Below are 65,872 nucleotides of genomic sequence, written 5' to 3'. Positions count from 1 at the left end.
AATGTTCATGTTGACTGTTCCATGGAACTACAATTGGCGTCACCAAGGGCTGTTGTTCTTGTTATGTTACACAAGTAAAGCAAAATCTTCATAGGTGGTGCTGAAAGCAATGATTTTATATCGGCATTACATCCACAGCACACCATGGCAAGTTCTGTGTCAATCAATCATGAGGTGACAGCCTTAAATCCAGTGTTTGAGATCTGATTTAGAATCAGGTAGCCTAATCGAGACAATCACAATTTGCTCCAAACCCAACACGTGTTTCCTGGAGGAGGGTGTCAACCAAGATCTCTTCATCATTTGAAGCTTTAAAGTTCCGGCATGAAAAGTAAATGTTTAGTTTTACAGCAGGAAAGCATCCGCTCAATGTTTTAGCTTCTTGCATTCCTTCTGATTTTAAGTTCATTGTAAATAGTTCTGCTTTTGATGGGCGGCCACTTCCTGCTTTAAGAATGTCAGGCTCTTGTTCGTTTGTGTTCTAATCTGAAGTACAGTATACAGCCCATATTGTTGGATGGAAATATCACTGCTGACCCTTAAGGAATGTGCTGTGTGTTCAGCTGTGCTCATTAAGCTAACTTCATTAACGTTACCAAGTGACTCCGAGTTGAAGACATGGATGGACTGACCAGAATGTGCTGCTGCTCTTTGACAAAGCTTTGTTTGCGTTTTGGTCACCTGGATCTGATGTTGCCATGAGAGAGATTGTTGTTGCCAGCAATAAATGACTCATGATGTCATGTTGATGTACAGTACCTCACATTAACCCACACCTTAGTCACTCGCTGGCCTTCATTTCGCTGTCATACCAATCATAAATACTTACGTCCAGATATGTGCTGAAATGTTTAAAGTGTTGATAATTAATTATACATTTCTGAGGATTTTGGTTTTGTTCTAAAAGTATGTTTGAAACATACTCACATATAGATGTGAGCGATCGATTCTATTCTTTTTCTGTACAAGATGCAACATTTTAGAAAACAAGTTAAAAACAAACACAAATCATTTCAGAAAGGCATCATCTCAGATTACATGACTGCTGCTCTGTCATTAGTTTATTTATAGTTCACGTTTTAGGACGAGTTTCAACCTGTGTTGTCTCGAACAAAAGCGCACGGTATCTTAAACTGCTCCTGTGGTTTAGTCTAAACCAGCTGCTGTGTCCTGTAGAAATCACATGAATGTCAAAAGTTAAATCTATTGCAGACCTGATTTTACTGAGGTTTGATGTCAGTGTCTGAGTTCATCTAAGATTAGCTCTAAACAGAGTTTTGAAAAACTAGGTTTAAAATTTAAGCAGAGCTCTGTTGCACCTTTCTCTTATTGGAAAGTCCAACTTTAAACCTAAATGAAATAGAGTTTAATTAGTACGGAGATGTCTGCTGACCCAAATTCAAACAAAAATACTTGTGTGCTGTCATGACCTATAAGAAGGCTATAAAAGAGGGGGAACTTTAACTTCCCACTGCTCTTCATTCCTAACAAAACGGTACATTGTTTGCTAGCTAGCTACAAAGTCAGTTAGTTGGCCTAATGTCACTCATGATGCCTCGGCAGAGAAACTCTGTTCTCTCCACTTTTTGGTTGAGTTATTGAAGCAATAAGGCCAAATAATAGAAGATTAAACAATGGACACTGGAACAGTAAGAAACAGACTCTTTCACAAAAAGGGACAAAGAGATGGCTGGTCAAACGTTCCTACTCAGCTCCAGAATAGTTTCCTCCAGTGGCGGGCCGTGTGTTTTATACCTGGGCCTTCAGTGCTGTCCTACTACAGTTGAACCACCTCCTAATAACCTCATTATGACGCCAGCATGACGGGATGCTTTGTCATTAACGGACAATGTATATCGTCAAAATCAATGTAATTAACACAATGACAAGAAAAAACTCACAAGAACCAGTCACATATATTTATATGACAGCAAAGCAGGGAGAATAACATAAAACCCAAATAACACGATTCAACAGGCTTCTGCACATTCCAGCAAAACTGCGGCACTAAAACACGTATTCCACCACACACTCAAGAGCACCATTCAAATATTATTCACATCAGAGGGAACAATATTAACCATATAAGAAAAATGACACAATAGAAAAAATAACACAGTAGTAAAGCTACTGCAGATGTAAAAACTAAAGCAGTTCACTTACCAAAGCTGCTGTTCACTATTTAAAGACAAAGTCCATCCTCCTTTCTTTCTTAATAAAGAGTTTAATCTCACGGTTGTACAGAACATCGGTGCGGTTCAGTAAGAAGTCCTTCTCCATTCATGGACGCCAGTGAAGACAGTCGAGCCTCCCCAGTTGTATTTGTTGAATACGTTTTATCTAGTGCTGGGCAACGATTACAGTTTTTAATCGAGATTAATCACATGATTCTTTTGCGATTAATCGCATTGTTATGCGCAAAGTTCAATAATGAATTCAAAAGTAGTGTATTGCGCACTTTTATTTTAGAAGTACTGCTATATGAACAAAAGTGCAATAACATTTGGTTTGCAAACACTTTAAACTAGTGCTGGGCAAGTTAACGCGTTATTATCGCGTTAACGCATTAATTAATTAATTAACGCCGACAATTATTTTATAGCGTGTTAACGCATTTTTTTATTTTTTTTATTTTGAAAGTCCGTTGTTCACTGGCAGCAGTGGAGGAATGGAGACTACTGGACATCACTGCGGTAAAGTCAGCAGACACTTAGATCTCCGTGGTCAACTCAGCAGACACTTACATGTTAGTGCACCTATATGCTGACATTCACGGTAAACGCATGTAAACGGCACAGATCGGGAGCGAGCGAAGGACTTTGAAAGTTAGCGGAAAGATTAACGTGAGACAACATCCGGTTTCTTCAGACGAACATCCGGTTTTCAGAATAAGATGCCAACAAAGTATGAATTATATTCACATTAAGTATAAAACATGCTACCTGCATCTCGTGAGTTAAAGGGAAAATACACCTACATTGTGGGTAAAGTGTCTTTATTCTTTGATCGCTGGGTAACCATCATCACCTCTGAGTTACAGCATTATATTGATGAACAGTAGAGCTGCATTCACATGCTCTGACTGTCATGAAGACAGACATTTTTGCTGAAACGTGCTGAAACATGTTATTCCTGTTGCACAGCAGTGGAACGTTTCACATACAGTCACACACTGAGCACAGATAGTGAAGAGATAGAACTGCTACTGTAAAGGGAATACTGCTGCTAACAAGAACCTGATGTGTTTAAAGTGTTTACAAACCAAATGTTATTGACCTTTTGTTCATATAGCAGTACTTTTAAAATAAAAGTGCGCAATACACTACTTTTGAATTCATTATTGAACTTTGCCATAACAATGAGATTAATCGCAAAAAATCCATGCGATTAATCGCGATTAAAAATTGTAATCGTTGCCCAGCACTACACATCAGGTTCTTGTTAACAGCAGTATTCCCTTTACACAGCAGCAGTTATAATACAGTTATGATGATTCTGATAATAGATATTCAGCCGGTGTTCACAACTTTATCTTCATGTGTGTAAGAGATGCAATTTAAATATACACCTTGAAAACTGCAAACCTATCTACGTCATGTTATTATACATATTACAAACAAAAACACTAAACTCTAAAAAAAATAATTTAAATGAATCATTTATTTTTTGCTTTTTTGGTATTTTGGTCAGACACATATGCAACGCTGATTGCCGTAATATGTGTGGTATTTGTTATAAATATACGTTGGTACATAGAGGGTGATAAGAAGCAGTACATGGAGGGACTTAGGACCCAGGGGAATGTAGGTGAAGCATGGAACCTGTAGTCTGTACCGTGGCAGTAACCTGCACGAGGAAGTTATGCTAATAAAGAGTTGCAGTTAAGAGCAGTTTGTTCTCACGTGCTTACATGTTTATTTAAAAACACGACAATATGTATTTTGATATTGTCACGATCCTGTAACAAGACGATCGCGCGCGTGTGTGTGTGTGAGACCGACGGTGACGGAGTGAAGGGGGGGGAGAGCGGCAGCAGAAGGAAGTGACGCCACACAAACACAGCTGTTCACCGCTCGCTGCCCGGTTCTCGTGTTAAAAACGTCCGCTTAATAATAAAAAATTAAAAAATGCGTTAACGGCGATAAAATAATTATCGGCATGAATTAATTAATGCGTTAACGTGATAATAACGCGTTAACCTGCCCAGCACTAGTTTTAATACGTTTGAGGGCTGAAAATGTCCGCTCGGCAGAAGCAGCAGAGATTGTCACCGCCAAACATGCCAAAACGCTAAAAATGTAATGTCACGTAAAAACGTCTTACATATCTTTAAACTTCAACTCTTACTTCTACAAAGTTCTGCTAGCTAGTTTCACAACAGTCAAGCTAGCCCACTGACCAATCAAGCCTCCCGTTAATGCTGAATGGTGAACGAAGAATTAAATATCGGGGGGGGGGCGCATTTAACAACAACGAAATTATACGAAAACGTCTGTTTACAAACTCTCACACAACTCATGCAGTATAATCCAAGTCTCATTTATTTATTTGTATGATCATTACTTCACAAAAACATCTTTACTAAAACTTGACTGTTTAAAAGTTTGTTGGGGCGCACTACTCTGACCCAGTGTCACTCCCAACCAATGCTTCAAGAACCATAGCTTAGGTCAGTGCCCCTCGGCGTCTGATATTGACGCACCAAGAAACCAATTTAATGTAAACCCGTCCGCGTGTGTATTAGGCGGTCAGAGCAACTGAGGTAGTTTAAACAGCGGTAAGTGAGAGTAGGGCGGATGGGAGGGGAGGATGGATGGATGAGTCACACAAACAGGACTTTCCCCCAGGGGATCAATGTTCGTGTCCTGGGTAAAACCAAGTCAAAGTTATTGTTCAGTAGTTTTGTTATGTACTTCCGGATACCAGTTGTGTAATAAGCTAAGTTATTTTACAAAGCAAACAAACTAATTTTAACCCAAACCACAATCCTTTTCTAAACCAAACCAAGGGGTTTGTTGCCGAAACCCAAACACCTGGTTTTGTTGCGCAAGTAAACCTAAAAACGAAATAAATCTATGTTGGAAGTTTATTTTGATAAGAGGATTTATGCGTGAAATATGATATGACTCCAAAACTGACACTAACAGATACGTAGATTGAATTTTAGATTGAAGCGTAGGGCCACTGACCAGGCGGCGGTATTAGCAGAGCTGGGAGTGAGAATGTGTTGACTACTGGCGTGGACAAGGAGCCCGTTGTTTCAGTGAAGAGGCATGTGTTTGTGAAGCAGTGAGCATACGACTGGATAAATGAGACTTGGATCATATTGTACGAGTTGTGTGAGAGTTTTATGAACAAACATTTTCATATAATTTTGCGGCCCCCATTTACACATCCATCAAGACTTTTCTCTGTTTTTAGATGTTCCGTTCCCTGAGACATGTGAGAAAAACAAGGTTTTCTTCAAGTCGTTTTGGAGGTGTAACACGAATGTCCAGCAATGCACAGTCTTTTCAAAATAAACTTACGGCGTCACAGGAAACAACTTTGTTAGGTTTAGACAACAAAACCAATTGGTTAGGTTCAGAAACATATCGTGGTCAGGATTAAAGAACTACTGAAGTTACATGACTACAAAGTAATTACGGAACTTAGACGAAAGTCCCGAACCTCCTCCCTACCCGTAATTTGTTACTCTTTATACTTCTGTGTTCGCAATTACGTGGAATAAACACAATATTTATGCTGAAGCAATAGTGTGCCGGTGGCTCTAGGTGTTTGCACAATGGAGCGTGAGGTTGAAAGACAAATTTGTTTAAAATTGTCTGAGAATGCACTGGACATCAACGACTAACGATAAATACTCTTTTATGCACTACTCATTTTAACGTCCCTGATCTCTTTTGCTTGTGTTTCTTTGAAGTGATTAAACTGTATTCCCACGTATGTTTTAAGGGTCAACATCCTTTCCAACTGGCTAAGAAGTAGGGCCGCAAGAGACTGTACCCATGACGCCACAGAAAAGGAAACTTGAAGACATTTGGAGATATCTTTGAGTTTTTACCCAAACCTGGAGTTGGCATTTCAACGTTTCTTTCCAGGAGGCTGGACACAGGGCCAGTATCGGTGGAGGCTCGGGTGGCAGTGGTGAGCACACTGACCTCAATAAGACTGGAAAGTAGAGACGTTGCAGTGTCCTTTAGTTAGTTATTGGAGGCTCTCACCCATCACAGCCACAGGGAGATACTGCACCTACTGATGTGTTTCTTTGACTGCATACTCTTTGATCAATTTAACTCCTAGTGAAAGTGAGGCATGGGCACTTTAGCACTCGCTATTCTTTGTGTTTGACGTCACATCAAAACTGTAACTGTGATAAAGAATTCAGAGCAGCTCACAGAGCAGGGAGATGCCACGTGTTTCCGAGAAAAAACAAAGGGAGACCCTCTTGATGATTCCTTCTAGACATTATCTGACTCTCTGACTTTTCATAAATCCCTTTACATGCAGCTATGGCATTTTGTTTGAAAGATTGTGGCGTATAGGAAACACCAGCATCTCACATCATGCCTGGTCACATATATGGTATTATTTCTTTCTGTCTTTATTGAGGTGTTAAAAGACACATTTAACGCTGTAATTGTAATTATTGTACAATAGAAGACGAAGGATTGTATGTATAAAAGTACTCAGTCTTTGTAAATAGATTGCATTGATGAAACATGATTTCCAGAATAAGCATAGAAGGTCAGTATTCATATGCTGATTATGTACAGATGATTGATATTTTAGCTATTCTCACATTTGCATGCCCAACATATCCAGTCTCACATGCAATCAAATATATTGCATGCTAATAGTATTTTTACTTAAAAATATTTTTTTCCAAATTATTCAATCTTTTGTTACTCTGAATATAAATTGATATTTAGTAAAAATAAAAATACACCACAGTCGTAGTATTTGAACAGCTGCAACTGTACATGCAAATAACCTAAAGAGCACCCTTTGTCAGTGTGTCACACTTTCCTGTTTCATTGAAAATATAATGTACAGAAGCATTCCTTATGTCATTTTGAACGCTGCCTTGCAAACAGACCTGGGTTTTTTATTGTTGTTGTTGTCCAGTTTTTCAGTTCGGGAGTTTGAAATTGAAAGACATGTAACGCAGTGTCATCATTTCAAAAGCTATTTAGTGAATGGGGGGGAGGGGGGGGGGGGAGTATTGTTCATTTTTAAATCTTATTTAAAAGGAATTAGCCTAAAATAAAATGCTTTATTAATGTAATTATTGAATCATTTTCACTTTGAAAAAGAAACCTTTCAATAGAAAACGCACAGGGAGCTTAAAGTACTGCAGCTTCACAAACCATGAGAAGAAAGACAAAATGCAAGCAAAGATAAAACATATAATTCTGTCCATTAGCTTGTGTTTTATTGAATTGAATGTGTGTTGTCTTTGGAGTTGGATAGTCTGATTGCATTTTGTCTGTTTACGTGTAGTGTTCTTAACTTGCTCTCTCAGCCGACACACAAGGGCATCTTAACCACAATCTACAATCAATAGCATCTAACTTCATTAAAACATTTACATCGTTATCGTGTTGTTATCACTAAGATATCATTTCAATAGCAACTGTCATGTCAGGCAATGTAGCATTTACCAACTCATTTATTTCAAAGATATACTGCCTGATTGTTCAGCCCTCTTCTTCTTCTTGGTCCTCATCTTTAAACATCATGGAGAGGAAAGTCTGGCTTGTTGTTGGGAACTGTAACATAATTAGGGACCGTATCTTTAACATTTTATGCTGGAAGTTTCTTTCTGTGGGGTCTCTGTTTTAAACTCCACCTTTCTATTTTGCACAAACATGGAACTAACACCGTGTTCTTTGTATACAGAGAGCAAGTTGTTCATTTGCTTTATTTACTTGGTTTTCTATGTCATATAGCCTATGGAGCTGTAACAGTGTGCTCTTTATGTAATACACTGCAAACAAAGCATTTGTGCATGAATTTGGGTTACGGAATACAAGTATGTAATAATGTATGTTTTAATTAACCATTTGCAACATGTTGCAAAAAGGAAAATGTTTCTAGCAGCGCTGAATGATAACTACGGCATGATTTGACTCATTAAGTACACATATACTTCTGGGTTTTGTATCCAACCTCGGCTACATTTTGTTGGTGTGACAGACATGTTATGTCTGTATGAAGTATTTTCTTTACTTCCCTTGATGAGTTCTTCAGGTATGCCATAATGCACTAGATGAGGTGGAGGCCATTAGTCTGGTGATCAGACTGCTTTTTGTTTCAATTCATTATTTCAGTCTGATATCAGGCTTATGTTAGCTGATTTCTATTACAGTCACTGAAGAGAACTTTCATTTGGTTGTTGATTGGGGTGGCCCCTGTGGACAAAAGCGGTAGTTTTTTCAATGAGCAACAACAGCTTGTTTCGTAAGACACAGCGGGAGCGCTGTCCACCATCCCGCCGTGACCCCGAGCACAACAACAGAACCGTTTCCCCCTGCTAGTTTGTGGCCTGGTGTTTTCTGTTCAGATCACAGTAACTACTGTTGGTAAAGTCATATAGCTCCAGGTATTCAGGAAGAGTCACCACTATGAGAAAAACAACCCGTGATGTTTGGTGCTTTTCCATTCTGAGTTGAATTTTTCAGTTTAAGGCATTCAGGGCGCTCCTGTAAAAACGTGAGGTGCTCAGCAATGCAAAAAGTGTTTGCAAAGTGCTTCACTCTCATTGAAAGGATCAAACAAGCCGCCCCAGGCTGCTAAAATGCACTCTGTCTCATCAGGGCCTGACCAGGGCAAAGCACCAGACCTGTGTGAATCACTGAACCAATCAGAAGTGTGGCCAGTGTTTCAGGGGCCTGGCTAGGCGGCCATTACTTTTGTATATTGGAACACCTCAGAGTGCATTATTGTACTTACCATGGCCTGTATTTGTATCTACAGCACCAGTCTTTTATTGAGGTCACACTGTGTTGAATTTGGAACGTAAAGTAGAATTAAGTAGAAGAAGTTGGCCTGATTTATTTTGATCAAAGTAGTAATCTTGATGTATAATTTGTGTCAGTTTGAAATTCTGTGCTTGTCAGATTTGAATAATATCTCAGAATGGTTGAGAGGGCATTATGTAGAATTTGCATGCTATTGTTTTTTCATCTTGTTTCCTATATTAGTAATGCAACATTAAACGTACTGTGCATTTTACCTTTTCATTCGAAAGAAATCTGCCAGCTGAGTGACCTTCGTGCAGATTCCTGTGCTATCACAACATTGAACTGAGATGTATAAGTTTGTGTTCCAACATTCAATGTGACTCCCAACCACAGTTGAGGTATTCACTTCAGTCCACATGCTGAGCTGCTGTTAGTTTAGTGTCAAAACTCAATGTTTATAAGGTAATGATATTGTTTTTGTTTTCCAAAAGAATTTATTTGTACTTTTTATTATTTTTATCCAAACAATGGCAGCTGTCGTCACTAATTGCCAAACAGATTCACTGTTCAGTACAAGTCCACTTTTTAAGCAATTTGTCACTGACTCAGAATAAAGAACCCTTTTTTCAATGGAATACGTTTTTGTTGTTGTATCTATTTTCTTATTTATTTATTTGTATTTAATTTGCCACTCACAGGAGTAACAAACATATATTACAAAAACCTTAAAAGCAGGTCCTATTCTACTGTAAAATCTACAACAATATACTGTACAACGTTCTGATTACATGTACATTAAAGGGTTATTGGCTTTGAAGAAAGTAACTAAAACAGATCAGCCACGATAGTCTGAAATAAAAATGATGTTACCATTGTGGAAAATACTTTTCAAAATAAAAGCAACTGGTAGGCATGGAGCCTGTAATTCCGTGTTTGAACTCATGACAGACTCCCACCACACTATCCATCCTCAATGCATTAATACATGCACATCTGCTTCTATACATTAAGAGACAGATAAAGGAATGGGTGGCATATTGCAAAGCCTTTTCATTTAGATCATCTGTAATATACATGTGTTGTGTCTTCATCTCTTCATGAAGGTGTGGAGGCTACCGTCTTCACTCTGTCCTCTACAGTAGAGCTTGCAGCACTGTCCAGCTTCATGTTATGAATGAAGCCGGCATAGCGGTCATGTTTGACATTTAGTTTTTGCTGCTTTTCCTGCTCATCTTGCCTCTTGTATCTCTTCACATTCTTCTCCCTGTCCTCTTCCCTCTGCTTGGCCTGGTCCATCATCTCCCACCTCTTGCGCTCCAGCTCATCTGAAGAGAGCTTCTTGGACACAGGGTGTCTCTGTCTCTGGTAGCTCTCTCCTTGTTGGCTGGAAGCTCTGGGCTCAACCTTCTTGTCGGCTTTGTGTGAGAAAGAAGAGTTGAAGTGACTTTCCCTGTTGTTTCTGTGTGGCGACTGGGAGCGGCTCCTCCCACGGCGCCCTGAGTGATTGGATGGAGCGGAGGACTGGTGATGTCTGCCAGCGGGGAGCTGTAGGCCATAGCCTGAATGATGATGGGAACGATATTTGGTACCTGCTAAAGATTCATCTCGGGAATGTGACCTGTATTTTTTCTCAACCGAGCTTGAACTTGATCTCCTTCTCTTGTGCTTCTTCTCCTTTCTTCTCTCTTTGTCTCCTTTCTTCTCTTTTCTTTACATCTTCCTCTTCTTTTTCTTGTCTTTCTTTCTTTGATTTTCTTCATCTTCACTGGATTACTCAAAACTTCTCTCTTCTTTTCTTCCTGTGGGCGGCTGTGGGTAAGTGGAGAGCAGGGTCGTCCTTCAATCAGAGGGTCGGCGGTTTGATCGGTTCGTAAGCCTCGCACCGAAAGGTTTAATACGAATACGTGTATTGTTACACCCCTAGAAACAAATAGTAACCGTAGCTGTGGCGTCATAATGAGGTTATTAGGAGGAGGTTCAACTGTAGTAGGACAGCACTGAAGGCCCAGGTATAAAATGCACGGCCCGCCACTGCAATGCAGAGACTGGCAGATTCAATGATGATAATGTAATAACATAAAAAACGTACCGATTCAAGCAGGCCGGCAGGTATGTATCTGGCAGAAACAGGCAAACAAAAACTCCTTTCAGCAAAAAAAGACAAACCTTTTCACTGCTCAATCTGACAGTCAGAGCAAGGACGATGATGCGTTATAAAATCTTATACGGCGATAAAAGCCCCCCACTTGCCAGCAACATTCAGTATCCACCCTGTTAATCTGCTCCCACAAATGGGATTCATCAGTCTTTGTCATGAGTGTCTGACATATAAACATAATGACAGACAGACGCAACCAAAACAAGCTTCTCCTCCATTTACTACAGACGTCACCAGCGCTTTTCCGAAAAGTTCAGAAATGTTCAACTTGAATCACTCGCAGCGTCCTCACAAAAAAGGCGGAGCTGCATCCGGGCACTTACGCTCTCTCCTCATGGGGAACAATTTAAGAAAGACTGGACAAAGGGAGGACTAACGAGGGACAGGTGAAAGTGATCCGAGCAGAGCAGACACTGCCAATGGTAGAGAAACTCACAACAACAAGTAAAACCAAACATACCACATGTGGAGTGAACTTTAAAATAAAACAGGAAACTGACTAAACAACAACCGACAACAGTAGCTTCTAAATTGTTTGTCCATTATTTTTTAAGTTTTTGCCTCAATTAAAGATTTATAGTTTGTTTGTGAATTCAGCAATCCAGTATGGTTTAATAGCACTCAGGTGTCATGCATCCACATTTGTTACAGTATCAAAACTGTTTTACCTTATCATGAATGATTCATTTGTTATACAACTCATATTGATCTGGGTGGTGGAGGTAGCAAAAGCATGTGTACTGTACATATTTTTCTTTCAAAATGAATGAGTTAAACAGAGATACAGTGGCAGGTTGAACATGTTTTGTGCTGGCTGTCTGCTGCAGTTAACATCATGCTTATTACTTCTGAAGCTGTGAGTACTTCAGTCACTAAGTCAATTCTTTCCATCATGGGTGATCATGATTCTAATTTACACTCAGAGTTGTGCGCCGTACACTTATTATATGAAGCTGTCCGACCTATACATCATGTAGTGCTCCAGCCAGACTTAACAGACTGGGTTTGTGTTCACCAGGTAGTGTTAGATACTGAGAAACAAATACAGGAAAGGGCGCATTTAAAAGGGTTGACACCAGCTCCAATGCCAAATTGGTCCAAGGGCGTCAAGTTGGGGAGGCAATGGCCTCTTCCTCAATTCCTAACCCCTTTACTACCGGCGCCATTGCTCCAACCACACCCATCTTCCATCTCAACCTACATATCGATTTCAACTGCACACCTGTAAAGTTTAGTGACTGCATCCTTGCAGCTGCAATCGCATTCATTAAATCTGTCCACAGATAGACTGACATGGTGCAACAATATCAGAGTCGCTGTTGCAGCTCGTAACAAAACGCATCATGAAAAAAATGATATATACTGTATATACACTCCCTCTCTCAGCATGTCAAACACTGCAAGGCCACCAGGGGTTGCCAGATACTTCCACTTCTTGGGCTTGGTGACACAGTTGGAAATGGTAAAAGAGCCTCCAGCCTCCCAGCATAAATAAGCTTCATTGTGCTTGTGGATGGCAACCAAATGAGACGCAACTGAATTCTGGAACATGAAACAGTGATCACATAGTCAGTGTTTCACAGCATCGGGATTATCATTTTCAACAGATTCCTCAGCCACTCTGTAAGTAATAATGGAAATTGTTCTATTTCTTGATAAGTAGACTCTGTAGAAAATGGGAGAATCTAAAGGGTGCATGGTACAAAAACCTGATCGTAAGACTTGCTTAAGGACAATTGGCAGATAGTCTAGTGAGAGGTGTTTAACATGTGGATGAATAATGTTTGTTTGCCCATGAGCACTGAGTAAGTATCTGTGAAGGATGATCTAAGGCAGGATTCTGTCAACTTTATACACCATATCTGAGTTATCTGAGTTTTCATTTCATGTTAAGAATCATAGTTGATTCACTAACACACATTGTCAGTCAGAATAGTCATTGATCAGTGGGTTTCTTTTCTTTTCTGTAGAACACTTAAGCATTTAAAGCAGGCGTTAAAGAAGAAAGAGCACCTTGCCCGCTTGCAGAGCTAGCTCTCAGACAGCCATCGCGGTGAGATTGAGAGCCATTCCTATGGTGGCCAGCCAATGCCTGGCCATGGGCAACGGTTCGATAAAAGCCCCACAGGCTGAGGAGAACAGCTGCCTGGCCTCCATCCACAGGGACCGCCCTGGCTTGGACACAGATGTCCTCAGGTACCTCATGCTTATATGTGCTCCGTTATGAAAAACACTATTCTAAGATAAGTACAGGATGACCCGGGAATTCTTAAAAACAGTTTATTTTACTTACTTACTGTAAGTGTGTGTGTGTTTGTGTGTGTGTGTGTGCTCAGCTGTATAAGTTTCAAAGTTCAACACAATTGGACAAGTCCCTATAGCACAGTTTGTGGGGGCTAGTACCAATTCAATTTTCACAATGAAGAGAATGAAGTATGAAGAATCCAGATTGTCATGTTGTTCATTCTTAACCTCTGTTGCTGAAATGTGAAAGCATACTTTCAATGAATCAATCATCAAGGTGAATCATTTCAAGAAGCATGGTTGGATCCATACATCGCTTATGGGTTTCAAACTTTAATAATGTGGAGGGTGTTGTGGAAACCAAATTCAGTTTCTGAATACAAACTGGTAAAATACCGTATGCATGCAGTTCAAACACATGCTTCCTTTATAACCAAGACTTCCTCCAAACTTAATAGCAAATGTTTGTCAGTGTCTTCCAAAACCTTTTTCATTATTGTTACAGAAAGACTCATCCAAGCTTTTTCTGATCTGCCATGATTTTAAAAAGCTACCATACTAAGTTATGGGGAGGAAATGTCGCGGTTAAACAACACCGATGTTGGCTCTTGGTAAGAACCAGCAGATACAAAACAATGAGGGTGGAAGGCCAGGTCGAGCTGCCTAGTAACTGCTCTTTGCAGAGAGTGTGAGTCAAAGGCAGTTTAATAGGACGTTAGGTTAGTTCTAAGGAATAGTGTTGCCCGAGGGCTCAGTGGTTGACAGTAGAGGACAGCACAGGGTGCAGGGTGCAATGATTGGTCAAACTTCATTTAAAAGGGCTTCCATAGCAATGCTTGTGTGACTTCTACTATATTTCACCATGTGTATTGTTATAGAAATAACACTACAATAAAATAGTTTTTTACAGGTTTTGAGGTTCATATTTCCATCTAAACTTGCCCCATCCTTTATGGATTAGTCCTACATGTGAATGGTAAAGGTATTCATTTCTCGCTAGATGTATAGCTGCATTGTGTCTTGTAGTGAACAATGTGTTGGTGTATAGTAGCCTGGCTTTTTGAGGCTGCCTTTATGTGTATTCAGTGATTGAACCAATACTTATCTTCAGGTTGCGGATTACCCAACTGGAGGCGGAGCTGGCATGTCGGGACCTGGAGTTTCGAACCCAGGAGCTCCAGTTACAGCATCTCCGCGTCGAACTGGAGGCCAAGATCTCCCAGATCGACAAGCTCCAGGATGCCATCGGCTACAACAACAGCCTGGGCCGCTCTCCGCCGGCCCTGCGCCACCACGACCACCGCCGCTTCAGTGTCATCAACCAGGGCCCCAGCCGCTTCCACAGGGTGGCTGTGGAGGTCCACCGCAGGCTCAAAGCAAAAGACGGCGTGTCTGCTGAACCCACTTCGGAGAACTTCTGTGGAGGGTTCAGAGCAGCCCACATCTCAATTGGAAAGTCCATCCACAAAGACTCACAGTGAGTGAAAGGGCAATTCCACACAAATAGGGAGGTCGGTATTAACCTTTTCTGACAAAACCGCGTTTATATAATGTCTCGGATTCATAACTGCCAGAATTGAAGAAGCCACGATATCTATGGTGTCCTGATTCCTGCATTGCTGCCATGTAAGCACAAGTCTCGTCAGACATGTTGTTTGTGTGAGCGATGAAATCTTCTCTCGTGCGAGTCACATGGCACGTGTGTGCGCCGGTTGGTTCCGTGTGTGAAATTGACCAGGGGGTCATGTGAACGGCAGATGAATTCGACAGTGTAACCATCATGGTGTGCATGCAATGCAATCTATGTAATCAAACGATCGCTGATAATACTACATTGTGAACAACAAATCCTCCATTCAGTCAAAAATAATGTTATCATGTAGAAGAAGATGTTTCCGCAGCAATATAAAACAGATATTAAAGATGAATTACGTGCTGATTAACTTTCGAACACTTTACGTCATTAAAACTACTAATGACAAGATTTTAACAATAGAAATACAATCTTTAATTTCCTAATCATTTGAAATGGGTGGTTTTATGCAAATAACCACTATAGATGACTTTAACAAAGTAAAATGATAACTTTTATAAAATTGATAATGATGATAATACATATTTTAGTTCATTCAACATAATAACAGACTGAATGAACAAAGTAAAACTAAATGTACCATCACTTATGATACAACTAGAAAATGATGTATTACGTCAACAGGTTCTTTGGTTGTTCAAAAAATGTTTTCATTGAAATAGTTTGATCAATTGTGATCAACCCAAACAGAACATTATTGGTAGGAGGACGTGGAAGCTCTGGCAAGCTTTTGTAACACCCCCCACATGTGAAAGGCTACATTAGCATGGCAGGACAAGCGACATGGAGGGAAACAAAAGGCCACAGAATCTAAATGCAGGATCCGAGTCATTATGGGCTTCAACCTACGCTGCCTCTCTTGCCCACTACTCTCAGATCCATTCAGCACTCTCCTTTTCAGTAAATTCACTGTGTGATGTGGTAATCAGGGATGCACACTCTGCTCAGGGAAATCTGCTGAATAAATTGAAATTGCAGACATTAATGCAGTGGCTTGGACCCAGGACCCACATTTGCCAGATTATATTTGTCTAGTAACAATGTCTGGTAAAAGCATAACGGCGTTCGTGCAGCGCTGATAAGATTATATTTGTTATTGAAAATAATAAAAAATGTAGCATCCAATTTAAGTTTTTTTTTGAAAAATAAATTAAAAAACAACCATCTAAGCCAGGGTGTCAAACTCATTTTCACTCTGGGCCACATCAGCATCATGGTTTCCCTCAAAGGGCCGGTTGTAACTGTAAGACTGTATAACTGTAACTACTCCTAACATATTGTTAAAAATCTCTGCTTTTGATTATTGTTTATTCAAGTGTAAAAATATTGTACATGCAGTTATATAAATGTAAAATGATATTTAAGCACATTTCTGTTATTATAACATAAATCATTTTAATTTAGGGTTAAGAAACCCACATTACTCTATCAAAGATCAAACTTTTAACGAAAATAACAAATACAAATATCAAACACAAGTTATTACATTAACTTTGTTCAAAGCTATTTGTGTCACCTCTCTGCATCACTAATGTCCCTGCCGTCGTCCCGTGCATGGCAGCTACATCCAAGAGCTCCTCACTGAGGTCAGGTCTGCCTTGAGCCTCTTACAAACACTGATAGATGATGTATCTCGTCTCTTAGCTAGCTGTGTTGTTAGATTGCTGCTAGTTCCTGAACTCGGTCTGCGATGGTGTTTCTTCACAAACTGACATTTGTAAAAGTCTGTATCTGGTCGGAGCTCACCTGCTCACACACCTTTAGCAGCACTGGGCTGTAGCTTCTGTAAATATATTCTGCTGTGATTGCACTCTGCCTTTTAATTCTTGGACAATTTGATGTTTTTCTTGGAGGCTAAATTTAGCTCCGTGTTTGGTGTCAAAATGCCGACGTGAATTGTATCCTTCATCACCGACACGCATCATAACACAGAAGACAGACCCGTTTTTCTCCTTGAAGCACAAACATGTATTCGCTTTCCCATTTTAAATTACATCTTCTTCCCTCTGCATCAATTTTTCTCTCCGTGGACATTTTGGGATTATTTGTCGATCTTTTTCAACTCAATCACTTGTTGGAAAACCACTTTACGGGCTGTTCCCTCTCCTGTCCACCTGTTTTTAAAAAAGAGGTAATAACTAATTAACCATATTGTTGTTACCAAGTGACTGTTAGGACAAGTAATCAATGTCCAGCCACGGTGATAATACTTCACAACATGCTATCTCATAATTTCAACTTTCTTTTTGGTAATGTTTGGTAAACTTTGGTAATGTTTGTTTCTGTTTCTTCCTGAATCCCAGGACCAAGAAGCTCATCAACAATGCTATCATGAACAATGACTTTCTGAAGAAGCTGGAGCCACAGCACACGAGGGAGATGGTGGACTGTATGTATGAGAAGGTTTACACGGAGGGACAGCTGGTCATCCAGGAGGGGGAACCTGGAAACTACCTCTATGTACTGGCAGGTAAGCTCCGCAGAAAATGTGTCGCTCTGATGGGTTACTCCACTGTCATATTTACAGTTGAAAAGGCTGAGGTATCTGGGGGATATTGAGGGATTTTGTAAAGTTTGCGATACAGTTTGTTTTGAGAAAATTTTAGGAAAATTCATCTCATTAGGTGATTTACAGAAGTCTTCAGTTCATCATTTACAAATGTTATTTTCCCATTAAGATGAGTCGTACCAAAAATCTGGTTTAGTATTATTTTAAGAATACTAGAATTATTTTACCTGTATGTTAAATTAGTTGTAAAGTACAGTTTCGGGATCTCTTTTAAATAAAAATTGTAAATGTATGTTTTTTTCAATCATATCAGAATCAGCTTTATTGGCCATGCTTACAAGGAATTTGACTCTGGTTTTGCGTTGCTCTCTACTTACATACACAGAATTTACAATAAAGAGGAAAAATGTAAGCATAAACATTTAACAAGTACAATATAAATATATTTAAAAAGTGTGTATATACTGTATATATGAACATAACCCTATACAACAATGCAACAACTGTAGAGTTTTTGCAGAAAATAAAGGGCTGGACACAAATGCAGGGAGACACGGGAAACGGAGGGTTGGATAAATATGGGTTTAATGGTGACAAAAAAGTATTCCACACAAAAACGTGTCAATCAAAAGTCCATGAAAATAAAACATCCAAAGAAACAGGGAACACGACAGAGGGGAGCGGACACGAAACGTACCAGAAAGTAATGTCAGACAGACGAACAGACGGACCAGGTTTCACCACAGACGAACAAACACTGAGCCAAGGGACACACAGGGTTTAAATACACAGGGAAGGTGCATGTGATTAGACACAGCAGATTTCAATTAAGGGCGGGGCAGACAACCACAGGGGAGGAACAGACAAAGATGGAAATAAAGTGCAAGACACAGGGAACATCTCAATAAAACAACAACAGTGTCAATGGAATTAAGGTAATAGTGCAAACAGAGGTAATATGCAGTATGACTGATTCATTGTTCATCAGAGTGACGGCCAGTGGAAAGAAGCTGTTCCTGTGTCTGGTGGTTTTGGCGTACAGAGCTCTGTAGCGCCTACCAGAGGGGAGGAGTTGAACAGCTTGTGTCCAGGGTGTGAGGGGTCTGCAGAGATCTTTCCTGCTCGTTTCCTGACTCTGGAGGTGAACAAGTCCAGGATGGAGGGCAGGCTGGAACCAATGATGCTCTCTGCAGACCTGACAATCCTTTTTAGTCTGTTTCTGTCCTGTTTGGTGGCTGATCCAAACCACACAGTGATAGAGGAGCAGAGAACAGACTGGATGATGGCTGAGTAGAACAGAATCAGCAGCGCCTGAGGTAGGTTGAACTTCCTGAGCTGGCTCAGGAAGTTCAACCTACCTCAGGAGTATGACGAGTTGATTCATTTAGGCTGACATATTCTTCATTACACAGCCAGGTTTCAGTAAGACAAGATAAATCAATATGATTATCTGACATTAACTCATTTACTAATACAGCTTTAGATGACAAAGATCTGATATTTAAGAGTCCACATTTAATTATCCTATTTTGTTGCACTGTTGCTTTAGTTTTAACTTGGATTAGGTTATTTAGTTTAACTCCTCGACTGTTTACTTTTGATTTAATTAATTGAAGTGGCCGTGGGGCAGACACAGTCTCTATGGTTTTGGGTGAGTAACTGCTCTAATGGAAGCTCAGAGAAGTGTGTAAGACTGCAACTCTGCTTCCTGGTCTGAACTCTGGGTTGTCATGGACCAGGTCCATACAGAAACTGGGTCAGATTTGCAGAAATGAGATCTGCTCCATCCAAAGTGGGATGAATGCCGTCCCTCCTAAGCAGACCAGGTTTTCCCCAGAAAGTGTCCCAGTTGTCCACGAAGCCCACATTGTTTGCTGGACACCACCACGACAGCCAGCAGTGAAACAATGACATGCGGCTAAACATTACATCATTGGTCAGATTCGGGAATGAGTTTGAACTGTATGCTATGTTTTCCTCACTGCAGATGGCTTGCTGGAGGTCATTCAGAATGGGAAGCTGCTGGGGGAGATGCGTCCTGGCACAGCGTTTGGGGAACTGGCCATTCTCTACAACTGTAAGAGAACAGCCACTGTCAAATGTAAGGGACTAAACCAGTTATGGTTCTTAATATGTCTCACCTTTGGGATTACATTCTTGCATTCACTCCCTTGTGCTTATATGTGTATCACGTTGTGTGACAGCCATATCCATATCATATACAGTATCAGACAGCCACTGGCTGGATGGTACATGAGCAGACGGTTATTCACAGAGGGAGTTATTAAATAAATATTATCTATATTTTTGAAATTAACAAATTAAAATATTTCAACAGAGCTTGTTACAGATCAGCTACCATGAATAATATACAAAAATAAAATAATAAAATGACATCAAATTAAAATGATATGGACTTAATAAATTAAATTCACAGAATTAATTGCAAATAATGGCTAGTGATGGCAATGGAATCATTAACTCTGCTACACATGCTAACTGAGTAGGCAGTTGTCAGCAAGACATCCTAAAGTGCCTTGAAGTTCGACAGCATCATCAGATTCGCCTTACACCACAAAAACTGTATCAGTGTTAGTATTACTGCCAAAAGATTTTGGCCTATCAAACTCAAAGTCCGCGACTGAATTTCTGTCCCAGTCCGTTCCTGTGTATAGGTCTTTTATGTACTGTACCATAAAATGAGCCAATTCATGTAGAAGGACCCTTAACTATCCTCCACTGTGAGGATAAAGATATCGGTTGAATGAGTTTTTAATGATTCCATTCCAATCCAGCTGTGTCCCAGTCTCATATCTGGGCACTGGACCGCAAGACTTTCCAGACCATCATGATGCGGACCACACAAGCCAGACATGAGGAGTACTTCAGCTTTCTGCGCAGGTACAAACCCAACTGACAGGATGTCTCTACTAACAGCATTAGCCTGGCAATAACCTGTTAACACTCCGATGGCCCGCCCACAGGCTTTTGGAGTGTTAAGTGTACATCTGTGTCATGTACACAACTGCTATGTATAGGTAGGTATTGATGCGACATATCATTGGAAAGCTAAGATTCTTGTGATTCGATTTATGCAAACCGTTTCAAGATACAATCACAACAGCAGGTACAATCAACGCCTCTGTCAGACCACCAACCAACAAACAAGCAGTTACAAAATCGAGGCAACTCACCAATGAAGCCTCATGGTAATCCACCCATCGATAATATTCCAACAAAAACAGTCTTGTTACATTGGCAAAGGTCCAGACGATGCAATCCAGTAAAATATTTAGTCCAAAACACATTATTACATCCATAAATACCCACGGACTGCTGTTGCATCATTTCAAATTAGCCGGCAGATATGCCTAATTATTTATGTATTTTCTGTAGTAACTCCAGTTCGCATGTAAACAGAGACGCTCTCTGTGTCTCAAAATGGCGGCTGCACTCTGACCTTTCGATTGACACCTCACTTGACTCATTAGGAGCTTCCATGTCCTGTCCACAGCCTACAATAGCCAACGAGAGTCTGCGTTGAAGGACAGTGTCTGCCCCTATTATTTCGTGTAAAGCTCGAGCCAATTGCAACCGATCGTTCTGATGACTGACGCTTCGTATAGCCAATGAAATTTCGAAAAAGACGATATACAGCTTCAGGGGTAGAATTAGAGCCAGAACACGGAAGTCACGGCGTAACAGCAAGACTCTGCTGCTTGCGTCCCCTTTGTTTCACTGTGTGTGTGTGTGTGTGTGTGTGTGTGTGTGTGTGTGTGTGTGTGTGTGTATGTGTGTGTGTGTGTGTGTGTGTGTGTGTGTCTTTAGGTGTTACTGCTGATCTGGGGGAGGTATATATATATATAAACATCGAACAAAAAGTTCGGAAATTAGTTTTTGGTAGATTATTTCTCTGTTGTAAGAATGCTTCTTGGCAATACATGTTATACCGTTGGAAAGCCTGTTTATTCACCTTTCAAACGGTGCCCCATTTGTAAGGAACATGCATTTGTAGGATGAGCAGCACAGCTGAGTATGTGGGTTGCGCCCATGAAATATTTGCCAAATGTTCTCTGCCAATGCCAAACAGCTTATTCTGCTGTTACTCTTGTTTGGTGTTGTTTGGTGGATTGGATGATTGAAGTCTATCAGTAACAAGGAAGAAACTAGACATATCGGCAATTTTACAATTTATTCATTTAACAAACAGTCAGGAGCCTCAGTAGCGTGTGGAAGAACCATACACAGCCACAACAGCCTGGCACCTCCTCCTCATGCTGGTCACCAGCCTGCTCACACACTGCTGTGGGATGGCATTCCACTCCTCAAGCAGGATTTGTCGCAAGTCAGCCAACGTGGTTGTGTTGGTCACTCTAGCACGAACAGTACGCCCAACAAGCTGATCCCACAAGTGTTCAATTGGGTTGAGGTCAGGACTGCTGGCAGGCCATTCCATCCTCTACTCCCAAATTCTGGAGGTAGTCTCTGATAAACCGCTCTGTGGGGGCGAGCGTTGTCATCTTGGAGGATGGAGTTCGGTCCCAGACTGTGGAGAAATGGGATTGCCACCGGTTGCAGAATCTCATCTCGATATCTCTCTGCATTGAGATTGCCTCCAATGAAGACAAGCCTCGTTTTTCCAGTGATGGAGATGCCGCCCCACACCATCACACTGCCTCCACCAAAAGGTGTTACTCTATCGGTGCAGCAATCAGCATAGCGTTCTCCCCGTCTTCTCCACACTTTGACCCTACGATCCAACTTCCAGAATCTGGACTCATCGCTGATCATAACGTTCCTCCACATGTTCAGGCAGAGAAGATTTGGCAAATATTTCATGGGCGCAACCCACATACTCAGCTGTGCTGCTCATCCCAGAAATGCATGATCCTTACAAATGGGGCACCGTTTGAAAGGTAAATGAACAGGCTTTCCAACGGTATACAATTTATTGCCAAGAAGCTTTGTTACAACAGAGAAATAATCGACCAAACACTAATTTCCGAACTTTTTGTTCGATGTTTATATAGAGTAGATATATATATATATATATATATATATATATATACACCCACATAAGGAGGTGTGTGTGTGTGCCTTCCCCCCTCTGTGTTTCATTGTGTGAACTGCTGACATGTGAAAATGCAGAAAAGATGGAAAAGTTTTGTCTAGTTTTGTAAATGACAAACTGTTACTTCTTTATTTTCACATAGGCAATCATGTGATGTAGATTCAGATCAGGAGTGGGTTAGGCCTTTTTAGCCTAGGTATGTGACCATGGTTACCAAGCGTCTCCAGATGGCCTTTTTTGGAAAACGCCTAGACATACCCTTAGAAAAACATGTGTAAAATATTAACTTTCTGTGGTATTGTTATCAGATTTGAACCTGGACTAGGTAAGGCTTCATGCTGTGGTCCCATTGTGATTCCCATCTAATAAGTCCAGCTAGTCATCTGCAGGCATCTGTTTGCAAAGAAATATTCAGGCGGAAATAAAAACCTTCTCCTTCAGTGTGTTCAAACTTCTATTACTCAATGCCAGTAGCACTTACAGTGATTCTGACTGTTGGGAAACAAACTTCAGAGCGTTACCTTTCAAAAGAGACCAAAACCATGCATGTACTCCAAATGGTTCAAGAACAGCTTTCAATTTACTTTGGGTATGCCTTGGATAGGCATTATAGGCAAATTTTACTGGAGTGATAACCACTTAGTAATGTAACAAAGAACAATAATAGCTTTGGCTTTCAGATGGGGTTTAGGTTTCAAATGGGGCTGTATATGTCGTGTTCAGTCGTTTTGGGTCTGAAAGATGTAGTTACAGGTCGCAACCTGTGCAGAACTCTATACAGTCAGCAGTATTGCATGAACTATTTGCGTGAAATAGGTCTTATGACAGATATGGTCAGGTTTTGGTAAAAGCAACACAGACAGAACAACACAGGGTGCCGTCAAATTGTCTTTGCATTAAAAACTGTAGTGCATGTTTATCCCTGAGGACAACCAAGCCAATACCAGCTGGTTATACACAAAGCCTACATTTGACAACATGAACATAGTGGACATGTGCAAACAGATACTCGATTATATGTGGATTTGAAAAACACTGTAAGAAAAATAAACTAAAATGTCTTAATTACATGATCACAGTTATTGAGTTATATTTATTAACATTTAAAAAATGTATTAAACCTTTATTTAACCAGATACGTCCCACTGAGATTACAAGCCCTGGCCAAGACAGCAGCATTACAGTGTTTCAGACAACATACATGCAAACATATGAAAGTAAAAACACACAGAATAAACAGTATACATTCAGTGCATTGTTTCAAACAAAAACCAACTGTATCAACTACTAAATCATGTCAGATCTTACGTGTAATAAATCTAACCGTTTGTATTATTACATCATCAAAAAAAAATCACAAATACTAGGCAATAATAATTATTATTATAATATAAGCATTATACGGATGTCCTAAATTTTCAAGTCAGTTTATTAAATTTAACAAATTACTATTGTATTGCGGTTTCACTGTATATAATCAATCTCTTATCACTTATAATAAATGTGAATATTTGTTTCTCTGTAAGTGTGTCTCTGCTCCGAGGACTACCTGAGGAGAAACTAGCCAAGGTTGTTGATTGTCTTGAAGTGGTGAGTACTTCCCATTCCACCACATTTCTGGCAGCTATACGTTATGCATTACATGCAGTTCCATATAGTATCCGTTTCTAACTAATTAGTTTCAGATTGTATCTAAGTCGATAAGAAAATGACTGACATTCTGTCTTTTCAGGACTATTTCGAAAAAGGGGAGTATATTATCCGAGAGGGTGAAGAAGGGAATACTTTCTTTATTATTGCAAAAGGAGAGGTGAGACGTCAGCACATTCTTGTCAAACATGCCATCTTAAAGCCTTAATATTTTCTTCATTGAAAGCAAATATTAGTTTGGAGCCTGTTCAAAGAAGGTTGCAGTCTGGTGTGGATAGTATAACACGCTAGGCCTTCTCAATCTGTGTTCTGCTTTGTACTTGTGTTCCCGTGGACTTGAGCAATGTCATTAGTTACAGCCAAAACTATTATTACAAAACTACTCTTGCTCGCTCAGTAGCGTACGAAGAAGGATTGAGTTCAAATAACAACGAGCAATTTACCAGGAATGAGAGGCAGGTGGCTGGGTTTCCGTCGTATTTCTCAATCTGGATCCCTCTAGGCTCGTGACCGGGAAGAAGAGGCTCAGATAGCACCTCCTCTCGTGAAGGCTGAGCCAGAGAGTTGGCCGCTTCAGGAGCGATGGCAGAAGAGGCAGATGCTGCCTCATCCACCATCTGCAACTGGTTGGAGAGTGAACCCACCATGTTCTCCATAGATGACTAGAAAGTCCCCTGATGAGCCTGCAGCTGCTGCATGGAGGTAGCAAGTGAAGCCAGCAGTTGTTCATGCTGGTGAAATCGTTGGCCCTGGTTTGAAATAGCAGCTCTGAGCCGGTCTGATCTTGCTGAGTCTGTCATGGCCAGATTGTACTGTGATGATTAGAGTACGACTCAAGTGCAGAGAACAGACCAGAGAATGAAGTTGCAAAAATCAAAGTATTTTCTGAGGCTCAGTTCAAAACAAGGCAGGACAGGCATGAAGCGAAATGAACATGCATAATAATAGTTCCAAAACAAAAAGCCTGACAATATAATAAGTTACAAACAAAACAGGTAATCAGCGGAATTAACACGCGTCATAAATGGTCAAACAAACAAAGCGCCTAACAAGACTACTGACTATAAACAGGATTACAAAAGCAGGTTTCAGGAACAACAGGAATCGTAAATGACACAGAAGAACTCGTCTACAGGAATGACTGAGACAATCTGGCACCTGCTTAGTGATCAGCTGGGATTTAAGTACTGGGGAGATCTGATGATCAAATGAAACACAGGTGCGTAATAAAACAGGCAGGAAACTAAACAAAGACAGGAAGTAAAGTAACTGATGAAGCATGGGTAGGTGAATGACAACAAGTGTTCATGTGGGTCGTCACATTATGTAACGGCACTTAGTTATTCCCACCCAAACCATGTTTTCCTAAACCTAACTCGGTAGCTTTGTTGCTTAAACACAGCAGGGCCTTATGGAGACGCACTGATTGCTTATGTTGCTTGACATTCTTAAGAAAATGCACAAAAAGGTAAACATTGATCAGAGTATCTCTCTTTGAGTGGCCATTGGAGTGACTCAATTTCTACGGCACATCCTTTTCCCATACACTGGCTGACTTACAGAAAGTCCAACAATGAAAGAATGATTGTCTCAATGTCATGACTCCAATGATAAAACATCAACAGACAGAAATATAACACTGATTAGTAAAATAGCTGTTGCTTTGCCTCATTCTAATGTTTTCTATTTGTAGGTCATAGTCACTCAAAGCACAGAGGGCTTCAATGAGCCACAGGAAATCAAGACATTGGGAGTTGGAGACTACTTTGGAGAGAAAGCTCTCATCAGGTACAAGCAACATGTTTACAGAAGGCTGAGGACTCAGTGCAGAACTTTAAAATCGAACACATTTTACAAACACACCGCAGAACACATATAACATTGTATTCCAATGATTTTTGTTTCTTTGTGGTAAATCTGATCACATTAGTTGGCTCAATGACCATAAGGTAAGGCCAGTGAACTTACACTAATACTTTCCAGCTGTTTGCCTTTAGGTGTACACAAGTGTTTACATCACATTATGTGGACGGATTAAAAAGCTATTGTTTGATGTTGATAATGACAGTGAATGGTTAACTCCTCTGTTTGTCATGGCCATGTTGTTAAACCACTACATTATCACACAATTTGAATGAGTGTTAACTTGGTGCACTGTTGTGTCTTGTCCATTGTGTCTTGACGTCACAATGTCTTCCTCAGTTGTGTTTATTGTTGACCACTCTGCCTCTCTGTCCCTCCTTCCAGCCACATTCCCACTTCATCATTGCCATTTCTCTACCTGTCCACCAGAGGCCCTCAGACATTTCCACCTGGTTCAGTCACCTGACTCCCACATCCAGCCACTCCCTCCTGCCTTGCAGTAACCCCATTCCATTACCTGACCTGCCCACCTGTTCCCCATTGCCCTCATTAGTCTTGCAATATATTTATCAGCCCACTTCCACTCATTCCCAGCCAGGTTGTCAATATTGCTTTGTGCCGTTGCTTTGTGTATCTTACTCATAGCGTGAGTATTTTATTAGTACCTGATTCATTTTCATTACCCTGAAATTATAGCCCCACCGATGGCGATGCTACCTCATCACCAATATCTTTACAGGCTGAATAGTACTCTCTTGCCCCTTTCACACGGCCTGTTCCAAATGGGGCTGTGCTGCCTTGCCGTTCTGTATAAAAGCTACGGAGGGGACAGAGTTGTACCACAGCTGAGCCGGCAGCGAAGGAGGGGCTCTCTGAAATCAAACACTGGGTCGGCAGTTTTGCAGAATCTTTGCGTTGCATTTCCCTATCTACACAGACAGCATTTTTTACTTCCATCACTGTTTTATCACAGAACAGATATGTTTACATTTTAACAAATGAGACGCATACAGGGGGGATCTTAAGTTATTAACCATATCTATGATGATGATCAAAACCAGGATTCTCAGGATCATAAAATCCTTAACATCCTCAACATCTTCAATATCCTCAGCCACATCAACTTCCACATCGTCAATATTCTCAAAATCCTTGGCATCCTCAACAATCTCAAAATCCTGAGCGTCCTCAGCAGGCTTTGCATCCTCAGCATTAAAATTCTCAAAATCCTCAGCATCTTCAACATGTTAAGCATCCTCAAAACTATCCTTGACCACTTTAGCATTCCCGGGATCCTCAGCATCCTCAACACACTCAGCATCCTCAACAGCATCTTCACAATTCTCAATAAATCTTGAAATCTTCGGCTATCTCAATATCTTCAGCCAAGTCAACATTATTATCATCAAAATCCTAAGTACTAAGGTTTTTCTAGAAGCCATCCAACATCACTGTTGTGACCAGTCACACTTTTAATAATAACTAATGAACCAATGAAACCATTTATTAAAACCAATGAAACCCACCAATGCAAGCCAATGAAACCCATACATACGAGAAGATGACACCTAACTACCTGTGCACTGCAGTGATCACTATTCATGAAAGGGTAATGTCTTGAATCTGGTGTGAAGGCCCGTACAGAATCAGAGGAGACATGGGACACATAACTCTGCTTATCTAGTATTGGTCATGTACAATCAAAAAACAAGTCAAAGAGGTCGGTGACAAGAAGAGTCCTTCAGAGTTTAATGGTCATATTACATCAGAAAAGCTTCAACAGCACCATTTCTATAGTAGAATTGTACCATTGATGAGACAGAGGAGAAAATGCTTCCTTCGGGACATACTTTGCCTTCATCCCACAGCAAACAATACAAACAAACGAAAGATGTTCTTAATATCACAGTGTAGGGGAAGACCGAATTCATGGGGCCCCTTTAAGGAAAGGGGCGTAACCCTGGTGACAGGGGGGATTAAAGGGTGGCAGGAAGTGAAGGTGAAAACATGTTTTGTATGGATGGAAATAAACGGCCACAAGGTGCAGCCAAAGGGAATACTCGCCTCGTTGTTTCTTTCCACGCTCCTACATTGGTGACCCTGACACTCCTGGACGTTTCCAGAAGAAAGGATGACGACGCACGCAGTTTCGCTGAAACTGCCGTAGTTTTGGGAGACACAAGCAGCGGTGTGGTTTGCTCAAACTGAGGCGCAGTTCGCCCTCAGAGACATTACAGCGGATATTATTATGTCGTGGCGGCTCTCGGCAGTTCGACAGCAGGCAGAGTGGTGAGCATTCTTGAAAATCCTCCAGAGAGGGACAAGTACGATACCTTGAAAGACCGGCTGTTGAACATTTTCGGGCTTTCGGACTCTGAGCGGGCTCGCCGGTTCCTTGCTCTGAATGGCCTCGGCGACAGCAAGCCGTCGGAGCTAATGGACAGAATGTTAGCTCTGATGGGTAAACACGAGCCGGAGTTCCTGTTTACTGAACTTTTTCTGCAGCAGCTCCCGCTGCAGGTGCGGGCCGCTTTGGCCAACACCAGGATTACCGATTGTCGGGAGTTGGCCGAGGAGGCCGATAAGTTCTTTCTGGCTGGCCAACAAAGCTACACGGCCACGTTGAGGCCGGCCCAAGCAATGGCGTGGCCGGGGGAGACAACGATCGTCGCCGCAGCAGCAGCAGCAGCAGCAGCAGCGAGCCAACGGCAGGGATCTACCGGTCTGTGCTATTACCACGCGAGGTTTGGGCCGCGGACTACAAGGTGCCGTCCACCATGCAGTTTCGGCAGGACGGGAAATGCCAGGGCCGGCGCTCAGTGACTGCCGTGAGCGTCGGGTGGGAAGGCAGGCTGCTGTTCATCCGGGACGACGTTTCCGGGCGGCGCTTTCTCTGCGACACGGGGGCGCAGAGGAGCGTTGTGCCTGCATCGCGGGTGGACATGCTGACAAATGGGCAGGGCCCCCCTCTGGAAGCCGCGAACGGTACCCCCATACACACTTTTGGGACACGGTGCCTGGAGCTGTGTTTTATGGGGCAGCGTTTCAGCTGGGACTTTGTTACTGCCAAAATTGCCATTCCCCTGCTTGGCGCGGATTTCCTATGCGCTTATGGACTATTGGTGGACGTCAAGGGCCGCCGCCTGATAAATGCTGTGACTTTTTGTTCTTACCCATGTACATTAAGTGGAGCGGGCTCTACCAGGTTGACTAGCATGCTTGCAGCGGCGGATGAGTTTCTGCGTCTGCTGGCCGAGTTCCCAGACCTCTCGCAGCCCACCTTCTCCTCCTCCACGGTCAAGCATGGGGTGGAGCATCACATCTCTACCACCGGCCCACTGGTACATGCCCGGGCCCGGCGCCTAGATCCGGCAAAGCTCACCATCGCCAAGACAGAGTTTGAAAACATGGAGCGCCTGGGCATCATTCGCCGCTCCGACAGTCCATGGGCTTCACCCCTGCACATGGCCCCGAAGCCTGGGGGCGGGTGGCGCCCGTGTGGAGATTATCACCGGCTCAACGAGGCAACAATCCCGGACCGCTATCCGGTTCCACATATTCAAGACTTTTCTACCCACTTGTCAGATAGCGTGGTGTTTTCGAAAGTGGACCTGGTACGAGGTTACCATCAAGTGCCCGTTCACCCGCTGGACATTCCCAAGACTGCGCTGATCACTCCGTTCGGCCTGTTTGAGTTCTTGAGGATGCCGTTTGGCCTAAAAAACGCAGCGCAGACGTTCCAGCGTCTAATGGACACGGTGCTGAGGGACCTGCCTTTCCTGTTCGTCTACCTGGATGACATCCTGGTGGCCAGTTCGTCAAGAGCGGAGCATAGGTCTCACCTCCGGACTCTATTTGAGCGACTCAGCCAGCACGGGTTGATCATCAACCCAGCTAAGTGCCAGTTCGGGTTGACCACCATTGACTTTCTGGGTCACCGCATCACAAAGGACGGGGCGGTTCCCCTTCCGGCAAAGGTGGAGGCAGTGACTAACTTTACACGCCCACTCACGGTGAGGGCCCTGCAGGAGTTTTTAGGCATGGTGAACTTTTACCATCGCTTTATTCCCCGAGCAGCGCAAGTGATGCGGCCACTGTACGAAGCCCTGAAAGGCAAGGCCATCAAGCAGGCTGTGGACTGGACTGAAGAGAGGGAACTTGCGTTTGTTGATGTGAAAACGGCTCTGGCAAACGCAACAATGCTGGCACACCCGTCACCTAAGGCTCCGATTGCCATCACCACGGACGCTTCGGACTACGCGGTGGGCGCGGTGCAGGAGCAGTGGGTGAAAGGGGCATGGCAACCGCTGGCTTTCTTCAGTCGACAGTTGCGGCCTAATGAGCGGAAATACAGCACTTTCGATCGGGAGCTCCTCGGCCTCTTTCTGGCCATTCGGCATTTCCGGTTCCTGCTGGAGGCTCGGCCGTTCACTGCGTTTGTGGATCACAAACCACTGACGTTTGCCATGAGTAAGAGTGTCGAACCATGGTCTGCACGCCAGCTCTCCTTCATATCAGAGTTTACCACGGATCTACAGCATGTAGCGGGCAAGGAAAACCTGGTCACAGACTATCTCTCCAGGGCTGTCACCGGGGCTGTCCAGTTAGGATTGGACTATAACAAGATGGCAGAGGATCAAGTTACAGACCCGGGCGTCCAGGAGTTGAGGACGGTGGTTACGGGACTGCGGTTGGAGGACGTCCCGTTTGGCGAAACTGGCGTTACGCTCCTGTGTGACGTCTCCACAGGCCAGCCACGGCCGGTTGTTCCCGACGAATGGAGACAACAGGTTTTCAAGGCTATTCATGGACTGTCACACCCTGGCAAGAGGGCGTCTCAGAAGTTGGTCTCAGCAAAGTTCATCTGGCACGGGCTGAAAAAGGATATACGGAAGTGGGCCGGGACTTGTGTGGTGTGCCAGCGCTCCAAGGTGCACCATCACATAAAAACCCCTTTAGCACAGTTCTCGGTTCCAGAAAGGAGGTTCGATCATGTGAATGTGGACTTGGTAGGACCTTTGCCCCCATCCCGTGGTTTCACACATCTCCTCACGATGGTAGACCGAACCACTCGTTGGCCAGAAGCTGTCCCATTGTCATCAACAACGGCAGATGAGGTGGCTCGGGCGTTTATTCAGGCTTGGGTCGCCAGGTTCGGAGCCCCAGCTGATGTTTCCTCGGACCGAGGCCCACAGTTTACATCAGAGCTTTGGAATACAGTTGCAGAAAGCCTAGGGGTGAAGCTCCATCGCACTACCGCCTACCACCCGCAGGCTAATGGGTTATGCGAGCGGTTCCACCGGTGGATGAAAGCTGCTCTCCGGGCCAGCCTCAAAGACAACAGTTGGGTGGACAGGCTTCCGTGGGTCATGTTGGGGCTTAGGACAGCCCCCAAAGACGATCTGCAAGCTTCATCGGCTGAACTGGTTTATGGACAGCCACTGCGGGTCCCGGGGGAGTTTATCCCCAAAGTCACAGACCCTTGGTCTGCAACCCAGCAGCGGGAAACGCTCCTGGAAAAAGCCAGGCTGTTCAAACCAGTGCCCACGTCGCAGCACGGCCTTCCGCAGTCATACATCCCGTCCAGCCTCAAGTCAGCGGAGTATGTGTTCATTCGCCAGGACGGCCACCGTGGACCCTTTCAACCCCCCTACGTTGGGCCGTTTCGGGTGCTGGAGACCGGAGACAAAACCTGCAAGGTCGACATGGGCGGCAAGCTGGAGTACGTAGCGGTTGACCGCCTTAAACCAGCACATCTAGACCTGGACCAACCGGTACGGGTGGCTGAGCCCCCACGGCGGGGGCGGCCTCGTGCCCTCCCACCGCAGCACGACAGGACCCGGAGGCAGCCTTCAACGGTGGTCCTGCTTCCGACCCCAGAGACACGGAGTCGGGCTGGTCGGTTGATCCGGGCCCCGACACATTAATGGTTGGGACTAATCTCGGGAGTTGGTGAATTCTGGGGGGAGGCATGTAGGGGAAGACCGAATTCATGGGGCCCCTTTAAGGAAAGGGGCGTAACCCTGGTGACAGGGGGGGTTAAAGGGTGGCAGGAAGTGAAGGTGAAAACATGTTTTGTATGGATGGAAATAAACGGCCACAAGGTGCAGCCAAAGGGAATACTCGCCTCGTTGTTTCTTTCCACGCTCCTACAACAGCACCTGGTTCATTTGAATCCAGTTGATGCTGTTGGCTGACCAAGGCATGCTCGGTCACACTGCAGTGTGTGCATATGGGTTAGTGATGTGTTTGTTTCACTGAACTGTACATGTGTGTTTACAGTGAGGATGTTCGCTCAGCCAACATCATCTGCAATGAGAACGACACACACTGCCTGGTGGTGGACAGAGAGTGAGTAGCTGGATGTTGTTTACGTGGCATGTTATTATGTACAGCTGGATCCTTGTACCAGACTCTTTAGTTCAATGTAATCTGCATACCTGATGTTAGATGACAATGTAGATAATAGTAATACTTCAAAAGTAAATAAGTACATTTACAATATCATAAACTGTTGTTTTTTTTTACTGCTGTTCACTCTTTCATAACCGCTTCATATTATTCCTAGAGATGGATTAAGGAGTGTGGAGGCCCCTAATCACAGCATCTTTTTAGAAACTCACTGATCAAAGAATACATACGCAATCTTATGAATCTGAATCTAAGCATTTCATGTCAACCTGGGTAAACTGTCCGCGAGAAATATTTTCGCGGTCGGAAAACTGCCATTGAAAAATATTTTGTGTTCTGCCAGAGAGGTCAAAGAGCTAAATGTGGAAACCTTGACAATAAGCTTGGCAGCCTTCTGGAAGCATTCACAACCTACATTTTACTACAAAATAAAAAGATTTATTTATTATTATTGTGACGCATTGTTCATCATCTAACTCCTTTTACTTTAAATATATCATTTCAAGTGAAATTGTAGGCAAATCTGTGTTCTTTCAAATAATGTTGACGTGGAAGCAAACAGAGTTTTGTACATTTTATTATATTAGCCTGAAAGTGAGAGGATCCCGAACAGTGTGCCAAATATACAGTGGCAATCGGAGGTCACGTCCAACACTTCACCCCTCTGTATGTTCAACTTTTGAGGTATATACATACGAATTCAATCTATTCCTACTTTTCCAACTGTTCCTCCTACTTTACCCTCTTCGAAAATACTACAGCCAGCACTGCAGTGTAGCGTCAGCCTAGCAGCTTCCAGCATCCACACTGCAATGCCTTCAGAGATTGTGTTTCTAGTAAAGTATCTTATTCAGCACAGGGACTATACTGTTGGGTTTACAGTTGGAGCCAGTAAAACGTTATCCATCTGGGGACAAAGGTAATATTTTTGGACAGATCCCACTGAGTAAGCATCCATGCAAAATATGACATACTGGTTAGAAAGCAACCTAGCTGTGCTATCCTACACTAGGAGATGTGTCATCATATCACCTGTGGTCAGGGGCAAGTTCATAAACGCATTTAAAGACAAGGACAAAATGAAATATACTGAAACTATATACTGCTAGTTTTCTGCATAGCAATGATACCCAATACTGTGCTTATAGATGACAAACACACACACACACTGAAAATAAAAGTTGTTCATGTCTTTGCCCCCTGCCTCCTCCTCTCTAGCAATTTCAACCAAATGGTGGGAACTTACGAGGAACTCCAGGCTTACCTGAAGGAATACGTGGAGGAGCTTTCTAGGAATGATGAGAGGAGACATGCCCTGTACGTGCAGAATGACAGAATAGCACAAACATGTGCAGCTGTATAAATGTTAATCAAGCCTCCTTGTAAAGTGACAATTGTAGTGACTGATTGCATGTCATATAGTTATTACTGCATTTTCCGCTTTTCTGATCATAAGCTGATTTGAAGTTCAGTTTGCAAATGAGTTAGTCTAGGCCTAGAAAGCAAAAAGGGCCCAGATGTAATGGTGTGTCCTGTGTTATTCCTCTGTCAGGCCACACTCTCCTCAGGTTGACTCTGCAGAGGCCCAGGAGCTGAGGAAGCTGAGGGAGAAGATTTCTCTCCTGCCTTTCCAGGAGCTCGAGGTCATAGCTACATTGGGCATGGGAGGATTTGGACGAGTGGAGCTGGTGAGCTGCAGTAACACTATAATGCCCCAACCCCAATGACCCTCTTTATACTGGAAATCATTGAGATGGATTCTGTTTACAGCTGATATCTTTGTTTTGCCAAAACCCAGATCTTGTGATTGTTTAAAACTCAACCATATATCTGCATATATATAAAGGGGTAGTGTCTGTGGCATCAATGTTAGGATTGGTTCAGTGGATATGATAGGGTGAGGGATAAAACATCTGGAACACAGGGACAAACATTCAAGTGACACACAGCTTTTAAGCCATTCTAGAAAATCACGAGAAAAGCCTGAGATTTCCCCAAGTCCGTTCATTTCATTTAAGGCAGGTTGTTCTCATTAACTGTTTGTAGCCATACCTCTGAAAAGTAATGCACAGTAATTCATATATAATCCCAAAAATCCATGTAATCCATGTAATCATGAGCCAGAAGTCAGATTTATTTGTCACGTAACTTCCGTACTTCAGTAACGGCACTTCTGTCGTTTTTTAAACCCAAACCATGATCTTCTCCTAAACCTAACTAAGTAGCTTTGTAGCCTAAAAATCTCTCTCACTGTAGCTTGGCATTCTTAAGAAAACAACAAAATAACTTTTCGTAAGATTTCATACAAACCGTTGAATGAAGATACGATGATCAGAGTATCGCTCGTTGAGTGGCCATTGGAGTGCCTGCAATTTCTACGTCTGCAACTGCAACATTTAGCAATGATGGTTCATTTTAATATCATTTGTTTTCGTTTACATTTATACAGACATTCAGTCAATGTTTAGTTGGTGTGTTTGTGTGATGTTTAGCTGTAATATAGAGTTCTAGTGTCCCTCAGTGAGCATTGCTTGTTTCTCAGGTGAAGCTGAAGAATGAGGACACCACGTTTGCTCTGAAGTGCATTAAGAAGAAGCATATTGTGGACACCAGACAGCAGGAGCACATCTACTCTGAGAAAAACATCCTTCAGCAAACAAACTCAGTGTTTATCATCAGGTGTGATACACTCAGGTTTCTTTGTTTCATAAAGAGCTATTTTAGGATATTTAGTTATTTTCTGTAATCTGAGCTAGTGGAAGCATGTAGATGTTGATTGGAAGAGAGAGTATGGGTAAGTTGCCTCTTTTATTCCTTAGGAGGAGATAAAACGGGGGCTGCTCAGGGTGTGGGTTTCTCTGTGGAGTTGCTAAGGAACTTGCTGGGAGAATGCTTGTGAACAGGGTCCCACCACTGCTCTGAGATTTATCTGGACTATGACTTTAAAGAACAAAGGCCTTGTGCAAGCATTCTCTTGACTGTCATGCAAAGGGAAAGTTCAGCCAAAATGTGATGTTCACTCTCCCACTTAATAAATACAACACTCCTATCACTCAGTTTCTTCTTCATTAGTTCAGAGGTTCAGGGGCTCTGTGTTGAATGAAATCTAAGAATGCCCATTCTTAAAAGTTCCTGTTCATGGGCTCTCAAAATACAGAGAATGAGGACGAAAAGTATTTTTCTCTGAAGAGCTGTTGCATCAACTATTGTAATCTGCAGTGCCTCACTTTTTTGGTGACCTGTTATAGGTCAATAGAAGTGCATCATAGGCATGTTGTAGGAATTTGATCATCAGTTATATATTTTCAGCATTGTATTACCATAACAAGACATCAATGACAATGCAAAACATGAGTTTCTGCTAGACGTGCGCCCCAATGTACAGCATGTATCGTTATTTATAGTTAGGGGTCCTAATTTGAGTTCATTCTTGATCTGTTTTGTTCTCTATGCTTATGTTAGGAAGTGTTCTTAATGCAACACAGTAGTTAACAAAGAGTCTCTTGGCTGTCTGTGTGTGTATTTCAGGTTATTCCGAACATTTCGGGATGATAAGTTTGTCTACCTGCTGCTGGAGGCGTGTCTTGGTGGAGAGCTGTGGACTGTGCTGCGGGACATGTGAGTGTAGGTCCTTTTGTTACATTCATAACAACTACCCTCTATGCTCCCAGAAAAGATGTTTCTATTGAATAGCGTTAAGGAGAGTGGTGGCATGCATTAGCAATAGTTTAGCGAAAATGATTGTGTTCGGATTTCCACAAGCCAATAAATTGATACAAGACACTCAGACAAGACTTTTCAGAAAGAATGGTTATAACCATAATTCTGTTATAATTCTGTTTGCAGTGATATGCTTTGATTTTTCATGTGCTCCGCTCTCAAAGCCATTTAATAGAAAACTTTTTCTGGGACCATGAAGAGCCCAGGGAACTGAGTACTATATATTTGAATATATAGAACTGAGTACTATATATTCAATTCAAATTGTTTTTGGCTGAACTATTCCTCTGGTTGAATTTCCAGTCTGTTGCATCTGTAACCGCTGTCAGTGGTGACATCACAGTGCACTGATACACTCTGGAATACATTGGAGTACAGAACTACAGTAAGGTGAGAGGTTGAGGCTCAACAAAAGCAAATGCACCACAAAGACTCAAAGAATATAATAGAGATAGGGGATGAAGTTGGATAAAGATGGATTGGGGAAAGTCTGGCTGGCAGAAGAAAGAGGAGCTGGTGGCTGGATGTGAGCAGCAGACAGGCAGGCAGTGATCCTGTGGGACAGAGAGACAGAGTTTGAGATGAACCAATGCAACTTCAATGCACATTTCAAGAGGCCTGAGTCGTGCCCCATCACTTTGGCTGAAATAACGATCTGTCGATGAGTGGATGGAGAACTGTGGTTGATATACTGCAGAGTACTTTGTTGGCCATAGGCATATGCCTATTTGGCTAGTGCTTCTGCTGTACATTAAGTTTTTACTGTGGTGACCCATTGGATTAGTCTGTGCACTGTCCCCGGCAGTTTTCTTAAAACTGGCCATTGGTCGGCTCTGTGTATATTCATAGAATTCCATTAATTTGTGGATCTTTTCCCAACCTATCAGGAGTTATTTTGATGAGCCCACAGCTAGGTTCTGTACTGGTTGTGCCTTAGAGGCCTTTGATTACCTCCACACTATGGGAATCGTCTACAGAGACCTGAAACCTGAGAACCTTCTACTGGATGCTGAGGGATATGTCAAAATGGTAAGCCTCTGTCAAAATACTTTTTCCTGTGATATCCTAGAGTGTTATTCATTGTGTGTGTATTATTGTTGTGTCCTCAGGCAGACTTTGGCTTTGCTAAAAGGATTGGCCTTGGAAAGAAGACCTGGACGTTCTGTGGGACTCCAGAGTATGTGGCCCCAGAAGTCATTATGAACAAAGGCCATGACTTTGGAGCTGATTGCTGGTCCTTGGGAATCCTCATATTTGAACTTCTTACTGGCAAGTGAGTCAGTGAGGTAGAATCTCATACTCTTGAGATATTTGTCTTTTAGAAGAAAATATTAAAGCAAAGAAATTTGCTCTACATAACATGAATACTGCGGTGACACCCGTGATGTGTAATGTGGCACGATTGATACTCTGGAACTGTTAGGACTGTGTAAATGGAAGATATAGGAGGGAACGAGTTTTCAGGGATCCTTTCATCCTTTAATTTCTGTGTCAAAAAAACTAATCTTTTCTTAGTCCTCTTGGTAGTTGCTGTGATTCAACATAAAGAACCTTCGTCAGCAGTGTCATTTCTATGCATCAACATTCATGAGGTGCTTTGCATTGACCATTTATGGCTGAATGTGGGCATATAGAGGGAGGGATGTGTTGGGAATAACATAGCCTCAAAAAGGGGGCACCAATATGTTGGGAACGTAAAGGAGCGTGTTTGGGTTATCAGCATCTAAGAAACTAAATTCTTGACATCAATAGAATTATTAATGTCAGTAACAATTATTAATAATAACGGGGCACCACCCTGCGAACAGGGACCAATAACCAAACGATAAAACTAAGTCTCATAATTAGGGTTCACTCACAATGTCAACAGTCTGAGTACTATTACACATTCAGAGTGAAAGTGAAGGTTTAAGTTCGAGCACAGACCACATATACAGCTATTATCACAATACACATGCACAAAGTAATCACAGACAGCTGCTCTTTAAAATATAACAGAGTTTATTACGTTCTAATACTAATGATCTAGTCAACTAATATCTAAACTAACAACAACTACACATTTATGAGCACGCTATCTAAAATCAACAGACGATTGAAAGGGGGGGGTGGGAGTGTGTGTACATGTGGTGTGTGTGTGTGTGTGTGTGTGTGTGTGTAAGGAGGAGGAGCGAGGGAACAGCTCAGCGACGTATGACGTAGTTGGGACGTGGTGACGTCTCTCATGCGCGAGACTCAAAATGGCGGATAGCCAACAGGAGAACCGGCGTCTAGTGCCAGTAGCCGTTTAGCACGTAGCTACATTAGCTCAAAGCTATATATATATGTGTGTGTGTGTGTGTGTGTGTGTGTGTGTGTGTGTGTGTGTGTGTGTGTGTGTGTGTGTGTGGATTAGTAAAAGAGAAGGGAAAGGAACAAAACAAAATGAAATAAAACAAGAGATTAAGATCCTCTGCGCCGCGCGGGAGTATGGAAGATTGCTCTCTCAGCCAGGGGAGCAAGAACCGCGACTCTTTGTCTCAGCCGGCGGTTCTGACCTCCTGAACTGATGAGAAGCAACTTCGACCTCACTAGGCGGCTAGCTCAACACAGATCACGGTAGCATGAAATACACCAACTTCTTCATAAACCCAACGATCTCAGCGACCGTTAGTGTCGGTGATTATTAAGCATACACCACGTTATAAAAATGAACAGTACTTTAAGCACACAAACAAGATAAAATAAACACAAATGACCTCTCTCTAACTCTGCCCAGACTCTATTTCGCCTTACGGTACGAAGCAATCGTGGTGATTGAGGGGGGTTCTTCTGAGGGGTTCTTCTGAGCTTCGGTGGGCTCAGGCAGCGCGGCTGCGGGCCGCGGGAGGTGTTCTCTCGGTAGGAGAGAATCGCTGTCGTCTGGATAAGGGATTTTCGCGTCCTTATGGCCAGAGCAGACGAGGCGCTTGGAGAGTGGAAGTTCTCTCTCTCTTTCTGAAGAAGTCTTGCTTCTTCACTTCTGCAGGAATAAAAGGGTCCGCTTCGTGGATACGAACAAAGATAAAATAGACAGTTTGGTGAATTCGGCCAGCGAATATAAACTGTTAAACCTAGGTTTTGGTTAAAAAGGGGAACAACGTTGGTGTGCTCCCTAGCTCGACGGAGGTCGAAGGGGAAAAAGCATTGAGGTGGGGGTTGCAGGGTAGTTTTGTAGAACAGTGGCTGAACCACAGGGATCCTGGGGTATCCCTGCTCTCGTCCAATGAGATTGCAGCGGTGCTTTCAGGTAACTTCAGGAACGCATAGTTTTTGGGGGAGCAAGATCGTCTTACCGGAGGTCCCACCTCGGCATCCCTGCTCTTGTCCAATGAGAGCAGCGTGGCATTTCGGGGAGGAAACTCACCCTAATGTGAATTTCTTCAAAGTTGGGGGGTTTGGTGCTCAAACTACAATCAGGATGAAACCTTTGCTTGCAAAAGGGAAGGCCTGACTCTCTTTGTTCCACAGCACATGTCGAAGCCATATAGTCAGATCCCAACAGATGTGAGGCTCAACCAGCTGCGCACATTTACAGGTTGATTTGGGATTTCGAAAAGGAAATTGCACGCTGGCAGGTGTAGCGGGGCCTTGGGGGGGTGGGTGAGGGGGGGGGGGATGAAAGTGAACCAACAATGCCACCTGGGGAATTACACCCCGGAAAATATAAACTTAACGACCCTAATATATGGTGTAGAATTTGTTAAGGGCACACAGATTCATTACCGATTATTGGACAGAGACGTGTTTCATAAAAATGAATCGAATATGTATTAAAGGAATCAATGAAAATCATCAAAACAAATAGCCAAAACATGCAGAACAAAGGAAAAGCTCCAGATGTCTTGAAACTTATGACGGCCTCTGACTCCAACATCCCGGAGGTAGACCAACTAACCTTCTTGCAGGGGGACATCTCGCACACGTTGATCATAGTGCTTCTTACGCTGAGCAGCTGTAGTCTCGAGGTGCTTGGTTGTGCCCTCAAAAGCACGCCGAACTTGCAGAACCACTCATTGACCAGCACCGTGGCCACTGTTCAGGCCCATTGGTCGTGTGTTGGAACTGTCTGAGTGTACTTTGAAAAGACATCAGTCATGACCAGGACATTCTCCATCCCATTCTTTGACGGCTCTAGCATAGTAAAATCAACAGCAAGTGTTTGATTTGGGCGAGAAGCTAACAAATGGCCCATGTAGGCGCAGGTTGAGTGTTTTTAGCTAGCTGACAACGTTCACACTCCAGACACCATTGCTTAATGTCATGGTGCATTCCAGGCCAGTAGCACCAATGATGGACCAAATCAGTTGTCCGTTCTATGCCTTGATGTCCATGTTCATGATGTAGCTGATACAGGACCTGGCTCTTGAGCAACATGGGTAGCACCAGCTAGAGAACCTAGTCTCCCTTGGGGCGGCAGATTCTGCTATAAAGCACCCCATCTTGTTCCACTATCTGGTCCCACTGTCTGACCAGCACAAGAGCTTCCTTGGAGGCCTGGCGTCATTCAGCTGCATCAGGGCCCTTCCTTTTGGTCCAAAACCCCAGGAATTCCTTGATGATAGGGTCTGCTTCCTGTAAAACATGTGTGGCAATGGAAAACTGAGATGGTGGCCTGTGTAGCCTGATTGGTTCCAATAGCCTGCTGGAGCGATTCTGGAACTTCGATGCCAGAGGCTGCATAATCCGATGCACTGACTGGGTGCTGCTGGGAAAGGGCATCTGCATTCTTATTACTGCAACCAGGGCTATACTTGATGGTGAAATCAAAGGCGGCAAGTTGTGCAGCCCAACGCTGTTCCGTGGCACCCAGCTTTGCTGTGGATAGATGACTTAGAGGGTTATTGTCCGTATACACCACACATTTCTGTCCCAAGAGGTAATCTTAATTTTTCAGTCATGGCCCATTTGAGGGCCAGAAACTCCAATTTCATAGAGCTGTAGTTGCTCATGTTACGCTCTGTAGGCTTAAGACCACGGCTCGCATAAGCTATGGGTCTAACCTTACCATCCTGTTATTGTGAGAGCACAGCACCCAGTCCACTGTAGCTGGTGTCAACCTCTAAGATGAACGGTAAGGCGAAGTTAACATAGACTAAGACTGGAGAAGCCATCAACCTACCCTTAAGGCCCTCAAAGCTCTGCTCACACTCTGTCCATGCAGTAGGTAGACTTTTTCCTGATGATTTCTGTGATTTTGAGCCAGTCAGTTCAGCAACCAGGCGATGCAGTGGTGCAGCAAGCTTGGCAAACCCCTCAAAACGGCGGTAGTAGCTTGCAAATCGTAGGAATGAACGCAACTCAGACCCATGGTTAGGTCGCTGCCACTTTGAGACCGTATCTATCTTGCCAGGGTCTGTGGACACACCATCCCTGGATATGATGTGGCCCAAGTATCTCACCTCTGGTCTGAAGAAGGAGCACTTTTCCAACTTAGCTTTGAGGTCCTCCTGCTGCAATCAGCCCAGTACGGCATCCAGACGCTCCACGTGCTTTGCTACAGTGGAAGAGAAAACAACAACATCATCCAAGTACAGTAACGACTGACAGTGCTGATTTCCAAAGATCCTCTCCATTAATCTCTGGAAGGTACTTGGGGCATTGTACAACCCAAATGGCATCCGGTTCCACTCGAACAGCCCAAAGGGGGTGCAGAATGCAGTCTTCATTTTGTCTGTCCTTTTCTAGGGTACTTGATGTACCCAGCAGCCAGGTCCGGAGTCGAGAACAAGCGGGCCCCTGACAAAGTGTCAAGGGACTATTCAATACGGGGCAATGGGAATGCGTCCTTGCAGATCTTGTTGTTCAAGAGCCGATAGTCCACACACAGACGAAGGCTGCCATCTATCTTTACCAGCACAATGGGAGAGGCAAAAGGGCTATTACTTTCTCTGATAACCTGTGCCTCAAGGAGCTGGTGGATGCGAGTCTTTGCTGTGTCATACTCTGACGGAGGAATGCATCTATATCTCTGACGTGCAGGTACCTCATCCACTAAAGGAATTTCATGGGAAATGAGATTAGTGCAACCAATATCTCCCTCATGGGCAGAAAAGACACCACTGTACTTCTGCAGTAAGGACCTGGGGAATTACACCCCGGGAAATATAAACTTAACAACCCTAATATATGGTGTAGAATCTGTTAAGGGCACACAGATTCGTTACCGATTTTTGGTGGTGGCAACCTGGCAACCCTTACTGCCAAGCCCTGCTAGCTTATCATAAAGTCGAGAAGCAGTTGAAACCAACTTGCCTGGTTCTGTTCAAAGTTTCAAAAAATTAATGTGACATGATATTATTTTTGTCCTCTAATGTTACTCTAAGAAAGATGCAAATAAACTTATTTCCCAAAAATGGTAAACTCCTCCTTTAAATGGCGTAGTCTGAATGTTTACAATGCAACTAACCTGAAAACATGTTTTTCTTCCAGCCCACCCTTTGCTGGCTCAGACCCCATAAAGATCTACACCATGGTCCTCCATGGCATTGAGAAGGTGGACTTCCCTAAAAGAATAGGGAAGCGTCCAGACGAACTCATCAGGAGACTCTGCAAGTACGGTGATTCAAAAAGCATGACCAGATATTAGGATAATACTGCTCTGTCATTTAAACACATTCAGAAGAGAGATATTCAAAATAGGAGATGTCCCAGCATTGTGGTCCAACACATGCACAGTGAAATCTGATCTGCACTTGCTGGAAGGCTTACTAGCTGGTGCATGATCATGGAGCATGAGGAGGATTGATTTTTTTCACTGAGGGCCCTGTGGACAATACATTGTGAAAGATGATTCAAAATCCTTGTATGCGCAAGCATACTTGGCTAATAAAGCTGATTCTGATATTAATGTATATCCATTCAAGCATAATCAAGAAGTTCTATCAAGAGCACTCAATCCCTTTATTTCTAGCACTGTCTGCTGGAACCTTTACTATCTCAACTCCAGTTATACTGCTGTTGGGAAAAAATCTAAATGACTAATTTGTATGCGTTTAAATTATTAAGGAATGTTATACATTTAACAAAAGCTCATGTCCTCTGTAAGTGTTTAAGGCCTGTGTCCTTGTGTGAACTTTCTGGGACACCAGGCGTCTTCAGCAGCTGTTTTGTCTATCAGGTATCAGCTGTCTGCTAAGAAGAACACTTAGTTACGCAGAGCTGATTTGCAACCATGACTTCCGGATTTCGATAAAAGTGACCTTTGTACTAGAACGAATTGTTAAAGTGTCCAGATACGTAGACTACGTTGTACGAAGGCAATTCGTGTGTGTTATCCTTTGTGAAGTATATTACCCTGTGCAGCACATTGCATGTTGTTTACTCAGTATAAATATCAGAGACTCAGAGACAGATCTCCGAGCAGCCTTGATGCATATTCTGTATGCGAATCAACTCTGTTTCCTTCTTGCAAGAATAAATGTCCTGTGATTAATGATTTTTACATCGGCTCGAGTGAATTTTTCGAACAACTGCGCATGAGTAATACCACATAGTTCAAGACAGTGTCCTAGCCTTCATTCAATAGCCTTGGAGCGGACCAGGCAGTATCATCTTGATAGTGACTGAATGATTATGTTGCAGTCACACCGATGTGGGTCGTATTATCGACATACATTTGTCAAAAATGCGCTAGCATCTCATTGTGTTTGGATGCTGCTGCGGCTGGGTTTATTAAGCCAGGTGTTAGACTAATTTAATCATGTAAGTGTGTTAAATTTCCTGGCTGTTTCTTTTTAAACATTTACAGGTTATTAATCCTGAAATTAAACAACTAAAAATGTCTTTCACTCCTAGGCTAAACCCAGTAGAGAGGCTGGGGAACAAAAAGAATGGCATCATTGAAATCAAGAAACACAAGTAAGTTTACTTCCCAAATTATATCATTCTTCATTCCTTTTGGACTTTTTTAGATACATGCTTATGAAAATCAACCACACGACTGCTGACAATTTCCTTTTGATGTAATCCTAAACTGTAATGTTAACTGTAACAACACCTGCCGCAACATAACATCGACCCAACCACACTGATTCTGACCAGCTCAAGGTTAGTCACCACAGCCCAACTACTTCTTTATAACTTCGGTCGCCACAGCAGAGAAGTAAGAGAAGAAGGGGGGCCTAGCCCACCTAAGTAGCATGTAACTGAACTGCACAACATATTACACGGTTCATCAAGGACAGGGGTCGGCAACCTTTACTATCCAAAGAGCCATTTTGCCCTATTTTCCACCAAATAAAATTTGTCTGGAGCCGCAAAAGCTATTTGATATCACAGCTTATAAAGTTTTATATAGTTATATTATATATATAAAAACTATGGTTTGTTGTATGTATGAAAATATAGAACAAGAATAAAGACAATTCTTGACATTTTATTGCTATTTTACCTGTAATAACAATATCAAACTCTTATGAAGAGGAGAAAAAAACTTGCTCAGTTTGCTGCAGCAGTTGCGAAATTGCTCTTTTTCACTCATCTACAGCGTGATACTTATCAGCAAATGCTGTGTGCTTGTTCAGGAAGTGTATTTGCAAAGTTCTCGCCACATATCAAGCATACAGGTAAGCCAGCATTGTTGGCAGTGAAAGCAAATGAATACGTCCACGCAGAATTAAACTCTCTATTTTCCTCCGTGACTTTTCTTTTTTTTGGATTTATCCATTGATAGTTTACTGGGGGCGGGGGTCTGCAAATCATGATCAGCCACCTGCAGGGAAAGGCGCCTGACAGCGACGTCAATTTAGTTGACAAAATATTAAAACATTTTATATTTTCAGTGACACAGTATCTCCTCAAACTCCAAGATAAGAGCTGTTCCTTTGAAAGAGTGTCCACTGTGCAAAAAATACAATAAAAATAACCGTTATTTATTTCCATATTATTTTTTGTCAGAGCCTGAGGCCACGTCCACACTACTACGTTCACATTTGAAAACACATGTTTACATGTTTAGCTACCTTTACACTGAGCGTCCACACTACGCCGGAGTTTTCAAAGCACCGAAAACAGAAGAGTTTGAAAACTCCGGGGTTACCTTTTCATGTGGACGCTCGTAAACACATACATTTAGAAACGATGACGTAGACGCCCACGTTCACTACTTGATTGGTTCACGATGTGACCTTACCTGATTCGTCACGCCCCTATCACGTGACCTTTTCCCGGAAGATCACAAACAACAACAGTCTTGATTACCGATCGACTACCAGGTTAATTCAACATGGACAACTGATTACAGTTGTGACCGTGTTGTCTTTACTAGCAGCTGTTCAGTTAAAGTCTGCATTTCTGCGGAGGAAGCAGCTGTTATTGGAGCGATTAGTGAGCGGCGTGTCCAGCGGCATTATCGGACCTACGGAGCGGCCGTCTGAAGTCACGGGGTGCATCCCAAGTCTCTTATTTGTCATTTCCTCGCTCCTTGCTTGAACCGGAAGTTGTTCTGCTCCGCCATATTGACGGCTGTCCCAAAGCTCTTATTTAGGAGGAGCGAGGAGAGTTCTCCGAGGTGCCATGAGCGAGGAAACGAGAGCAGCCTTCCAGGAAGTGTTTTAACGGCCGACACGCCCCCTCATTGTTGATCAGTTATGTGATTGGACGCTGTAGCTGATCAGACGGATCAGATTTTTCTAAATATCACTGGAGTTTCATACCAGAGTGAAGACAGATCACAGATTAAACTCTAGTTTTATATTTGATTAGTTTTCTGATTCAACATCTGGTTTAAATAAATGTTCATTGTAGTCTGAACAACAAAAGGACCACAAACAACTTTCTTCATTTATTAGAAAGATTTGTCTTTTCATGATCTGATATTTCCCTCAATAACTTTTATTATGGAAACAATTAAAGTGACAGAGAGCTGGAGAGATGAAACACTTTACATCATTTATCATCATTTCATTCAGTCACGTGAGGCTGATCATGTCGGGTTTGATGAGTTTTATCATTTAAGTTTATTCTGAAACATGGAGCCTAATAAATTAATTCCAGTGTTCAAGAGAAACCATAATCATATTCTGGGTTAATTAATAATGACTTCACAAACAGAATTTCAAAACGTACAGACGCAAATAATTCATAAATAAGACGAACGCATTCTGTCGGTAGAAATCGGTCCTGCACTTCTAAACAGAACACAGTTTGTTAAAGAGGTAACAGGCTACAGAGACAACACACCTCTACTCTGACAGTGATGATTATTGTCTTTATTAGTTATTAGCATAAGTTACTATTATTGAGTATAGTGATGATTACTGTGTCTTTATTAGTTATTAGTTACTGTTATTAAGTACAGTGATCATGTGAACAGACACAAAACTTCTCAAAAGTCTCTCCAGCTGTTCAAGCCGACTGACAGCTGATCCAGCTGTGATCAGAGCCGCCGTCATCAGAAACAGACGTCACTTCACGTGACGCTTCAGAGGAAAGGGCGTCTCATATCTCTTAAAACATATTTCCTCGTTTCCTCTCCTCGCATGGTTTCCTTGCGTCTCTCCATGCATCCTTGGTGGGAGGGACTAAGACCCAAGGAAAAGATGCAAGTGAGGGAAACGGGGATGAAATTAAGAGACTTGGGATGCACCCACGGTTAGCGGCTTTGAGCAACCAATCTACTTCCTGTTTGAATCGGCACCCACCCGCATGCCCAGTGTACGTAGTCACGTGATATTCCTTTTTAGGCATTTTAGTCTGGACGGAGATCATCTCGAAAACGATGCTGAAACGCCGTGTGGACGGAGATCGTATTAGTGTGGATGTAGACTCAGGAAGCCGCAACAGAGGGGCTGAAGAGCCGCAGGTTGCCGACCCCTGATCAAGGAGAACGGGAACATGTAGGACAGGTGTCACTAATAGGCAGAGTCCGAGTCTGGACCTATAACCGATAGATATATTTTCACGATGTGCTTCTATTTTAACCAACGCAGCCTTTCTAGCCTTTACGGCACTCGTTCAGCAGTTCAGGAAGCACACCAACCAATTATATACATTGTAAATCATCTCACATGATGCTACTCGGGCAATCAGATATGTGTATTCCGATTAGAATCGCCCTCGACTGGAGTGCGATATTCACACACCTTGGAGAGACGGGGAGAGAGACCCAACAGTCAGAAAAGGACGTGAGTCAGAAGTTATTTTACATGGCGTTCCCCAGAAAGAGAAGAGTGGACAGCTTAACCAGAGCCTTTAACCAAGAACTCACAGGGACACTTCAAATGTTCAGAGGCCGTGGAAATTATTAAAAGCGGCAATATCAAGCGCCACTACGAGACAAAGCACAGATCTTTTGAGAAAACTGAATCACTCACATCTGAAATGAAGTCACAGATAATAAACCAAAGAGTCCAATATGATCAGAATCCTAACACATGAATTCACTGTCCAACGATGATGTTAACAGAGAGAATAGAGCTGAAACCTGTGGTTCCAATAACCACAGATATAACGTCAGTCCCTGCAGACAAATTTCTCTATTTAGAACTTCCCACCTGAATGAACTAAATTTAAAGCTGCAGGACATTTCAGTTAAATTCACTTTTCTAAAATTAAGTACTTTATTTTAAGAGTCACATTTTTCAAAAGCTTTCCGTTATGTATTTTCTTACTAAATGCAGCCCTTTTTTTACTTGAAATGAAAGAACATTTATTTATTATTAGAGAATGTATTATTCATAATTAATCCAGTTCAATTTGAAATCTGACAATACATATTGTTGAGATATTGTCAGTTGTTGACTACATACAGACGTTAATACAACTGTTGGCTACGTCAATATATATGGGACTAAATCACAGCGCAGTTTACACATTATTATGATGTTCCGGACCTTTGCATGTGGAAATTCTCTCTAACTGGACCTCACTGAATTTTTATTGAATAGCCCTGATGTAGGTGGGGGGAGGAGAAGACCACTGTTCATATGTCCTCAACACTCATCCGCCTGCCTGATCATAAACAGCTGTTCTCTGATGGGGATCGTGCATTCAACATAACATGCCAAGGCACAAACTTTGCCTCTTTGACCTTCACATGGGGAGGAAGACAAAAGCATCCCGCTGTAAAACCCTCAACCTGAAAGAACTTCTTAAGTTTTTGGGAACAAAGGAGGGATTTGGGCTGAGGGTAACCCCGCTACGGTCACCATGGAGCAGCAAGCAACTGGGGTGCACCAACAAGGCGGGTAGTTAACACACTCTCTTAGCTGAGATCAATGCAAATAGCAGAGCTGTCTTGAATGACAACGCCTTCAGAAAGCAGTGCTCCAGAGGCTCAAAGGGACTCTTCACCAAGACCTTGAGTACCAATCTCATCACCAGGCATTGCCACAACTTTGCCTTGACCACTTGACCATTTGACCACTTTGCCTTGTAAGAGGCAAGGGATTCCACCCTTGCCACCTGGATGATCTACACAATCTGTACAGACAAACCAGCCCTTCTCAGCCTGTCCCTCTCAGTAGCCATGCCTGGTTAGGATGGCCTAGAGTGGGCAGCGCACCTATCGCACCTGCCTCCTGAGACAGAACCCCCAGGGTTGGGCTGCCATCATCTGAGTCATTTCTGCATACCACGGCACCAAGTGGCAACCTGGAGCTATCAGAATGATTGCTCCTGTCTCACTCTCTACAGTATGAGATGGACGAGGCAAATTGTTGAAAGGCGTAAAGCAGCTTTCTTGGGCACGTAGGCACGTCCCCACGGGTTGTCCTGCTTCGCCAGGGAGAACCATTGTGAGCAGTATGTGTTGTGTCTGTTGACAAACAGGTGCTCTGAGGCACACAACTACAGGCTCTCTGCCATACTCAACAGGGCAGTGGACCGAACTCCACTGCGTGTTGACATAGGCCACCATTGTGTGGTTGTAGGTTGTAGGTCCTCACCACCACGACCATGCTTCCCACGTATCAGGGATTTGAAGTCCTGGAGGAAAAAGAGCACTGCCTGTAATTGGAGGAAGTTAATGTGTCAAGTCCCTCCCCAACCTGTCAATTTTGCATCTGTGAACACTGTGACGTACAAGGTCACTCGTCCCAGCAACGTTCCCTACAATTGGTGTTGTTCTCTACAAAAGGTAACCAAGCGCCGTTTGTGCTTCTTGGCAACCAAGCTAAGGCTGGCAAACCATATCTGCAGGCGCCACATGTGCAGCAACCCCAGAGGCACCATTGAATGGTCAGCCACCATGAATGCCAACGCCTGCATGATGGTCAACGCGGTCACTGTCGCTGCAGTTTGCCAATTGCCTACATAAGGGCTGTGCACACAGGGCAAAATGGGAGTTGTAATTTCAAATGAAGTTCAACTTTGAGGTTTTCTTTGTTTCGTTTGTTTTATAGGTGGTTCCAGGGCTTCAACTGGGAAGGTTTGAGGCGTCACAAGCTGCTATCTCCATTGAGGAGAGAGGTGAAACTAGGACCTTGCACATGTGTTCGCAACACGTCCCACAACAAATCTGTAGAAACAACATTTCACTTCAATAGAAAAATGTGATCACCTTTATTATTATCTCTGTTATGGAGAATACGGGCATGCTGATTATGACACTGTTTGTGACAAAATGTAATAGAAACCTTGAGAGGGATGGATGAATGTGATGATTCTAATTAGACAAACCTGTCCAAACCTATGTGTTATACGTATGTGAGGTGAAAGGTGTGAATATCCCCTCATTCAGGTCAGCCTGGTCTTTGTTTGCATCAGCTGGTCTAGCTGTTGATGAATCAGATCAGAGATTCTATCTTTTAAGCATTGGTAGAAGTATTCAGATCCTTTACTGCAGTAAAAATACTTTGCAAGTAATGCATTCAAAACTTTACTTAAGTTAAAGTATGTAATCAGCTAGATGTAGTTAAAGTAAAAGTATTGATTGTGCAGTAAAATGTTCCCTGTCAGTGTTTTACACTGGACTACTCAACTCTCCTCGCTTCGGGTGCTAACCACAAAAAAAATACCCGGAAATGTAACTATATAGGGGAACAGATCATAAATAAGTTCAGGTAAATGAAAAAGTTTGTTAGGAATATTTTGTTGTTCATACATGCAATTGACACAGATCTTCAACATAAGGGACAAATCAGAAAATAAATAAACTGTAGAGTGGTAGATATACACGAGTTTAATCCGTCTCCACTCCAGTATAGAAAACATATTTATTTTCATACACTCCTTTTATTTTAAAATCATTTATCATTTTTAATTAGTTACTTGGTTATTTGTTTGCCAAATTCTAAATATTATGAACTTTGGTTGAAATTGAGGTTGCCACATTAACATGACGTGCACTCACTGACAGAGGGAACTCAGCTCTGACTGCCAGTAAGAAAGTTGTGCATGATCCCATGCTGAAAAAATGTGATGATTTCATGATGATTTGCCTTGTTTCTGCAGCTGAAGGGGCCAATGGATCACAGTCACTTTGACATGTTTCCTCCAGACACAGAGGAGCCTCCTGATGAGCTGTCTGGCTGGGATAAAGACTTCTGAAGACTCCGATTCTATAGAATCGAAGCACCAGCAGTGGACCTGGCTCATGAGGGTTAGCAAGTACAATGTTTTCCAGAGAATTTAGTTGAAGCCCATTCCCTCACCTCAGCCCTGAGCAACATGAAATTACTTTGTGACAGATAAAACCTGTAGTTTAGCAGGAACTTAACAGGCGTCTCATCTCCTGAGCGAGGAAGTACTTCCTCCAGTTTTCACAATATTTTACAGACGAATGCGTTTCAGATTTATGCCATGAAAAGGCTATGGTGGCACCAAATATGTCACTTATTTTTGGTCGGCAGTTAATGGCACAAGTCAAGCACATTGAACCCAATCATATTTGTCCGTTTTGCTCTGCTGTGCATATCGTGATCACTTATTTTTGTAATATTGTTTCATGTTTCTAATGTATTCTTGCACTGTTTGGCTGTGAGTTGTATCACTGAGAAATCTTCTGGTCAACCTTTAGGTTACCAACCTCTAACTCCAGCTCCCTCTCAATGACCTTTTTTCTTCCCCAAATACTAATAATGGGCCATGCTGGTTTCTTCATCAAGCTTTCACCACTTTTTTGTATGTTTCCAAGTATTGGTTAAGAATAGTCCTAAATGTGACCACACAATACTGTATCGCTGTAAGGTGAAGGGAAAATGTATTACAGTCATATCATAGATCAAGCTACAAAAATCGAAAGTATGAATAGATATAAATTACATCAAGTTGGGAATCTTCCGCTTGCCACCCATAGGGCATTCTTACTGGTTTAAATAAATGAGGATTGGATGACAGGAAAGCCAATAAATCACTGATCAAATTCCTCTGAAATATTTGGATTATAGAATGTGGCGCCCCAGAGGGATAACATATCACAATTAAAATGATCTTCCTGCTTGAACTAACTTAAGTAACACTTTGTGTATTTAGTGTGTCATTTCGTTGACGGATTTAAGTGCCAATAAAATAAAGAATTCCAGATTAACTTGGGGTGTGATGGGAGTTCATATCACTGCAGCATAATAGGACTGGTAAAGTCATATTGTATGAAAAGTTAAAAAAAAAAGGATGAGTATGAGTACACATATATAGCGCTGGTAACTGGTAGCACACATTTACAGTAAAATTCCATTGTGTCAATCAAGTACTAACAAAATATTTACAAGTTCTTACTTGTACTTTAATGAACGTGTAGTGGAAGAAAGCGATACTATGTGGAGTAACAACAGGGTATTTTGGATAGATCTAGATTGATCAAGCATAGTTCAATTATAAGGGCTGTTACACAAAGTGTGACCAAACAACACATTCTCACTCCCAACTTGTCAGATACGTCAGCTTGGTGAGTGGACTGTACTCTTGAAACTATGACGCTCCAGTTAAGTTTAGGCAACAGAACCATTTAGATAGGTTTAGGAAAATCATTGTGAACTACGTCAACTAAGTAAAACTACGTAAAATCCGTCACAATTTTAAAAAAACACCAACACTTTGGGACTCTGGTCTCAAACCCCAGTGTCCTGGTTACTAGTCCTGTTTTTGTTTGACCCATTGACCTGCCCACTATAAACAGCCTCGATCACATCTTCACTTGTTGAGAGCGTATCACAGTTACGCTGATGCATTTACACTGCAGTCAGCCCTGTTTACATTGTGTACAAATGACAAAAAAAGCCAGAAAGGCGCACTTACTGCACACAAAATTAATTGATGTATCATTCATAAGCCATTTGGTGAGAGCGGACTGATCAGTTGAATCAGTTTCAGTTAAAAATAAGACAATATACAACTGCTTTCTCTGGTAGTGTAGTACTCTTCTTGACTACTACACTGATGTTGCATAAAATCAGTGGAGTGTGTGTGGTGTGTTTTTGTTTGAGCACTCAAAAAGACAATCCTGATCTTTCCTGCCATATGTATCACATGTCTTTACACTCCTTGTCTTTAAATGTGTGGCCATCCTGCAGATGTAACTCCATCCTCCTGGCAACAGTAGTGACTAGCATCAACACAAAGGCTTGATCGACTGCAAGTGCTAACCTCGCCAATGATTGATGTACTGTATGTTAAATCTGGAGTATAATACTTTAAAGATTTCATCTTTCTTTGGGACACAGTGCGAGTGACAGGCAGACATTCAGTATACAGTAGCTTTTAATAATGTGTGTTCATTGACTTTAGTCAACATTCAAACATAATCACTCTCTGCTTGTGATCTGTACAGTTATGTGATTTATTATGCTGAACGTTTTATTTGATAAATTACTAATATAAAACATATATGCAACACATAACATATATGTAGTCTCTTGCTGCTCCACCTTGGATCATTCTTTTTTGTCCACTTTTCCGTGTGTCTCTCAAGTCTCTTAACATCATGGAGGTCAAACATTAAGAGTGCCACACCAGCGACTCAATTTTCCATGTCACTGCGGCCACTACACAGGACGGGGGAAGGATGGTGTCTGTGACAGACGAGCCTCATAGAGGACTCATCGGGGAATAGGGAACACACCGAGTTACGGCCGTGACTATGACACTTGGCCAATGGGTACTAAGAGTAGCATTTAACATCTCTTCTAGTGCATCCTGAGTGGACGACGTATGACGTCATCATGACATCCCGTGTGACAGCTTAAATCAGTGAAACATTACGAGCTCTGGACAAGAGATTGAATGATGGAGTTAACAGCTAATCATTTATTAGAACTTGAGTTAATAATTAAGTAATGGATGATTACTAAAAATGCCTTCAACTCCATATGCCTAACAGTAACTTAAAATGAACTGTCCAAAAACACGTCCATCTTCGTTTTGCAACTTTTATTAACAAATCCCATGGTTAAGCACAGGGGCGTCGTTAGGCCTATTTTAGGGGAGCTGAAGCCTCCCTAAAATGTCCTAACTATTATATTTCCTATCTATTATATCTATTCATTTCCTGAGAACACCCATTGTTGTTACGATAGGATTTTGATTGAACTATATTACGAACTGGAAGGATGCCCGCTCAGCTCTGCCTCGGTCCGCGAAATGCAACTGGACTTTCACCGATCGCCACTGGACCCCTTCTCCTAATTACCAAACAGCTGTCCTCGAAAGATGTTCCTTTGAAATCTGTGTGCAACAAACTCATGGCGTTACCCGACGCCATGAAGATCCACCCCACCTTACGTGTCCCAGATAAAGCCCTGTTCTGTTAGCTCTCTGCGCCCTCCAGCCGATCCCCCCCCTCCCGTCCGGATCATCGATGACCATCCAGCCTTTACGGTTCGGCGGTTGCCGGACGTATGCTGCCGGGGCCGTGGGTTCCAATACCTGGTCAACTGGAAGGGATATGGCACAGTGGAGCGGAGTCTCTGGCTAGCTCATCCTGGATGATTCCCTCATCCGGGATTCCCTTCCCTTCAGCTTCGCTCTCCGCCATCCCCCACAACCATCCTCATTTCCCTCTCCTTCCCCTTTTTGCAGTAAATTCCCTTTCATTTCACTGGTGCGTCTGAGTCTGCTGTAGGGGCCAACACACTGCTGAAATGTAACACAAGGTGGATCATGAATTTTGTCAAACTGTTCAAAAGCTCAAGTATATACTTTCACGTTCAATATTAACTTGATGTATCACTGCTTAGCATGTCTCAGCTAATATGGTACGCATGGTGACTGTTATAGCAAATCAATGCTTGTAACACAATGCACTTTTTGCCTTTTGCCTGCTCACCATGTTATGTGCTGTGGTGGGTGTAATAACCCAGTTGGTGAACACATTTCAATGCAACTCACTCACATTTGCTTTTCAATTTCTGTGGAGGTGGATTCTAGAAAACAATTAGCTCATTGTTTTAAAGGTTCAAGTGTTCAGCTTTATTGTCATTGTGCAATACAGGAGATAGCACAGTGAAATGCAGTTGTAGCCCCCTCCATGCTGCACACACACAACACATGTATTAACACATATTCAAATATTATATATAAACAAGAATACAATCAAACAAAAAAGGCAATAATAGAGTAAGTTACAGTAGGACAGCTCTAACCTCCAGCAGCAATTTCCTCAAGTAGATCAATGTCTGTCAGCAGTGTTTCTTTGGTTGTGCTTACTCGCTGTGACCACTTGAGGCCAGTCAAGACTGATGATCATTTCCGTAAGCAGCAATTTAACAACATGATCAGCATTCATGTAACACTTGGTATTCATAAGGCTATCAGAACTGAGTCATGAAAACGGACTTCTACACTATTATGTATGAATTGTCAGAAGAAGCACAGGTGTAACCAATATTGTCTATGTTCCATTCAGGTGAGTCAGTGAATTATAAAGGTAGCAGGCACAACTGTGGGGCCCTGGAAGTGAAACCTTGACAAATATCAGGTTTCATTTTTGGTCACAGTTGGTCACGGTCCTCTGGTTTTTGTTATAGTTTTATTCCTGTTTTAGTTTGAAAGTCCTCTCCTCTTGTGTCTTGTCTTGTACTACTTCCTGCCTTTGTTTGATTTCCCGCCTGTGTGATTGTCTGCCCTACAGTTTCACCTGTCCCTTGTTATCGCCCTCCTCTCCTTGTGTATTTATTGTCGTTGTGCTCCCATTGTCTTTTCTCACTTTGTCTTTGTTGTCACATGGAGTTGTGTTCACCTGTAACCTGCCTGCTGTTCCTGCCCACTTTTTAGACTCTGATGTTGTTAGGTTTTTGCTTAGTGATAGTATTTTATTTCTATCTGCTTATCGGAGTCTTCATTTGTGTCCTCCCTGTCTCTGCTGCTCCCTGCACTACAACACAGTTATTTGTTCTCTATTGATCCTGAAGCAAATAGTCTTTTATTGATTTGATACACAGTATTGCCTGTGTGAGGGACCAGGGTACGCATAAAGCTGGGAGAGCAGGTAAAGTGGGAAAAATAGGGATTTTATTCACCCAAAATATGTACAATAATAAGGATGGGTGACAAAATCAAGCAAAACTGACAAATTAGAAGAATAAACGTAACATATTTAACCTCTATAGCCCTAGCCCTATTTTTAGCCCTCTGCTCGAAAATTGCATACACATACCCATAGAGAGTCCAAGCTCTAACTACAAGGTCTATTTTAATAATTTTTATGCTAGGATACTGGTAACACTTGTGAGATGTGTTAAATTGTGTAAATATTGTGTATATGTTACTGGTTAATAACTGATACACTTATGGCACAGCTGAAATTGAAAAAAGTTCAAGTTTCGCCTGAAAAAAAGCACTTTTATTGAACTTTTTTTTTTAAAATAATGCCTGGCTTGGCCTAAAACCACACAAAAGTCATAGAACACCACGTGTTACATGTCCCCACAACATATTTTACTTCGATTGAGTGAAGCAGGCCAGCATACATGGTCATAAAAATCAAAATTTTGATTTTCGGAACCAGCTGTTGCATTGCTGTATACTCATTTTATATACTATATAACTACATATTAACTATATATTCACTTGCTTTATCACTAAGAGTGTTCAATACATCATAATAAAGCAGTTTGCAATCATTTGCAGCCATGTTCAGTTATTTCCAGATGTCATATGTGTCATTCATGAAAAAAACCTGCTCTGACTCAGTGTGTATGTGAGATTTGTAAGGCCTGTGATTGGCGGATTTAGGTATATGACACGTCGTTGGGTCCGGAATAGTCCATTGAAAGCCGTCAGGGGTGTTATTTGGAATGCTGAGGGACATTAGTCAATAAAAATCTTGATAAGGTGGGCTCGACCCCCATGCGAAAAATAGGTTGGTCCAGGCGAAGAATGCGGGCCATTTTCGCATGCCAGGTCACAGCACGTTCATTTCAATGCAGGCAGACAGAGCAGGAAACGGACTATAGCGCTGCAGCAACTTTCAATGGATTAACTGTTTTTTTCTGGACGAAAATCGCCAAAAGGTATGTAGATTTTCAATTTTATTTCTCGAGAGCAGTGTGCGGTTTCTTGGGGTTTGTCCTGTGACCTTTGAATGCTTTGTCGGAGGTCTATTTGGACACGCTGGGTCGACGCCGCATCGAGCCCTCGTGCGATTTCGTGTATCCTTCGGCCATTTTCGCTGCCGGCTTTGTGATGAAAGATGAATTTCTGCTGCATAGTTGGCGGATTTTTTGCAGAAAAATCCTGATATTGTGATACATCTTCTAGTGTATTGAATTAGTTTGTGTTTACTGTGTATAATTGCGTAAAAAGACCGGCATGATGATTTTGCTCGGACTTTTTTTTTTCTTCGGTATTTTACATGTCTGGGCCATTTTTCATATTATTTGATGAAAAGTCCATTCGGAACCTCGGTACCGGTACTAGAACCCCAATTGGGGCTAGCTCGGGCTAAAGAGGTTTTAAGGAACATTATTGAACTCACTGCCTTCAATGCGTTTGTGACAGCATTATTGTATGGCCTGTAGGACCTTGACTATTGACCCTTTATTTCGGTCAGCCGCTCTTTTCTTTGTATCTTTCCAGATGTTTCAATTCCATGCTAAACTTTTTAAACTTATTATATTATCGCTCCACATGCCTCATGAATAAAATCAATTCTGTAAACAAAATCATATCACACATGAGTAAATTCTTTTGATTTAATTTTAAATGAAAAATACATTTAAATATGAATGCAATATGCATACTGCAACATACAATACATATACAGTTGTCTGATAAACATCAGATATAATTTATAAAAAAACATGTCTTACAAAATTCAACTTGCATCCCCTCTTTTACTTAGTACAGTTTACAGTAAAGACTGTTTTTCCTTTTTAGAGTACAATAGCATGCACTAATAAAGGATCCCTCATATCATCATAACCAAACAATATTGCTGAAGCATTACTACATATAATGTTGGAGTTGGAATGCTCTGCCACGGTGTTTGAAGCTCTTTGTTCTAATCAACAAACCAGCTGCTACTTATTTGTTACTTGACTAAGTTTGCCATCAAAAGATATTTTCTCAGGTTACTCTGTAGAGCAAAAAAATCATTGTTTTTTTATTTCTTTGTATTTTGTTCTCCATCCGTTGTCCTAGGCAAGGATGAAGGTGTGATATAGTGATATTGCAATCTTCCAAGAGTTTTTTTCATAGCAAAAATAGTAAGTGTCTTTTGCTCTGTTTACCAAAGATGTATGTATAGATGTACTGTCTTCATCGCCAACTACATATACAAACTGGTTTGGTTTTAAAGGCGTGTTCAGACTGAATCTAAGGCACATTTTTGAGGTAGCTTGACTGCATATCAAGTCAATGCAAAAACACAAGTATATGCCAAAGGTTACAAATTTCCTCGGCGCGGCAAGAATTGAGGGAAAGATTTGATTGCGTGAACTGAAATGTTTCAACTTTGAGCTTATCCTGAACGATCCTGACTTCAGTTATTGACCATTCAGACACAAAGGCAAAAGCAGTCAGAAGGAGTACAGCTGGAACAACCACAGTTCATGATAGGTTTTGAGAACAATCGATTTGTACATTGCTAGCTAGCAACAGCTAATGTCTGTACACTGGCAAAGAAACACGGACTGCTAAAACAGTCCAGTCTGAACGCACCTTAATAATACTACTGAAAGTCAAAACTATGACAGTTCAGGTCAGCTGCTGGTGTTTCACACAGTTTTATATTTCCAGTGAGTAAACACTATGTGGAGAAAATATGATTTACAAGTTATTTCCTTGGTTAAAAGACCTTTTCTTCCAATCAGATATATTGAAGGGTTCAATTCTCCTAAGTGTATTTTAAAGCGTTCTCCATAGACATCATCTCTGCATGCACTCTGGTTATGCAACATCATACATAAATCAGTCATTTGTCTAAAACATCATATGACAGTTATGAAATGTTTCACATTAGTTGGATTGCTACATATTTTGCAGCATCCTAATGTAAACCTATAGAAGTGTAAGGAATATCACCAGAGCATGTATAATGTTCACTCATTCAATTATGTCACAGTGTAGGTTATTTTACACATATAGTAGACCATGGTCTTATTCATGATATCACCTATACCTTTCATGTACACTGCAATATACAGTTAGAGTTTCACATAAACACTCATTATGCCGAGGAAGATAACTCTGGAACTTTTAGAACACGGAAATGTAAATGAGGGCTTTTTTAGTGTTTGTACTGGGAAGTTGACTTACCAGAAGACATCATCCTGTAATTTACAGATTCAACAACAACAGAGACTCATTGGGTTTTCAGTCCAGAATGGCAGCAGTGCTCCAGCAGCGCCATGTAGTGGTGGTTTACAAAAAAGCACCAGAGTTTCGTCTCTTAGCTTCTATAGTCTTTGTTTCACCTGGACCATATCCTCCTGTTTTCCCAGTTCAACAGCTTTTGAAGAAATAGAAACAAATTACTTGAGCATTGGTTGATTATGCATGCTGGTTATTCTCCCAGATCTGATGCTAGACCTTTAAGTACGGTACTCGCAGTCTGCACTTCGTGAATGTTTATTATAGCCAAGGGAAGTCCAGTTTGCTCTGGTGGCCCAAGGCTATCATGGAGTTCCTGTTTCTGCAAGTAGGTTCTACTGGTTCCAGATCAGGCCTGTAAAGAAGAGGAGACAGTTATTATTGTGAGCTACTGGTTTTTTACAGTGTTTCTGGTGGACATCAGGGATACTCCTTCGGTTTGCATCACAGCAGCTCAGCCTGGGAGTGTGAGAAAACATATATTGTCCATTATTGCCACATAGTCAGAAGCGCTGTAGTTGGCCGGCGTGTATGTCTCAGCAGGAGGGTGGTGTTCTTTCTAATGAATCCTGGACTGTGGCCACATCTCACCATGACTGAGCTTAAATCCACGGGGTAATTCTCCCACTCCTCCAGGCATACCTCCGGCCTGACTCTCCAACCCCCTCATCTGTCCGCTGGGTCCGTGCCAAGCCCCGGTCAGAACAGAGGGAGAGGCTGAAGGGCCAGCAGCCCTCCACCTCCCAACAGATTCCTACACTGCTCAACCTCTCAAATAAAGAAAAGCCACAGTTCATCCACTCTCAGGCAAAAATAATAGCTCCCTGTATCTCTAAGTGCCAGGAACCTGTCACACTCTTCTTGTTGCTCAACAGTCATTGAAGCTGTCACCACTTTTCCACCCCAAAAAATGCCTTTCTTTCCCTCCATGCTGGCTTTTTTTCACTGCAGTCAAATTACCGTCATTCCTTCTCTTGTTTTTTGGTTTTCTTCAAGAAACAAAGGGAACAGGCACAGCTCATTTTCAGGGGTTTTGCCCCGGTGCCATTTCAATCCAAAATGATTAGACATCAGCACAAAACCGAACACTGAAGTTAAGTGCTTGTCAGGGAAATATCTGGAAACAGATTTAAGATTTTTTTAGTGTTCCATACCTCTGACAAATCTAGAGGAAAGGAAAACACGATGAAATGTTTATAGTTTTCATATCTTTCACCATAAAATTATTCAAATATGAAAATCTGTGTGTGAGGTATGGACATTTTAACATCAATCTGACATTGTGTCAGAGTGATGTTTTGTTGTAAAAGTCTTCATGGAGAAGGAATGAAAACTGCAGTTCGGCTGAGTTTTAAATCTATCATTAATATTTCTCTTTTTTCTGTTTATAGTAATTCTAAATAAGGATAGAAAAGCATGTTTCCTTTAAACAATTGCCAAAAACTCCACCGTTTATCATAGCCAGATGCAGTAAAAAACGTCATTATTGTCAGATTTTCATCTTTCCGATGGTCCTTAAAAACACCATGTGTGACAAACGCTTCCATCCAAAAAAGCAACCGAAACTAAGCTTAAAATTGTAATATTTCTTTAAAAACATTTTATTCTACATGTCTCATTTAAATGTTGCCCCAAATAAACAGTTTACTCTAATCACATCCTGTAAACAAACATTAAATCCTGCGCTCCTCAGTGCAAATAAGAAGCTACGATTGACTCGACTGATACCAACAGTCTTGTGAAAAGCATTCCAGGAAACTTTGACTGAACTGCAGGCTGTTGACCACAGCAGAGAGGAGGAGAGGACAGGAGAGGTTGTTAGTAGAGGTTGTACAAATGTGAACAGCTCAATATACAGTATATGGCACGTGGAGCCTCCATTATTTTTCAAATATTGGTAACACTTGTGGCAACTTGGAAACACGTTGTGTATATAGATTCCGTTGTTTACCAATCTTTGTAAAATAAATTATCAAAGAAATTATTAGTATAGTTCTTTTTTTGTTTCAATATAGATGCAGGACTTGAAATTGAAGCAAAAATGTGACAAGTGCGAAAAAGACCCCCGAAACTGCTTCGGGTTCAGAGTGTTAAAGTACAGATCATGTGATCCAGAATAACCATAAGCATCTCTGTCAGTGAGGTGTCTCCTTGGTCAAGACTCAAATTCAACAAAGAATGACAGTGGAATTTGAGGGCAACCAGAGACGACTCTCGGAAGAGTACAAAGTGTGGTGTTGCATCTTCACTCTGTACGAAAGGGTGACGTAGCCACTGAAGATGTGCTTAATACCCTCAGCAGCAGCCAGCAGGATGGACTGAATTGTTAACTCGTACATCCAAAAATGCTTGTCTAACACTCAGCTGGAGTGAGTTTGCCTCTGTGACTCACCAGCTGCTGACCCAATCCATTACCCTACAAGCAGGGAAAGGCAAGATCCTGGAGTTAAGGGGGTCCACCAACTCCCAAGTGAGATGTGCAGATGTCCCCGTCTGAACGGGCCATATGGCAGGCGCTCAGGGGCAGCTGTGTCCACTAATCAGAAGGTCCGTGGTTTGATACTGATCCCCAAAGTGCTCCCAATGGCTGTGTGTGAATGTGTCACTATAGTGATGCCAGAGGCTTCTGTCCAAGCAGTAAGATAAATGAGTAGGGATGAGATCACGTTGCACGTTGTATGTACAGGTGAACAATTGCTTGTGTGAAGAGCATTGAGGGGCCGGATAACTAGAAAAGTGGCATTCAAATGTAGTCTCATTACCATTAAATGGAGATCAACAAGGCTTTTAGCAGGCTACAACATCAGGAGATCGCCGGCAATGTGGTCAAGCAGGGTTTGGGTTACAGCTCTCGGGTTGGGAGAGTCTCCAAAAAGAGCCACCAAAATAGAAAACTGGTTTTGGCGGCGGTGACAAGGACAGCACGAGCGATACAACATCAAAGCAGTGTCACATGATCAAAGGGAGGCTTGGCGACATAGGAGGACACTGGGTCAGTTCGCTTGGCCAACCTGTGGAAGATCCTGCAAGTCAGGCTCAGCTGCCTTCTCAGGCACCCTATGACACCCTTCCCTGCCCCTGAGACCTCCATCAGTGGTTCAGTAATAAAGCGGTGGCCCCCTCTGTGATACCACTAACGCTAACTTCCAACAATTTCTGTCAATGTGCATTGTCCCTGAGGCACTGCAGATGGTGGGATGATCAGCTCCTGAGGAAGCTAGCTGAAGTACTGCAGACGGGTCAAGAACAACAACCGTCCCACCTTGAACACTCCAACACCTCACTGTTGGAGGTGGGACAGGCAGAAATGTTCAGCAGGTAGTAAAACCCACCCGTTCAGTCCAATTAGCGCAGTTTTGATTGACAAAAATATAATTTACAAAAATTACAAAAGTCCAGGACTTTCAGTCAGTGTTCCAGTTCATCCTAAAGGTGTGTGATGGGATTTAGGTCAGGGCTCTGTGCAGACCAGTCAAGAACTTCCACACAAAACTGGGAAAACAATTTCTCTATGGACCTGGCTTTGTGCCTTCCCTCAGCCATTGGCACAACGTTGGAAGAACGGTGTTGTATAAAACATCATTGAAAGCTGCAGTATTAAGACTTTCCTGCATTGGATGCAATGTGGCCGAGACCAAAGCAGAAAAAAACAGTTGCCTATGAAAATGAAAGTATGTGGAGAGGGGTCATGGGTTGTGTTTTTACTTTGCGTTGATGTAGTATTGTGGTCCATATACAGTTTACAGAGAATACACAGCACAAAGTGTAGTCTTAGTGTATTCCTCACGTGTAGAGTTGTGGGCAGGACATCTTAAGTGAGGCGGAAGTCAGTCCCAGCCTGCTTTGGTTCCTCATCTTAGTTTTCCTCACCAGGTCTTTGACTCTGCCCCATGTGTAGTTTTCACTCAGCTGAACACAAAGACAATTTAATACAAGTTGACTTGCAGCTGTGACAAGTGACTTCTCGACCAAAGTTCTAGAGCCCTACCAGCAGCCCCCACATGCCTCAATGTTTGTTAAGATGTGTTCAGACAGAAAGTGAGGGTCATTCGTGCAAAGTCGACCATTTGTCTGTTTGTTTTGTCCCAAAGTGCATCCATCGCTAGCTAGCTTACAGCTAATGTACATTTGGCTGTGTCTGTTGGAGTGTGTCTGTGTGTGTTTCTGTGTCAGCTCATCAGAAACTTAAGTTCTCTCTTTTTTTTTGTTCCAGTCTCTCTGTTTTTGTCCTCTTGTCTTTGTACATTTGTGAAGCTTATTCGTAAAACCTCGAGACAACTTTTTCATTCCATTTTCAACTAATGCAGACCGATTGGCCTCATATGTCTTTACATGGAAAGGTCCTTTGTTAAAATATACCAAGACAATGCAGAATGTGATTCTTGCAGTGGGCCTATAGCATGAATACATGACTTACCCTGCGCTGGGGAATGGAGAGGTATTCGATGCTGTCCCCGAGGAAGGGGACCTCCCCCTCAGTGTAACTCCTTCGGTACAAGCCTCTCCTCCATAGTGGGATGGGTGTCAAACCTGCACTGCTCATGTCTGAAACACAAATCACAAACAGGAGGTAGTCACAGTGTGTGTAACTACCACGTGTGTTTTGGATGATATTAGCAGACTGTCGTTGATGTGTAGGTGTTTTTGTTCCGGTACTCTGCACTGATCTGACACCTACCTGCCTGCCCACCTGCTCTCATCCCCGACTCTCTGACGGCAGCGGTGTGGGCAGTACGGAGGTCCCCGGGGACCACCGGTCATAAAATTTACCCAAATTCACAATATGTAGGATATTACTAGTCTGTCTCCGGCTGTTTAAAAACAACAACACAAGTGGTCCTCTGGAGATGCATGTGGACACCAAAGTGTCTTTCTTTGATACCACCAAGTGGCAAAGTCAGACATGCTCTAATTCTACACATAGAGGAGCTTTAAAGCGGCATTGTTGTTGCTGCTGTTGTTGTTTGGCCACCTGGGGTCAATGAAGCAAGTAGAAAACATCTGACATATTATCACCTTATAAAGTTGTTAGTGGCATATTAACAAAAAATGGCCTCATATTTACAGAATCATCAGAGAACCAACACTGCATGTTGAGTCCAAGCCAGTGTCCCTAAAATTACATTTGTATACTGCTGGGGGAGTTTGCATTACGTTTGTCGAAATGATTTTGCCATTGGTTTACGTTCAGTGGAAATTATTATCCAGTTCATCAGGCACGTATCTTATTGAACCCAACAGAGGCCTAAAGAGGTGGTCGGTGTGAATGGTGTGAGTACAAAGCACAGGAATTTGACACCAGAGACTGGAATTTGTGTCCTATGGCCAAGAGCGGTTAGGCTTAGGTCAGAGAAAAGATTGTGGTTTTGACTAAATATTAGACAAACACGCCATGTCTCATGTAACCACTTACCTTTTCTGCCATTTTTCCCTCCACATAACCAACTGTTATTAGTTGCCTAAACCTAACCATAAATAAGCTACTCATGCTTTTGTTGCCACGGGTGGACATTAAGTAAGTACAAAACACATCGTCGGTGAACAGCAGATGTGTTCAGTATGAACATTTTGCAAATTGTTGCTGACATGTTAATAAAAAAAACTCTTCTTGATAATAAATTTAAAAAAAAAAACATAAGCCAGTAGCATTATTCTTAACATCTCTTAGAAAATGTATTTGCAAACATATCTTTTAGGAGACAGGGTTGTCTTGTCAAGTTAGCTGTCTTTGGTCTGCATTAACTGTTTGCTACTGAGCCGGTATTGTGCAGTGGCTTCTTTGCTGAGAACAGCTGCTGATGGAAACCAGACCGATGAGACCCTCATTTCCAAACACCGGTCCCAAAAAGGCTTGGACCGGTCAAGTCTATAAGTATTCTTACAAAGCACGTACACACTGTAAATTGTCACTCTGACTTGTAACGTGTCAAAAAATATTGCAGTGGTTAAAGCACAACAAGAGTTTGTTTTTTGAGGGATTGGGTTCTTTTACATGTTGGGATCCTTTGCTTGCATGTTGAGAAGGGAGTGAAGACTGTTATGACAAATGGTGATGGAACTCAGTACAGGCCTGTTTTTGCCTCCGTTCATCCCACTCCCTTCTTCTTCCACGTCTGTATAAACACACCTCCCTTCATCACATGGGCTCACAGTACATATCATGCCCCTCTGCTAGACAAGAAAAGGGATAAATCTGCAAACTAGGTTTACAGATATGTCTCGTGTTTCTGTGTGTAAGGCTGCATTCACACCAAATAATGACGTTACAGTGAAAGCGCCGGTCGAACAGATCAACATTTTTGAGAAACGCAACCCAACGTCCCGCTACGATGACCAACAACTTAACTGGCTACAAGAAGAGGAGCAGCATGATTAACCAAAACACAATGAAGTATAACGTTGGGTTTAATGTTTAGTCACTCAATTTGGCCCTGAGCACCAGTGCACAACCCACCGCTTTGATAAGTCTTGCATCCTGGTTAGTTATTGAAAGTGTTTATTTTAATCTGTCGATGACGAGAGTCAGTCACTCACAGGAGCCAGAATACTAGCAGCATGATGTCACGTCAAGTGTCATTCACAGACCAGCGCACAACCCTGCACTTATTGCTGCAACACCTGATTTGGTGTGAGTGCAGCCTAAGTACATGAAAGTTAGTCGATACACATTTTGAGTAACTCTTAGTGAACTTTTATATTGAGGGGCTGTGACTCACTGGTAGAGCAGGTTGTCCTTTAAACGAAACATCGACCGTTCGATCCCCAGCTCCTCCGGTCCGCATGTCGAAGTGTCCTTGGCAAGATACTGAACCCCTCCTGAAGACTGTGCCACCGGTGTGTGTGTGAATGGGTGACTGTTGACATGTAGTGTACAGTACTTTGGGTGGTTGGCAGACTAGAAAGGTGCTATATATCTGTCCATTTACCATCGCCTTTTCCTCTGTCAGTGAATGCAACAACCCAAAATAAGCCATAACTTAAC

The 65,872-nt window shown here is 42.4% G+C and overlaps 2 protein-coding genes and 1 pseudogene across 3 annotated transcripts in view; 1 reads left to right on the top strand and 2 right to left on the bottom strand.

The window, feature by feature from the left end:
- Positions 1–10,061: 10,061 nt before the first annotated feature.
- LOC142933121 (pre-mRNA-splicing factor CWC25 homolog) lies at positions 10,062–12,290 on the bottom strand (annotated as a pseudogene).
- Positions 12,291–13,198: 908 nt separating this feature from the next.
- prkg2l (protein kinase cGMP-dependent 2, like) lies at positions 13,199–50,694 on the top strand. Of its 2 annotated transcripts, none has more exons than XM_076076980.1 (19): positions 13,199–13,298; positions 14,455–14,845; positions 17,266–17,432; positions 19,459–19,572; positions 20,267–20,372; positions 24,069–24,132; positions 24,275–24,352; positions 25,886–25,980; positions 32,338–32,406; positions 33,685–33,783; positions 34,019–34,154; positions 35,009–35,145; positions 35,995–36,084; positions 37,074–37,215; positions 37,296–37,459; positions 42,637–42,759; positions 44,002–44,064; positions 49,548–49,614; positions 50,599–50,694. In XM_076076980.1, exons 1-19 carry the CDS (start codon positions 13,199–13,201, stop codon positions 50,692–50,694), a joined length of 2,301 nt encoding a protein of 766 aa, XP_075933095.1. The 2 variants fall into 2 exon arrangements, with proteins under 2 accessions (XP_075933095.1, XP_075933096.1); XM_076076981.1 differs by having other exon boundaries at positions 13,199–13,320; positions 14,480–14,845.
- An 8,457-nt stretch (positions 50,695–59,151) lies between these two features.
- The window catches only part of LOC142933120 (uncharacterized), a 42,226-nt gene continuing 35,505 nt past the window's right edge, over positions 59,152–65,872 (bottom strand). The window contains exons 6-8 of the mRNA XM_076077266.1: positions 63,308–63,428; positions 62,678–62,799; positions 59,152–59,245 (exon numbers count right to left, since the gene is read on the bottom strand). Coding sequence (XP_075933381.1) covers positions 59,152–59,245; positions 62,678–62,799; positions 63,308–63,428 — 337 coding nt within the window. The remainder of the gene's footprint in view (positions 59,246–62,677; positions 62,800–63,307; positions 63,429–65,872) is intronic.

Source organism: Anarhichas minor, unplaced genomic scaffold (genome assembly GCF_050575085.1).
Source record: "Anarhichas minor isolate MPS153535 unplaced genomic scaffold, ASM5057508v1 ptg000058l, whole genome shotgun sequence".
In the NCBI taxonomy this organism is placed as follows: domain Eukaryota; kingdom Metazoa; phylum Chordata; class Actinopteri; order Perciformes; family Anarhichadidae; genus Anarhichas; species Anarhichas minor.
This window is presented reverse-complemented; position numbering and strand designations above follow the sequence as displayed.

Bases quoted from the DNA above. Each gene is read 5' to 3' on its own strand.
- prkg2l (XM_076076980.1), top strand. From the start codon at position 13,199: ATGGTGGCCAGCCAATGCCTGGCCATGGGCAACGGTTCGATAAAAGCC. The intron at 32,407-33,684 runs GTGAGTAGCTGG...CCTCCTCTCTAG, and splicing joins TGCCTGGTGGTGGACAGAGA to CAATTTCAACCAAATGGTGG. The intron at 37,216-37,295 runs GTAAGCCTCTGT...TTGTGTCCTCAG, and splicing joins CTGAGGGATATGTCAAAATG to GCAGACTTTGGCTTTGCTAA.